This window comes from Epinephelus moara, chromosome 7, assembly GCF_006386435.1.
Source record: "Epinephelus moara isolate mb chromosome 7, YSFRI_EMoa_1.0, whole genome shotgun sequence".
Taxonomy (NCBI): Eukaryota; Metazoa; Chordata; class Actinopteri; order Perciformes; family Serranidae; genus Epinephelus; species Epinephelus moara.
The window spans coordinates 16935345-17000953 of record NC_065512.1 but is presented as its reverse complement, the minus strand read 5'-3'; the positions used below and the strand labels follow the sequence as shown (position 1 = coordinate 17000953).

The following is a 65609-nucleotide window of genomic DNA, read 5'->3' as shown; positions in this document are numbered from 1 at the left end:
AAGAATGTCTTGATTGAAAACACACTAAAACAGTGACAGCTACGGCTATGCCTGTCATGCAATGGTCATGTTACCTAACCAACGTTGTTACCATGGTAGCAACTCGGCAACAAACAAACCGTTTTTTGTATCAGGCTGTAAACATGTTTATTTCTGTTGTTAAATTGGGCACTTTGAAATGTGGGTTTATGGGGATTGGCTCTGGGATCCAGCCTCAAGTGGCCATTTGAGGAATTGCAGTTTTTGGCACTTTGTGTTGGCTTCATTTTTCATCCCCAGAGATTGTTGGGCACATTGAATAGACTCTTATACTGTTAGAGTGGAGGCTATCTTCTCATCTATCGCCCAGTAAGCGTATTTCTCGAGGTGCTAAACTATTTTTTGCATGTAATCTAGCATAGTGAGTCTTTAACATCATATCAAGGCCGTGGCAGTTCTACACTTGCTAAGCTGCAAGGATACCCTATTCCCACAGTGGGAGCCCAAAAAGATTCTGTCCCTCTTCATCAGCTCTAATTGCCCATTGGAGACTTTCATTATGACACTGCACGTTCTTTAAAGTCAGTTGCTGGGATCCATTTCCACCAGTTTGCCAGGCAGTACAGTGAAGTTCTTCCACAGGCTCATATTGGATCTTGGGTGACCCACAGAAATTCCAGTTCAAGTGGTTACTGTGGTATTAATGATTAACGGTTCACTAGTGATGATGGGGTCTGCCTGGCTTGACCTTTCCACATGGCTGTATTTGCAGCAGGAGTAAGCACTGGGCTTTAGCATCACGATAGCCTTGCAGTGCCCAGACAGCTGCACCTTTATCCCCTGGCCCAGCAGCTGAGTTGGAGGCCTAAAGTGGGGGAGGTATAACTGTGTGCCAGCTGAAGACAGGCAAGAAGCACAGGCTGAGGGCTGGGGGACATGGACTGAGGGCACACTAGGGCAGTCCTGGGCTATATGTCACTAAGGCATAAAATAGATTGGCCCTTGAGATATCAATTAAACCACATGCCTGAAATTAAGTGAACTGAAATAATTGCTTTTCCTCGCCTGACTTAAATACTTAAGTATGATTACCATGTCTCTAATGTATACATTAGCAATATAAGAAGAACATGGTGATGAACATGTCATTTATTGCTGCTCAAGTTTTATTAGGGATATCAGTCTATTTTTTCTTTTACCACAAGCACAATGGATGCATGAATGAAAACATGCCACATGTTCTTAAGGCAGAATAATCAAATTAAATCTGTTCCCAGTCTTGTTCTCTGAACTAGCACAACATCTTCTTCTTTCTTCAAATTGTCATCTGACTTTAATTCCGCCTGCTCGTCCAAACGACATAGGGTCCTTTTTGTCCCTGGTGCCCTTTTCAGACCTGTTTAGAGTGGCATTCACTGCAAATTCCTCCCTGGAGATAAATAAAGTATCTATTTATATGTGACAGCACTGCTAAGCTATTATCTACCTTCAAATTGAAATTGAAAAAATCTTTTTGATCATATTTGATTTCAGTTGGCATTTGGAGCACCTTGCATATGAGCAATAAAAATAGTTTAGATATCAAAAAACACACCACATTGTTATTTATATAAAAACAGTGGGCATTCCTCAACTTCAACAAGACTAAGAGTTTACAGCCATGCTGCTGACATGTACCTATTGGCACTCAAAGCAAAGTACAGCTGAGGCTGATGGGAATGTCACTAGTTTTGCAGGTATTTCTCATAGACTGTATGGAAGCAGCTGCTGTGACATCGCCCACCGGTTCGTGGATTACCATTTTGATGCCTCGAATTTGGCATTTCGCCCGTCAACATCTTGGATATTTGGAGCCAGAAGTGACCATATCCTTCTTAGACCCCATGTCCTTATATGAGGACATCACATTTTGGGTACATTTGACCTTATACTTCATTCTGTTTAACTTAGACCTGTTGTCCTCATTCGTGGACACTTTTTTGTCCAATCAAGTGGTCCTGGCGGAGCACAGAGAAGACGATCAAACTTGACTATCTACAGGAAGTAAAAGTCATAACAAGGTTTCCATCCTTGAACATGCGGAAGGATAATTTGCACAGAGCACTAATCCATGTAAAAACAAGATGGCAGCCATCTCTGCCAAGTCAGTCTGAAGCCGATCCTGACACAGAAGTGGACAAGGTCCAAAACCTGATCAGATTTTATGGTTAAAACTAATTTACTTATAAATAATAAGTTTGATATGGCAACAAATTTGACCAATTTTAGCAACAGTAACAAGATAAGATGCTGTTTATTAATTAGGAAGTACTTGTTTGAGGACATTAGGACTTTATTATTATCTCGTTTGAGGACATTGGGACTTAATTATTGTTGACAGTGTTTAGTTTTTTTATACTTATCGGGTCCTACTGATCCCAAATAGTTAGGGGAAATTAAAAAAGTGCATACCAAACAAAAGTTCAGGTCTCAGGAGGATATTTGGACAAGAGAGTGAAGCTGTGGATGACTGAGGGCTGGATCTGATTCATAAACTGTGGTGGCACTTTACAGATGGCCTGTCACTTGAGGCGGCCACACTTTAAGCCTTAATAACATGTAAACAGGTGAGTAAAAAAGAAAAAAAAATCACCCCCTGTACAGTTGTCACGAAGAAGGAAATTAGCTAAACAGTCCAAAACTATTCTTAATGTCAGGCTGTAAACATGTTTATATCTGCTGTAAAGTCAGGCATTTTAACATGGGGGTCTATGGGGAGTGACTCGCTTTGGAGCCAGCCTCAAGTGGCCGTTAGAGGAACTGCAGTTTTGGCACATAATTAACAATATGACCCGATGATTGTGTTTAATAAAAAGTTGAGGGATCTCCAAAGTTCTTACAATTCGTCTTGAGGGAACATGAAAGCGTGTATCAAAGTTCATCACAATCCTCTGGGGACTGTGCAAAATCCCAGTAGGCCCATAAAAGTTCATGGCAGCTCATCTAATGTCTACTTTATACCTCTACAGCTGTAGTGCCTAAGTGTTCTGTGTTCTCTGTTGCAGGCACCTCTCGCACATGCCAGCATATACAGTACGTAGCATGTAAATTCACACATGCTTGTTGGGACCAGAATTGTCCAAAAATGTCACCTCCCAGCTCTGATGTCCGAACAAACTTCTGCGGCATTTGTGGTGCCTGCTGTGTAGTCACATTTTTCAAGCCCAGTCTCACTCAGAAGTCGTGGAAATCTGGTCCTTGGGCAGTGACTTGAGGCGTCAGGAACCAAAGAATAAAGGCGTCATTTAACGTCAGAATGGTACGCTGCCAGTTGTCGTTATAGTTTAACGGCGCCAGGCTTCATCAGGGGGAAACATGGCGGGACAAGGACAAAAGTTAAGACGGCGAAAGTCCAAGTGGGGCAGACAGGAGGGGTGATGGATGCATCCAACAAACACCGACTTTCACCCAAGAGAGTGGTGTTTGTGTCCCGTAAGATTCTAAAGCCAAACCCTGTTCTTTTTTCCTGAACCTAACTATGCATGCCTTTGTTGCCTAAACCCAACCATGTGTGTTTGTCGTTGAAGGAGAAAAAAAGCCAATTCATAGTGTTGTACCAATGTAATGCATTTATTTTGAAAGAGACTGTATGTAAACGTTAAATTTCCTGTGAAAACGGAAAGGAGAGAAGTTGACACGGTGTCCCAGAACGTCAACAACCAACGCACCCAGGGTACCTTGCAAGTCGTATGTAGACGTGCAAAGTCCATGACTAAATGCAATATGTGACAAGGTCAGAGTGAGAATGTGTTGCATTTTTTAGGAGGTGTGCGGCGTATCACTGTGGCTCTCCGCTACCCCCGCAAACCCAATCTGCAGCTCTGTGAAAGCTTTTCCCCTGAAGTATAAATTCAACACAATACTTGTTGAGATATTTCAGTCTGGTCCAAAGCAGTGGACCAACCAACCAGCCGCTATGCTGCAGGTGTGGCTTAAAAGAACTCCTTTTATACACAATACAACACATGTGAATATAAATACATGCATGCACGTAAAAGCAACACACACAGAAACTGACACACACTTTGTGAAGCACTAGTGTCTCTATGGGGGTCTATAATTAGAGCACTTGAATCTAGTGACGCATTTTCTCACTGGAGAGTGTCCAGGGACCACTGGGTCAAGAAAACCTACCTCAGACAGGGAGAGACGGACACATAAAATAAAGTTGGAGAGAGATAGAGAGAGACAGACAAAGAGAGAGAAAACTGGGATGAGAAAAGAAAGAATTGGACAGAGCATGGGTTTGACAGAGGGTGTGAACAGAAGAAGTGTGAACAAAGAGAGTGAGGAGGGGCTGCAGAAAATAGTACCACAATTTTCTTAGAAACCATGCGGGTGTCTGTCAGTACCAGGTCTGGACACTGTACCCGACACGTTGGAGGTTTGGGATTGACTGCGTATTCCCCTGTGAGGAGAAATATAGGGAGGTAAAGACAGATGAGACACATGAGAAGGGACAAGTCTCACAGGCCGACAATGTTTGATGTTTGAACCCTGGCGTCCTTTCCGTCATGTATCGAGCGGCCATAGGAAGACTGTGGTATTATGTAACAGTGTACGTGTGTGTGTAATATTAATATTATGATAATGATAACCACAGATATATCTGATGTAAAGAAAACAGCAGTTTAGAAGAATGTTTTCTCCAGGAAGTGGGATAGGGAGGGATGATATGATAAGAAACCAAAATATTAGAAAGATTAAATTTAAGTGAGTGAGTGAATCACTGAGTGAGTATGTGACAGAGTGAACAACTGAGTGACCTTAAAAGGCCACACGGTCGCGCCAGTGACTGAATGAGAAAGTGAAAGGGGGCCTCGGGGTTATCTCTGTGAAGCGCTGCTGTATTTATAGATCATCTCAAAAAAGACTCCCTGCCCCCTTTGCTGCGCCCCCTCCCCCATTTTCAATTAGCCCCTGATGGGTGGAGTAATGCAATCAGGAGTAACTACAGCTCGCACGGAGCCGCCTCCCTCAGTCTGCCCCAGACTCCGCACAGGCACACACTCCTCAGACAGGAAGGTAAGACCCAGCTCTGTTCAGCTACTCCACTATCCATCCATTCCACTTGTCCATCTTTCCACCCATTCATCCTCTCACTGGTCTTCATTCATTCTCCGGGACACAGCTGCTCACTGTGCTCCGGCATCCAACTGTCTGCTTCCCCACCCACCTGCTCGTGTTCTCCCTCTCTCCACCTGCACAGTACCTTCACCATTTAACCACCTCGTCTCTGTCCCCACTGTCTGTCCTCATGTCTGTCTCAGAGGCAGCATCCTTCATCTTATCATCTATCTCCATTATAAAAAAAAAAGAAAGAAAATGCACATCCCCTGTTGACCCCCAGTTCATTTCCACCTTCTTTCCTCACTCCTCATCAAGCTCATACTTCCCTTCTGTTGGTGAAGGTGTCGGCTCCTCACTTCTTGTTGCACAGCAGCAGTCTGTCCTTTTTATTTTTATTTGTTTTGTGACTTTGCAGCATTTTAGTCTGATGCAGGACAGTATAAAATCTTCTAGTAACACTTTGAGTGCACAAAAAAGTACCTGTTAGATGACAAAAGGGAATAAAACGTTCCTAAAAATATCCCTAGAGCATAGTACAGCTGGTGAAAGAGGTAAGATTGGACTACAGACCTTTTTATATTGCATTTACTCTCTATGCCAACCGTGATTCAGGATTTATCAGGAACATTTTCAATTGAGGGCTTAATTCAATTTAACGTTTCATTTCATTATCCACTTACAAGGCTATTAATAGTCACTGTTATCTGTAATTGTTTAATTCCTGCAGAATTGTTGCCATGGAAGAGAATAAAATAGACACAAGCAAGCTCTTATTGATGGTCTTTAGATGGTTGTATAGTTTTAAATGCTTATTCAACTTTAAAACATCTGGACTTATGGATAAATAGCAACAGATTGTAGGCATTCTTAAATTTATGGGGATGCAAAATTGCTTTTCCAGCTTGACTTAACTGGAACATACCTGTAAACTGAACCAAAAACATCCCACTTCCTAACCTCAGGCACTGAGAGTTAATATCTTGGTAAGAACAGTGCCCTCACACACTGGAACTTTCTGGGGATAGACCAGGCTGCAGGGTGGTTGGGGTTATCCAAGTGGCCATCGCTCAGTTTTGGCATCAGGCGATGCGTGCTGGGAGACTCCCAGCATCAAAGACACCCCAGAAGCTGGGAAACAGCTGCATGATGTGCCCGAATAGCTGAAGGTTTTATTTGTAGCGGTTGAGATTATCCTTTTTTTATTTTTAGGAGTCAGATAAATCCTTATATAAGCTAGGTGAGTCATGCTGGGAGCAGTAGACAATGAAGGAATGCAGGGAGGGGTTCAGAATAACTCCGAGCAGAGAGGACGGGCAGATTATAGGTCTCTGATTCGGTCATATAAAAGATACTGAACTCACTAAATGTGGGAATACACAAATAGATAAGGGAGAAGAGGTTCAAGAAAACAGCAAAATAAAGGAGTGCAGCATAATTAAAAATAGGAATGTGAGAAAAGCAGAACATAATTTATAAAAGTATATTAATTTTACGTTTCCTAGCCTCCTTATATGGTCAAAGCTTTGCTGACGCATATGAATAGTACAGTATGTGAATGAGTGATACATCAAAAGCCCAGGGTATTAAACGCTATACTGTACGCACTGGGACACTAGACAGCTTTATTCCCTCTGTGTTTCTCCTGATATGCTCACACCTCGTACCATCCATACCACTGATGAAGATGCACATACTGTCCTGTACTCAGACGTATATCCTATACGATCCCTGGTCCGCAGAGAGTAAGAGTATTTAGCCACAGGTGGGATAACCAGAGGGCTTAACAGGCCGACCAGAAACAGCTGCAGATAGGGAGTAGCCATTATTACAAGTGCCATTCAAACCCACTTATAACGCTGACGTGCGCGCGCACGCACACACACTCACACACACACACACACACACACACACACACACACACACACACACACACGATGACAAGGGATACAGTGATCTGGTGCAGACAGCTGGACGTGAGGTGATGGATGGGTCAGTGTACAGCAGCAGCATGGTGAGCATTGGAATGCAGCGGGGCGTAAGTTGACTGTCTCTAAGCAGGACTGATAGGGGTTATTTATATCCTCCTCATCTGTCACCTTCTGGTTCTGACACTGAGAACAAAATGAAGGGCCGCTGAGAGATGAGAGGAAGAGATGAAAGGGGGGAAATATGCAACATGGGGAAAAAAACTGTAATGTGAAGGATCTTGATAGTGAATGTGTCCTAGACAACATTAATAGCTTGGAATTTAAGATCTCAAAGAAATTGGTATCTGCTGAGTGTCGGCGTCACCGAAACAGATGTGTTTGAACTGAGGAGCAAAATGAAAATACCGTCTATAAAGCTTTAAACTACAGTAGGTAGCTTATAATAACTTCCATATTCTGACAGTGTTGCATAAGACAGATACTCCGTTGGGAAATAAGGTTCATCTGGCTCCTCCTACTGCTTCTACTACTACTACTACTGCAATGCCAACAACAGCTTTAATGTTATTTAGGTGATGGGATGTGGACAGTCATCAGTGGGAAGAAGCATCCGGATCTTTTACTTAACTTAAAGTAGCAATAACACAGTGTAGTATAAAAGAAGTAGTATAAAAAAATAATCTAAGTACAGACAGTAGAAGTACACATTGTAATAGGCCATTTCAGGATAATGTATATTATGTAATTATTGATGCATTCATATGGATGTTGCTTAAAGGTTGCAGTTTTTACTATCCATACTGTTGGGTAGATTGTGAATTTAAGGGATAAATAAAGTCTTATCTTTATTACACAGGGTGCATACGGGTATACACAAGTTCAATTTAAGACTTTTTAAGACGTTTGAATCATAGGCTGTATAAAGTAATAGACATAGCTGCTGTGACGTCACCCACTGGTTTGTGGATTCACGCTTTGAAGCCTCATCTTGGATTTTTGAAGCCAGAAGTGACCATATTTGGACAAGAGGGTGCAACCTGTCACTAAAAGCAGCCCCACCCTTAATGATGCACCATAATAAAATGTTAACGGGTGCTATACAGTAATTCACCACCCTTCAGTTGTCATAAAGGGGGAATTAGCTCTGAAGACCATTACCATTTTTTGTACCGCGCTGTAAACATGTTTATTCTAAGTTGGCATTTTAACATGGAGGTCTATGGTGATTGTCTCACTCATGGAGCCAGCCTCTAGTGGTCATTAGAGGAACTGCAGCTTTTGGCACTTCAGCATTGGCTTTGTTTTCAGACCCGACGGTTGCCGCTTGGTTTAAATACCACTTTAAATGGAATTTAAGACCAAATTTGCCATGGAAGCACTCACTCAAAGGTTACTTTGTCCAAGTAATGTCAGTTTGAAAAGAACAGTAAGGTAAAATGATGATGAAGATACTCTCTGCACGGAAAAAATTAAACAAACTCATTGCAACATCTAAATGCGAAGAGAACACATGCAGGTGTCATGTGTTCCTTCATCATATAGTGTTTCCTTCCTTTTAGAAATTCTCGCTGTGACGTGACTAAAAAACATTTAAGACCAATCCAATCTGAATTTAAGACAATTAAATACTTTTTAAAGCCTTTTATTAGTAATGTGTATCAAGGACTTTTTAGGACTTGCGGCCACCATGTCATATTTCGTAGTATTAATCACAATCTGCAAACTAACTAGTAATTAAAGTTATTAGATGTAGCGTACGTACTATATTTGCCTCTGAAATGTTTGTGGAGTAGAAGTATTAAGTAGGGGAAAATGGAAATACTCAAGTAAAGTACCTCAAAAACTAATGAACTTGAGCAAATATACTTAATTATTTTCCAATGCTGACAATCATCCAGATAAAGTCGTTTCAGTATGTGACATAAACCAGATGTGGGAGTCTATCACTCACTCTACAACTCACATACTTATTACAGAATACTTTCTCACTTCCTGTATCTCTTTGATTTTCCCTTTCTCTCCCAGGTGAGCGACTGCGGGTCAAGATGACCGAGCGCTACGACTGCCACTACTGCAAGGAGTCCCTGTTTGGGAAGAAGTACGTCCTGAGAGAGGAGAATCCCTACTGTGTGAAATGTTACGAGAGCCTGTACTCCAACACTTGTGAGGAGTGCAAGAAACCCATTGGCTGCAACACCAGGGTAAAGAGATGTCACAGATACTTTGTACATATGAAGCTTAATTATCATCAGAGTCATCCCAGCTCCAACTGTCCACCTCATGTTCTAGGATCTGTCGTACAAGGACCGTCACTGGCACGAGGAGTGTTTCATGTGCTTCCAGTGCAAGCGCTCGCTGGTGGACAAGCCCTTCTCCACCAAGGATGAAAAGCTCCTGTGCACTGAGTGCTACTCCAATGAGTACTCCTCCAAGTGCCACGCGTGCAAGAAAACCATCATGCCAGGTAGAAACAAAGCAAGAGAGAAGACAATGTATTTAATTCAAGCCAAAACCAGTGCAACAGAAATCTAATTTCTGGCTTGAAAACATCTGATAATGTCTGAGTGAGCATCAGACGCTCAAAAAAAAAAGTATCCATTGATTTACAGACGCCATTTTCACAATGTAAGTTTTGGGACCAAATGGCATCGAGTGGTCGACCTGGAAGATTTTATTCCACTGTTTGGGAGGGAGAGCCCTTTTACGCAGAGTTTGCATGTTTTCCCCGTGTCAGCGTGGGTTTTCTCCGGGTACTCCAGCTTCCTCCCATAGTCCAAAGACATGCAGGTGAATTGGTGACTATAAATTGCCCGTAGGCCTGTCCAGGGTGTACCCCGCCTCTCGCCCAGTGTCAGCTGGGATAGGCTCCAGCTCCCCTACGACCCCTAACAGGATAAGTGGTTATGGAAAATGAATGACTGAATTAATAAAATTGGCAGCAATGCTTGGTGCATTTCCTGGGGGCCTCGCGACCATTCAAGGATGTTATTATATTGGTAATTCTGAGATAACATGACAATGGCCAGTATGTATGTTACACTGCACCTACTGCTCATGTGCATATTGTGTATGCAATGCCATATAGTTTGATATGGCAACAAATTTGACCAATTTTAGAAACAGTAACAAGCCAAGACAATACTAATTAGCAAGTACTTTTTACGTTAAGACTTTGTTTTCTTGTTTGAGGACGTTGGGACTTAACTATCATTGACAATGTTTAGTTTTTTATACTTATCGGGTTCTACTGATCCCAAATAGCTAGGAGAAATTAAGAAGGCATTTGTCACAAACTAGACCAAAATAAATAATTAAATCACAAGTTTCTTGACTCCAAAACATGTGTTCTGTCTCATTGCTGCTGCCTTGGCATCCCTTCACTACCTTCTGCATCCCCTTTGTGTTTCTCTGAAGGCTCCAGGAAGATGGAGCACAAGGGGAACAGCTGGCACGAGACCTGCTTCACCTGCCAGAGATGCCAGCAGCCCATCGGCACCAAGAGCTTCATCCCTAAGGACAACCATAACTTCTGTGTGCCCTGCTATGAGAAGCAGTTTGCCATGCAGTGTGTGCACTGCAAGAAGGTACGACAACCTACGGGAACTGATTTTCTAAATACTGCTTAATTATTCTCCATCATTTTTCAAAGAAGTGTGACAATATGACATCCATCCATAACACCCTCTTATCAGCCCATCACCACCGGCGGGGTGACCTACCGTGAGCAGCCCTGGCACAAAGACTGCTTCCTGTGCACCAGCTGCAAGCAGCAGCTGTCTGGCCAGAGGTTTACCTCTAGAGATGACTTCGCCTACTGTCTCAACTGCTTCTGCAACCTTTATGCCAAGAAGTGCGCCTCCTGCACCACCCCAATCAGCGGTAACCACAATTCATAGACTTATTTGTCTCCCTGAGTCTATAATATCTATTAAATTTTTCTCAGTTGTTCTGACTTGGATTTGTTCTCACCGTCAGGGCTCGGAGGCAGCAAGTACATTTCTTTTGAGGAGCGCCAGTGGCACAACGACTGCTTCAACTGTAAGAAGTGCTCCGTGTCCCTGGTTGGCCGTGGCTTCCTCACCGAACGTGATGACATCCTGTGCCCAGAGTGCGGCAAGGACATCTAATTCAGTCCGAGGGACGACGGATACACCAGATTGGAAGACGGCGTCATGATACAGGAATGACAAAGACACAATAAATACTATCGAAGCACAGAGCATAGCATCCATAGCATCTTTACAGCCTAGCATTACTACGATTGTACATTGTTGTACACCATGAATTACAAACTACTAACAGTGTTATGTGAATTTAGAAAGTTTAAGTTAAATGCTCACTCTTTGAGAAAAAGTTATCACTAATAAAATAACTGTTAATGTAAAGATCTTTACTTATGAATCAGCGACATGTTTGCAGATACACTGTATGAAGCATTATGAAATAAATCTACAATATTAATGTAGACGATCTGCTTTGAAGTGTAATAATTACTGCTTTGTGCATGGACAAGCTTGATGCAATAATCAGTAGGTTTGTGAATGAGTTCTGCTATTACCAATTAAATAAATAAAAAATATGACTTTGCTCTGATGATTGCTAACTGTGCTTGTGCGTGAAATGACTTTATTCATACAAAAACAAAACATAAAAAATGTTTATATTGGCAACTTTTGAGTAGAAAAGTACACACAAACTTAATACAAAAGCTACTGCGGATTGGTGGATCAAAGACTTCTTGAGATTAATTAAGATTTCCAGTAGATTAGGAGCACAGTAAGTACTAGATATGGTTCACAAAGCTGTCGACTTTACTATTGTTATCAAAATCAACAAAACTGATTCGTTGTATTCAGACAATTTATTTAAAAAACTGTAGGTACAAACATGATACTGGATTTCACAATGGATTCAAAACGCTTTGTGAATCTTGTTCCTGTGTGTTTTTGATGAACTCAACGTCCGTTTCAACGACAGTAGCTGCAAATTTATCCACAACTCCAAATAAACATACTTCAAAAAGACAATATTCCTGGTTTAGTCCATATTCCTTCCTCTTTTTATGAATTATTAAAAGGTGATATTCCAATACGTGTATGCCGTTTAGTAGTGAATTATTACGATGATCCAGCTGTGTATGAAAATCACTTAGTCTGCGTGTTATATGCAACATATGTACAATACTACACTATTATTTAAAAACCCTGAAGGACTTATGAAACAGCACTCAGGTTTGAATAAAGCCAAACGTCAGTGGAATGGAGTTCATTAATGACAAGACTGACACCTACCACCAGTTCAAACACACACACACACCTTCTAAAATGCTTTGTTCAGCATCATCTGTGGTTTGTTTCCTTTTAAAGGTACACCATTTGGCCCTGATCACACAGAGAGTGTTTTAGCAGCTGGAGGCTCCTTTTTGTAATTGTTTTTAATGAGAATGAAGCTTTTTGCTCGCAGTTTTTATGTTGCAATGCGTCTCACGTATCTGCGCTCTAGGCACCTGGTGTTTTTGCCGGAGCACTCTGAACTCTTCAAGTTGAAAAAACACCTCAGAGCGGAAAAACACCCCACATCATCTGGTTTCGTCATGGTCACGAAAACAAGTTTCCAGTTGGTAAACAATGGAGGAGAAACTGGTGGTAGCGGTTGCTGGTCAGAGCTATACGGCCCAACGATAGACAGCAGGTTGTCAAACTGCCCAGAGTCATCCTAAAATATGTTTGGAAACGGCATCATGGAGGTGAAGCTCCTGGACCAACTGGTGGTACTCCCCATGACCCACCCTCTTTTTTAGGGTCCCATGTACCCACACAGATCTCTGTTTCCCTGTGTCCAACAAATTTTGCTGACAGCCTCTCACCCTCAACCAGAGCTACAGCAAGCACCCTCTGCCTCAACATTTTAGGAACTAGATACTAATTAGTGGGGGGAAAACAGTAGATTGGTTACACTGGAAGGTTAGTGTAAGGACGTGTTGGTACAGTCCCTGGCAACAATAAAAAAGTGCAAGCGGTGCGCCTTGCGTTTTGCCACCTGCAAAATACTCCCTGTGTGATCATGGCCAAAAACCTTCTTTCTGTTTTAGCACTGCCACAACATGTTGACAATGCCTCTTTGATTTTGACACAAATGCTATTGATTCTCATAGTTGAGACTGTGACTAATGGACATTTCTATCCGTCCATTCAAGTCATGGTACTACCAACAAAGTGCTACAGGGATGAGTCCTAAAACCTGAAAATCAGTTAGCATTTTTTGCACCTCAGTTTCCCTCGTCTCAGAGTTTTTTGGTTGGATGCCTGAAATAAGGTCTGTGGTTCACATGAGCGTAAGAGATTTTTTTAATGTTTTGTTCTATTTTAAGTAAATACCCCAGGTTGAAGGGGTCATTAAAGGTATACTCCATCCATCCATTTTCATCCGCTTATCTGGGGCTGGGTCGTGGGAGCAGCAGGCCAAGTTAAGCACCCTCTCCCCAGCAATGCTTTCCAGCTCCACCTGGGGGACCCCAAGATGTTCCCAGGCCAGATGAGATATGTAATCCCTCCAGCGTGTTCTGGGTCTGCCCCGGGGCCTCCTACCAGTGGGACGTGCTCAGAACACCTCTAACAGGAGTCACCCAGGAGGATCCTGATCAGATGCCTGAACCACCTCAACTGGCCTCTTTTGATGTGAAGGAGCAGCGACTCTACTCTGAGCTCCCTCTGGATGTCTGCGCTCCTTACCCTATCTCTAAGGCTGAGCCCAGCCACCCCACTAGGCCTGTCACGATAACAAATTTTGCTGGGCGATTAATTGCGTCAGAAATTATTGCGATAAGCGATAATATTGCGTAATATTGTGCTTTTAAGACCATTTTTATTATTGTTGTAATTTTGCTGTTTTTAGACCATTTTTTAAACTTATATAATGATAATAAAGGCATATAGATGCAAGTTCACCCTTTTAAAGAGAAACAAACATTTATTTAACAAGAATATTTAGGAATGCAAAAAATAAAATTTAAATATCTGAAATAACACGTAAAAATATTGAAATAAATGCAAAAAAATAGACTGTCAGTCTCTCACTCTCAGGTGTGCAGTTAAGTTGGTCATATTCGCTCTTTTTGTTGAGATGGTTTTAGAACAAACCCGGCACACCGGCTCGCCCAAATTACTGGGCTCCCCTCTGTCATTTGGTTTAAATCCAAACCACTCCCACACAGGGGCCGTGGCATTTGGTTTAGAAACAAGTTTCATGTCTTTCTCTTACGCTCAACTCTCCGTTTTCTTCTCCGCCTCGTCTCCCCCTCATGAAGATTGCACTGTGTCTGTGTGTGTGTGTGTGTGTGTGTGTGTGTGTGTGTGTGTGTGTGTGTGTGTGTGTGTGTGTGGCCCACAGCCCCGCCTCCCCCACAGAGACAAAGACACTCGATGACAAGAGCTTTCCCTCCGTTCATTACGCTAATGAACCAACTCACCTGGCTGCCAGACGATGCACGGCAGTGAACGCTCTTGTCATCCAGTCTCTTTGGTGGAGAGAGACGAGGAAAACAAACATGCATGAGTACGGCAATTAATCGCGGCCGGAAAAGTTACCGTCTCCCTTTTAATTTACCATGCAATTAACCAACTTCTTGCATATCGTGACAGGCCTACACCCCATGGAAGAAACTAATTTCAGCCGCTTGTATCTGCGACCCCATTCTTTTGGTCACTATCCAGAGCTCATGACCATAGGTGAGGGCTGGGACATAGATGGACCAGTAAATCGAAAGCTTCGCCTTCTGGCTCAGCTCCCTCTTCGCCACAACAATCCGGCACAGTGCCTGCATCACTGCAGACACCACGCCAAAACGCTGATCCATCTCAGGATCCATTCTACCCTCACTCATGAACAACATAAACTTTTGTTTACCACAGAGATTACTTTCTGCAATAATCCAAAATCCAATCAAAAAAATCCCACAGGCTTTTTACTGAGGGAACCACAGCAATGGTAACTTGCGAGTTGGTCTACAAATGAATGTCATCCCTGCAGCACTTCAATACAAACTTTTAAGGAAAACCGAAGGAAAAACTCACACTTTCACAAACCAGTACTGGAGTCCCTCTGACCAAAACCATCTTATGCACAGATAGAAAGAATATCAACAACCATAATTTCCATAAATGGCGTTTCAGAACACAAAGCAGTGTTACTTGTTTTGTCCTCCGTGTGCGGGACTTGAGGAGAGTTGCTGATTATTGATGGTAAGGGCACTTGAGGTTGTGAAAAGCAACAAGGAAGCTTGAGACATCAACGGCAGGACAATCCGCGGAGCACCTCCTCATCCTGTCAGCACTCCAGACTGAACTTTGAGGTGGCCTGGACACACAGGTAAAAGGGCTTTCACCCCTTTTATAATGTAATTAGTAAGATAAATATGATGGGGAGAGCACTGACACTTGGCAACAAAAATGTGGTGGGAGGGAGGTGGTCTGTCCTTCAGAGCCTGAGCTCCCATCAGGTCTGTGTGAAGGGTCAGAGGTCAGGGCCATGTCACATGCTGGATCTTTTTCTTCACCTCTGGAGACTTCACTGCACCCTGGAGAGACGGAAGATGAAACACCAACAGGTATTACAAAAGAGTCAGACAAATAATTTACGCCACATATGTACTTCAATGTCTTACTCATCCATCAGCATACCAATGTCAATGACTTAAGACCACTGCAAAGGAGGTTTCAGTTTGGATGGTCAGCAGGATTATGGAAAAACCCCTGGCCCAATTTTTATGAAACTTAGTAGAAGAGTGGAGCATATGCCAAGGGAAACCATATTACATTTTGAAGCAGATTCAAATCACGGGGCAGATACACTTATTATTTTTCACTTTCGTTAAAGTCCTGGTGATGTAAAACAGATTTCTTTCTTTACACATGATACATGTTAGAAAAAACTTGTTGTAAATATGTGAAGAGACCGTGAACTATGGCCTGTGGAGTTTGACTGGTTTCTCACCATTTCTGTGTCAAGGATTTTTTGGGCGGGCCTTAAATTATGGTACAATGATGCACTGGAGCCATTCTTAGCATAACTTCTCCCCTACGATACGAAACATTAGAACGCATGGAATCAGTGTCATTTCATTCATCTGGTGTGAGTGGCAAGGTCTCTACGTTCTACCAGCTCTCTTTGCTCTTTCAGTCTAAAATTACATGAATAAACATCTTTGTTAGATGCCACAATCATAAAACACGAGCAAAATAGCCATCGCTAAAGTACCTTTTAAGCCCAAAGATTCGCAACGAGACAAAACTGTTTTAGAACGTTGCAGAGAAAAGTTGCAGCGGTGTGAACTGGCCGTCTGAGCTCGACTCAAGCCGGATGATGTCGTCACCTGCAACTCAGCTGGTCAAATTGCTGGCGGATGGTTTGTGCTAACGTTAGCTGCTGTTAACTGCTAACAAGAGTCTGTTGCTTCACAGCGGCTCGTTCTTCAGCTCAGTGCCTACAGTGGATACAGCTCCAGTGTTTCAGAGCAGAGATTACTGCACATTTTTTAATTATTTTGAAACTTAATTTAATACACGTGGCAATTTTTTAATCATAACTTGGCTGGGTTGTTAATGACACACTTTTCTGTGATTTGACTTATTCAGAACACATATTTATTTTTGCTTTACCCAGAATTCTACACACAAAAAAGGGGCATATGGCCTTGGCCGAGGTCTCCAAGTACCCTTATAGTGAAATTCCATAATAATCTGCTATCATGAGTTTTCAGTTTTGCACAGAAAAATGGTTGGGTTACTAAGAAATTCTCTTTTTTGTCTAACAGGTTTTCCCCCACATGATTCCATCTCCGGAAAAACCCATTAATTTTGGAGCAGATTCGAATCACAAGGTGGACACACACATTTTTCCACTTTCATTAGCATTGTGAAAAAAGGGCACTTGGAGGTCTCACGCTGTCTGGGTGCTCTCTGGGTGCTCCTAGTTAAATTTATGGATTTATAATAAGTTGCGATCATGAGTTTTCGGTTTTGCGCATATTATGTTCGAATTAACATTATTATTTTCTTTCTGGCAGTTTTGCCCCGACATGACTTGATATCTGTGTTTCAGCTCTTTAAAACCTAAAGGGTAGTATAATGTAATAAAGAAACAGTATGGATTATTATGCACATTTTCCCTGATTAACACGGTAAACCTCTGTGTAATACATAACCAAGGTGACATAACAAAAAGTTCTTACCGAGCTGTTTGCTTCCCGTTTGAGGTTTGCCACGTCAGCGCTGCAATGAACGGATGAGGATGAGGAAGATGTGTTTCCAGACAGCTTGCGGATTGGGTTGGACAGGTTTGCAGCAGGAGGAGGTTTTAACCTGTCAGTGATTCCTGTTGACGCGGTGGTTCCCTCTGGTTTCTTTACTTTAAGTGGGCCATGGTGAGAGGAAGTGCCGTCAAACACAATCAGAGGCCTTTTCCTATTGTGGTCATTACTGGAACTGGAAATTACCAAACAACAATAACAACAATAATCAATCATTTACACTCAAATGGATTAAAATCATGTTGACAGTAAGGGCTCTGTTTGTCAAGCAGGTGCACAGGGAGAAGCACTGGCATCTTTTTCTGAGGCTCACTGAGATTATTCCCTCGCCTATGCCAGTTTGGTGCTGTGGTGACTCGCCATACTTTGCAGTGGGAGGATGGAGACACAGGGTGAAACACTACCGATCCAGCCCACTGTAATCTTGGCACCAAGAGAGACCTTCTACGGTATCCTACTGTATTACTCACATGAGATCCACAGAACACACTTACAGACACTGACCTTATAAATCTGGTCAAGTATCGGCCAGCTGTGACTGATCCACACTGAATACACCGACCTAGTTTTTAATGTCACAGCACCCTGTGCCTCAGGTCACCTTGGATAAAAATGTTTCTGATTTGTTCCACGCAGTGAGATATACAGCTCTTAAATTTGTAAAGAAGAGGAGAAGACTGGTTTAGGATTGACAGTTGGTATCAGCAGGCACCCTGAGTTGAGGAATCTCAATCTGTCATCCACTGGATGATGCAGACTACGTCATCCAGCATTTGGCTGATGGCTGGTGCTAATTTCCAACCCTGGGTAGGGGTAGTATAGCCATATTGGATATTCTCTTCGATTAAAGTGGTAAATTTATGAGAAAAAACTCCCAAATGTACTGCCGAGAGTCAGGTGATATAGTATAGAGCAGTGGTTCCCAACTGGAGTCCAGATTTGTCCTTAGTCATCAGTTCAAGGTCCACACAGTTTAAAGTATTCAGCGTCATACTTGTGTTTGGCCATGTCGCCAAACTAGTTTGCTGTCTCTGTCAAGTAGCTGTCAGTCACTCTGCAATAGGGAACAGCACCTTCCTACACATATATTCACTGTACTTCAAAATAAAGTGTGTTTTTTACAAACATGACACTTCCGCGAGACACTTGCGGTCCATACAGAATAATGCTGTGACCCACCAGTTGGCCATTTACTCCCTGGGTGGCATTGTTGGCTATGGACACCTGGGTGCTATTAGCATCCTCCTTACATTATTGGATGCTAATTACTGATTCATTTGAGTGTTCATCAGGTTAATGATGCAGCTGGTGAAGGTTTATCCATGTCTACAATAATGCATCATAACTTTTGTATTGATTATATTTCATCTGAATCTGCAAAGTAACTTATTTATCAAATCCCCACATCTGAATTACACTCTCTCTGAGATGCAGTGGAGGGGACGTATTAAGTGGGAGAACATAGAGATAGTATAAATACGTAAACTGCAAGTCTCTAGAGATTGTACTGAGGCGCAGTACTTGTGTAAATGTATTTAGTTACTGACTATCTGCATATTAAATCACAGTGGTGTTCATGCTGAGACCCTCCAGTGCAGACACCGGTACCTGTCTGACCGGTGGCCGGCCGGTGTCTGCCTCCCCCGGCTCTTCTCCATCCTCTTGCCCCAGCGGCTGTTGGGTAAAGTCCTCTGCGGCAGCGGGATGACGTGGCGGAGGTAAAGCTCCGTGAGCCGGTCCCGACTCTCACAGCCTCTGGTGCTGACATGTTTCTGAGTCACACACACACACACACACACACACACACACACACACACACACACACACAGAAGAAGTGTTACTTAGCTCATGACAGACATTAGTCCTATCTTCGCTGCTGATGAAACACACAGACAGTTAGCCGGTATGCTAACATGATGGTGTCCTTCCTTTATCTCCGCATTAAATGACACTTTCTACATTTACCTGTCAACATTAACTCACCTCAGTTAGTATGAGCTGCATAAAATCCTGAGACAGCAGCTCGGGGTGCAGTAAGAGGTCCACATCTGAGGTACCGACAGCCTTTCCATCCTGCCCTGTGAAGGTCGCCATATTGGATGCTTGTCTTCTCCCAGCATGCACCGCGTCATAACAACACGGCATGTTTCAGTAATGATGCCTGCACGCTTTTATGCCTGTTGGAAAATATCTGTTCATTGTTTAATGTTAGAAATGAACAGTGTTGGGAGAAATATTCAGAATATTTACTAAAGTAAAAGCACTAATATCACACTGTGAAAATACTCCATTACAAGTAAAAATACTGCATTATAAACCTTACTGAAGTAAAAGTACTGTGAAAATACTCCATTACAAGTAAAAATACTGCATTATAAACCTTACTGAAGTAAAAGTATGTAAGCCAAGGAAGTATTAGTAAAGTTAATTTAAGTATAAAAAAGTTAAATTATTCATTGTGCAGTCAAATGTTCCTGTCAGAAAGAAAATGGGAGAAATGGACTCTATAAAAGACTCAAAAAGACGACACTGGGCTGGAATAATAATTAATACATACACTGATCCTTAAGGCTGTAAAATGTGTGTTTACCCAAACAGTTTTTGTTTCATTAGCTCTTATTATTATTTTTTATGCTGTTTTAACTGACATGCTATTATCACAAAAAAAATGTTTTAATAAAGATTTAAGTAAAATAGTTCTCTGTCAGTTTTGGATTACTATCACTGCTGCATTAATCTTTATGTTGCATTTAACTGCTGTAGATGTTTAAGGTCATGCTCATTTTAACTCCTTTATTTACTGTTGGGTAGTTTAATATACAGTACAAGATCATCGTGTGTTTGTGGTGTCACTGTCCTGTGTGAGTCATGCATCTATAGGAAGTCAACTTGTCATGGTGTCTAGAAAACAACCTTACATTCAGCTTTGTGACAATGCATTTTCCAGCAGATCTAAGAGGGTTTTTTAAACAGTCTATTTAGGCTAAGAGGAAGGAGAAATTTCACAAAACATAATGAACACTTCATCCTCTCAGTTTATCACAAATATTTCACTGGATAGGAAGGGAAGCCTATGAAAAAATGTCAGGATATCACAAGCACAAGGGCCTCACATGACATTTACTCTTTGTCAGTGTGTGACAAGCTCTGAGTGCTTTACGTGATGTCCAAGGACATGACTAGATAAGATGGCCCAAACTGCTTTGTCACCCCTCTGACGATGCAAGTTCAAGATCCCTGACCTCAGCAGGTGTCAGTGAGTATAGGTTTCTGACATGTCCTGTGTTCAGGGCTCACTCTTAACACTCAGCTCATTCTTGACTGTGTGTTGTGAGTCCAACCGCAGATGCTGAATTTTACTTATAGAGAGACAAGTCTCTGACTCGATGTGTTTTGTCTAGTAGAAACTGCCACCACAGAAGAAATAAATAGCATAATATTGAAATAGCCCAACAAATAAAGTACAACTGAACAGAAACTTGTACTTAAGTTACATTTCACCACCGGAAATGAGAATGGAAAATCCAGACTTTGATGAAATGAAGTCACATGCAGTGGAAATGCTCAGATTACTCCACTTATTACTACCGCAGATTTACCAAATCTAATATTATTCTTTGATCTGAGGGAACACGTTGCATCTGTTCTGTGTTGCATTTGCAACTGAAATCAGTTATGATGATGTTCTGCTTGAATGGTTTTAAACTTCTTACTTATATTCAAATAAACCTGTATGCCTATAAAATACTGCATGGACAGTTCAGTTTAGGACTAGATGTTGCAATCCCTGATGCACACTTGAGACTGTGAGTGGCAGTAATAGTGCCATCTAGGGGTCCGATTGGGAGCCAAAGGGTTAGATGGATAGAAATGAAAGAAAGAGCATAGGGAAGGCAAGGCAGACCCAAGGAGAGACGTCTATAAGGACTGAGCTCTCCCCCATCGGACTGGGCTGTTCACTCTACCTCCCCATACTCCCTCATTTTGATGAGGGAAGATAGGGGAGAAGAGAGAAGGGAGGTTAGGGAGGGTAAAAGCTTCACTGGGGTCATCAGGTGGGCTTATATTCAGGTAAACTTGTATATGTAAAGTTTTTTTTTTAAAAAGATAACTGAACCTATTTGTTTCAGTTCAACGTTACCGGTTTAGATGTGTGAAGGGTTTTGTTTGCCTACGTGATGTTGTTTGGTCATGGACCTTCCACGTCCAGATACGACGTGAAAGGTACCCTGGGTACGTTGGTTGTTGACGTTCTGGGACACTGTCAAGTTCTGCCTGTTACATGCATTGTCTTCTTTTAAAATACACTTCTGTTTTCACAGGAAATTTAACGTTTACATACAGTCTCTTTCAAAATAACAGCACTACGTCAGTACAACACTGCAAATTGATGTTTTTTTCCCTTCAACAACTAAAGCATGTGGTTAGGTTTAGGAGAAAAGAACAGGGTTTGTCTTTAGAATCTTACAGGATGCAAACACCGCTCTCTCAGGTGAAAGTTGTCTCGTGTTTGTTGGACCCATCTACCACCACTCCTGCCTGCCCTAGTTGGACTTTCGCTACCTTCACTTTCAACCTTGTCCCGCCACGTTGTCCCCTGACATCGCCAGGCACCGTTAAACTATAACAGCAACTGGCCGCGTATCATGCCGACATTGAAGGATGCCTTTTTTCATTGGTTTCTGGCGCTGCAAGCCACTGCCCAGGCGCCGGATTTCAATGACTTCGGACAGAGACCAGACTCTTCATACAGTACAACCTATTTTGAAGGCTGACCCACACCGCCTACAATAACACAAAAGAATTGCCACACAAAATATGAGCATAGCGTTTACAAGTGTACAGAAAGTATCCTGCTTTTGTTTAGTTCAGGTGCTGGTACTGTATGTATGAAAGAACATGTTGGGATTTTTAGGGGAGGTAAACCTTATCTGTTATGAAGGCACTTTGTTAAAATCTGCTCCTGGAAGATAGACTAAAAGAAAAACTGGAGGGCCTTGTGTTTCTGGCGCTGTCAGCTGGTGCTGTGTTCTTAGTAATTTATTTGATGAGTATACACCAGTTTGTTACAGAAACAGTGGCCACGACTAAGAACGTAAGACCCAAACAGAAAAGTCCTTTAACATCATGTAAGGTTGATGCATCCGGGTCATAAAACACACATGACTTGATGTAATAGTTCTGTCCTAATTGGAGTCATGCTCATATCAAAAGATGTCATAATAGCTGACTTAACTTCATGATTTAAGAGCAGCTATAGAGATGAAAGCCCTTTGTTTGGAAAGGCTTTCAGTCATGACCTTTTAGTGACGGAGACAGACCCTGTTGATCACATGGTGATTCAGCCATCCGTCATATGTGGGTGTTACCGCCTAATGGAGATAAATATCCATTTTATTATTCATGACAGCAGCTAGACCTGAAGAAGCCTTTCAGATGCGTAACTAGAACTCCGGTCCAACAAGAGGACTCTAGACATTTAGTCGACCAAGAGCCCCAGAACATGGAAGTATTGTATTAAAACCTCTAGAGTTCTTAGCCATTTTTTCCTATGTTCGGTCCGCCTGGTCTCCTTTTGTTCTAACACATGTAAAACCTCAGTCATGTTGTGTACACCATTTTTTCTGGACGAACTGGGCCATCCGAATATGTATGCTGCAGCAATGTCACATTAAACTGGCCCTGGCTTGTGGACAGTGGTATAGTGCCGGGTAATCTACCCATCTACCAAGTAGTACACCCACCTCATGAACTACAACTGTACCACTACTTGTACACAATACAGAGGTCCCTGGTCTGCACAAACTGACAAAGCTTGGATCCACATTCTTGTCACCAGGAGGAACCAAGAACATATTGTTGTATAAACTAGGCACTAGTTTGGAAAAATATTTCACAACTGCGATTCAATGTAATTCAGCTGTGGGGGTGTAGACCAACATTCACACTTTCCCGTGTCCCTGAGCTTAAACCAGTGGAGTCTGTTGTGGCAACCTACTGCAGCCTTTGAGAAGTGATTGTCACCGCTTCCAGTCAGAGCAAAAATGTCCCTTTTCCCAACGTCTTTTGTGGTTAAATGACTCATTACATCCAGCTCTGAGTTAACTGATTGAGTTAGGACAGTAACGTGATGTTGAAGCAACCATGAGCTCTAAATTAAGAGGGAGAGGCCGCACATTGGTTGTCATGTGTTGGCACATGAGTGAATGTATAGGGCCTAAACTCACATATTAAAGTGTTTAGCTTGTTGTACATGTTAATGTGTGTTTATATGAATGAAAACCAATCCTCTTTTACCTTCCATATTAAAGAATCAACATAGACTGAGATGACAGGATGTTGTACAGTTGGATATTAAATGAGTACTACTTGTTTTCTCCCTCAGAGGTTAGAAACATTGTCAGTCTAGACAGACAGTAACTGAATTTGATGGTATGGAACTTCCTTAAATCATGTGTTTCAGGTCAAAACCCCTCAAGGGTCAGGTCACATAAAGTGTGGATTGAAAACGGTCCCCACCACCCATTGTGAAATAGGTGATTACAGCCCTACAGTATCAGGTGCAGTGCTTTACAACATGAATATGACAAAATTAATAAATTAGTTGATGAACAGAAAAAAGAATCATTTATATCCATAATCCATTAATTGTCTCAGTCATTATTCATGCACTAGGACATTTTGATGAGCATTTTCACAATTTTTTAGTCAATTAATTGGGAAAATAATTACAATTTCACCTTTGACCACCAAAGTCTAATCAGTTCGAGGTCACCACACTCATGGTGACCTCGACCTTTGACCACCACAATTTAATCAATTCATCCTTGAGTCCAGGGACGTTTGTGCCAAATTTGGAGCAATTTCCCCAAGGTGTTACCGCGTTTACAAGGATGCAATAGACAAGGTCACAGTGACCTTGATCTTTAACCTTCTACCATCAAATTCTAAAATGGAAGTTTGAGTCAAATTTGAAAAAAGTCCCCATAGGTGTTCTTGAGATATCCCGTTCACAAGAATGACAGATGCAAGATCATGTTGACCTTGACTGTTGACCACCAATATCCAATAAATTCATTCTTGAGTCCAAGGATGTGTGTGCAAAATTTGAAGCAATATCCTCAAGGTGCAATAGATGAGGTCATAATGCCCTGACCTTTGACCTTCTACCATCAAATTCTAAAGTGAACGTTTGTGTCAAATTTGACGAAAATCCCAAAAGGTGTTCTTGAGATATCTCGTTCACAAGAATGACACAGACGCATGGTCATGGTGACCTCAACCTTTGACCACCAAAATCTATTAAGTTTATCCATGAGTCCAAATGGACATTTGTGCCAAATCTGATGAAATTCTTTCAAGGCATTTTTGAGATATCAAAATATTGCATGGGACAGACGGACGGAAAACCCAAAAACATGATCCTCCGGCCAAGGCTATGGAGGCATGATAAAAGTTCATGGAAATGTGTTTCTGAAAACATCTTAGGCGAGAACAGCACATTAATGGATAATAAAAAAAAATCACTAGCTGTTCTATGAATTGAGCATGCTCTGTAAATCATCATAAACAAATTAAACTATGCTTCTTTTTCACATTAGCAGTTTTGCTTGTACATCTCAGAAATTAAGACCACACGCCTTGTGCAGCCCCCTTCTTCTTCTTAGAAGTCGTTGCTGGAGTTCAGTGACCTCTGGATTACCCAGAATGCCTCTGACATGTTCAGTAGTTCAAATAGAATTAATGAAGTAAAACAATATGGCAATTCAGTCGGGTAACGAGGCTGAGAATTCAGCAGGAAATGGATCTAACTTGATTTACAGTAAAAGAACAGCACCATCTTCCTGTCCCATGCTGTACAGCAGTACAACATCTATTTGTTGGTTGGAACTGCCACCATTTGAATGATGGTCTTTAAACATACAATAAAAAATGATTTGTGAGATATTCAACTTAATTAAGTTGTTCGAGATCAAAGCAAATCATGTTGGTTGTACTAAACTTACTGAGACAGACTCACAGGATTTACTCTATAACACCAGAGTTGGAACTACTTATAAAGATACATGCAAACTGAAACCTGATGAATCAATATTCAAATGATACACAGATTTAAAAGGTTGTATCAAAAGTACAGTGATTTAACTTCATTTGTTCATTAGAGAAAAATTAGTCACAGTTTGTTTACTACTCCAATTGGATTACCTAACCTGATATAATTCAACAGACAAACCGCTGTGTATGTTGTCCTCAGCGAAGTAGGTATACATCCACTCACAGTGAATACATGTCTGTAGTATCCCAGCAACCTATTTCCATTATGCACATGGTAAAAGAGGCCGGCACTAAGCAGTCTGTCAATGCAACCTCTTTTAAAAACTGCATTTATTTTACCTGGTTTTGTTATATCATGAAAAGATAATACATTCAAGTAAACATTCACAGCTCAATAACTGACACACGTCTTTGTTGACACACTCGTGGTTTTAAATAAGTTTCAAAGTTGTGTTTCTGCACAAATTTCATTAAAAAATTTTTTTTTTTAAGACGTCAGTTGAAATCTTACAGACTTTCCTCTCAACACTGATACTATGTATGCTTTTTTTGTGAATCTCATCACATAACTGACAATAGAATAATAATTATTATTATCACCACTATTACTCAAAGCCTGAAGATCAAGTCTACAGTCTGAAGAAACTGAGACAATGATGAAACACTTTACGGACAAATTATGAAACAGAGAGGGAAATTGAAAATGCAGAATGTGAAATTGTTTGGATGGCGGTAAGTTTCAGAAAACTAAATGACAACTAAAGCCCTTTTTACATAGAGATCCCACAACAGGGCCGCAACAAAGACCCGTCATCACACTGGCTTTCTTTGTTTATATAAAACCAGGTGTGTGATTTTAGATAGCAATGCCAGCATTCCAGAATTAAAAGAGGCATGAAGGCAGTGACGTATAACAGTATGTGTCCACAGGGGCATCCTAACACGTGCAGGGGCACTGCCTCCCAGCATTGTGTGTGCCACGAGGCTGTCTGCTCCCAGATTTTAAACCAAACCAACATGGCAACTTTCTCTTAAGTTACTACCACAATAACCGCCTCATGGTTATATGTCTCCGCAAACCCGTCAAGTTGCAGTTGGAGTCTACATCCATGTCTGTGAAAACATGGATTCCTCACACACATCTTCCCCCCACAGCACACAAGATCCATACAGTCAACACAGTTTAAAGGTGGGCACCAAAGATTAGTGTCACCAATTCATTATCCAACCAAATGTCTCCCCCTCTGTTCCTGGGATATGATGTTGAGTTATGGCCAGAGGTGTTTTTGGGAACATTATGACATCACAGTGAAGTTGACCTCTCTCTATATAAAATGTCATCATTTTATCCTATTAGACATTTATGTGAAATTTTGTCATAATTATTGTATGAATGTCTGACTTATGACCAATAACATGTTTTGTGACCTTGATCTTTGACCTTCTACCACCAAATTCTAATCAGCACCTTTTTTAGTCCAAGTGGACTTTTGTGCCTAATTAGAGGGAATTCCCTCAAGGCCTTCTTGAGATATCGCCTTCACGAGAATGAGACAGACGGAGGGTAACAGTGACCTTTGAACACCAAATTCAAATCAGTTCATTGTTGAGTCCAAGAAATGTTTATGTCAAATTTGTAGCAACTCCCTTAAGGTGATCTTAAGATAACCTGTTCACAGGAATGCAACAGACAAGATCACAATGACCTTGACCTTTGACCTTCTACCATCAATTTCTAATCAGCCCATTTTCTTACTTAAAGCGGACGTTTGTGTCAAATTTGAAAGTCCCCCAATGTGTTCTTGAGATGTCCTGTTAAAGAGAATGACACAGATACAAGGTCATGTTGACCTTGACTGTTGACCACCAAAATCTAATAAATTTATTCTTGAGTCCAAGGACGTTTGTGCCAAATTTGGAGAAATTTCCTCAAGGTGTTCTTAAGATATCACATTTACAAGGATGCAATAGATGTGGTCACAATGACCTCGATCTTTAACCTTTTACCATCAAAGTGGACGTTTGTGTCAAATTTGAAAAAATCCCTAAAGTCGTTCTTGAGATATTCACAAGAATGGGACAGACGGACAGAAAACCTGATAACATAATGTCACGCCTATCTCCAGCAGAGGCATGAGAACAGTTGATCAAAATGTGTTTCTGAAAACATCTGAGGTGAGAAATAAGCCATGCAGTTATTGAATCTGTCTACATTTTAGATGAACAAGGGTTACTCAGAAGTTTTTGAGGAGTTTCCAGAGACATCAAGTTGCGCCGCACTCCTGATTTCCATAAAGTAGCCTACATTCATTTATGCTAAAGAAGACTGGACGCCCTGTCTCTCAAAACCAGAATGCGTTGGCACTGCTGCTTACATAGACGGATCCTGTGGACACGTACTGTGACATAACTGTGTTGGTCTGTAGTGTGGAGGGTAAGGATCTCCTGGACCTCATTATTTCCCCAATCTGCAGACATTTTTGGTTGCTGTTCTGTTTGTTTGAGTTAGCCATTAACTGCTCCTCACTGTTTTGGTTCCACACATAACACGTCACGCCCATCCTGTCCTGCCTGCTGTCCATTTTACACTGTCAGCACTGTTACTACCTCTGCTGCCGGCTGAAGGGCGAGACAACTCTGCCCTCCATTTCGTGATCGTACCTTTTATGGGTAAGGAATAACAATGGCATTTCCACCTTGAACAGGCAGTGTAAATGGGGCTTAAGTTAAATCATCTGGTATATCTTGAGAATGAAAGCAGCAGACACAATAATCTCACCACAAGGTCCATTCAGTAGCTGTCCTTGAGCAGTCGATTGTGTCACATAACCTTCCTAAACAGATTGATTCCGTTGTCATGGAATTGCCGATGCTCACATTTAATTTCTCTGAGCACTTTAAGGATTTCTCACCGATGTTGGGTTAAAAAGTTGAGATGGAAAGTTCATGCTTGTGGTGTGATTATTTTGTCAATGTCCAGTATACTGTCTGAAGGTGAACTTTAGTTTAGTCTGATTGCTTATTATGACAAAAAGTAAAGAGTTAAAAACAGCTGATAGGAGTATCAACAGCTGCTGGTTTGTGCATCAACAACTTCCTTGTTTCACACAGCTGACTGAGTCTCGCTGCACACGTAGATGTTGCTGGGCCTCACTCTCCTGCGGCTCCGGCCCGGCACTCTGGGACACAGTCTGCAGCTCTTGGGGATAAACTCCTGACAGGCCTCCCTGAACTTCCTGATCCTCCAGCAGTAGATGACGGGGTTGAAGACCGTCTTCAGGTAGCTGAGCCAAAGGGCGCCTATGCTGATTGGGTAGAAGACAGAGCTGTAGTAGAACTGTCGGCTGAAAACAGCCAGCAAGCTGACCACCGTGTGCGGCAGCCAGCACACAGAGAAGCCGACAAAGAGGATGAGGATGGTGGTGAAGGCTCGGGTCTTGAAGCTCATGTCCACTTTGATCTGAGGGGGCCGCTGCAGCCCGGTGAGTCTCATTTTGCTGACCTGGTTGAGTGCTGGCAGGCAGGAATGCTCGCTGGTGTGGTTGTGGATGCGCAGGGTGTTGCGGCGCACTGTGTTGAGGATGCACATGTAAGAGTACAGCATGACAGCAAATGGTACAAAGAATACTGCTACTGCCAGCAGCACTGTGTACCCACGGTCTGCCAGAGAGTCACTGTATCCCAGCACACACTGCGGCGCCCAGGCGCCCCCAACACTTGCTGCACCTGTCCTCCACCCGACTACAGACGGCAGAGACACACACAGGCTCAGCACCCATGAACCTGCAATCAACAGTTTAGCTCTGTGTGGCGTCAACTTGTCCTGCCGCTGCACAATGATGAGGAAGCGGTCCACGCTGATTATGAGGAGTATGGACACCCCCTCTAGGACAAAAAGCCAGTACAGCATGATGGACGCTCGGCAGAACCCGCTCCCAAAGCTCCAGTCGGCGGTGGCCACGGTGACTGCAGTGAAGGGCATGCAGAGTAAAGAGAGCATTATGTCCGAAAAGGCCAACGTGGCGAGGAGGAGATTGATAGCGGAGCGCATGGCAGGTTTCTGGTAAACAATCAGACACACAATGGCATTCCCGAGGAAACCAATAGTAATCATGAAGATCATTATGGCTGCCAGGGTCACACGTAAAGTGACTGATATGAGGGGAGCTGCAGCCTCTGACGGGAGACTTTCAGCTGTGTCCTCTGCATTGTCCGGCCCCATGAAGCTGCACTCCTCCAGCAAGCTTTCATTACAAAAAGCCATAGCAGCTATTGTCAGGGGACGTCAGCCCAAAAGAAGGTCCATGCTTGATTACTGTTGTGGTATACACATTAATTTCTCCTCCAGCAGTTGGTGTTCCATGGCAATATCTGGGAGAGAAAGACAAGAGCATCAACATATGGCATTTTCAAAACCTACTTTGTGAAACTGAAAAACAACTTGTAAACAAAGGATGAAAATACAGAACAGCTTAGGCCTGACATTCTGCTGTAAACATGGCATCACCACAGAAAACAGAGTCTGTGTCTCATTAGTTAGTCAGAGGAGTTCAGCTGCTCCGTGATCTATTACTCAGTGAAAATTGTAAATATGAAACAGTGAGAGGAGGAATGACGTCGCCATGATGCTGAGGGAGTTATATAAGCCACAGGTCCGACCTACAGATGCACCACACTGAGAGATACAGTCAGATACACATGACAGACATGTGCTGCTGACTGGTTTGAGCGAGGTTGATGATTTACAGCTGCACAGACTCACATCAGTGCATATACAAACATTCATACCACCGACCCTCCAAAGCACACAGAAGGTGTAATCCTTCACACATGAACAGATCTGCACACACTGACACATCACATGTATTGTACAGTACACACCCATGGTACAGCCTGTCTTCCTTCCACTTAGCAGAAGCTCATTCTTGGATAATGCTTCAGTCTCTGATGCAACCTTGATAAAACAGAGAGGCATCCTCAGGACACACACGTCTGTTACTATGGTTTCCACCTGCTGCACCTGATGGTGGGACAGTGTTAAGGATGTGTTGAGGTCATTCTGGTGTTCAGGTCTCAGGTGTGGTTCTGCCAGCTGCACTGGCTCCTAGGAGCTGGGAGACAAGAAGACCAGTTAATGGGTCATAACCTCCACTGGGCGAGAGGCAGGGTACACCCAGGACAGGTCGCCAGACTATCACAGAGCTGACACATAGAGACAGATTCATGCTCACATTCACACCTACAGGCAGTTTAAAGTAGCCAATTAAGCTGCATGTCCCAGAAATATCCCACACTGACACGGGTCGAACATGCAAAGTCCATACGGAAGGGCCCCACATGGCCGGTGGATTCAAACCCTTTACAGTTATACTTAAGTATTAGGTTGTATATTTTACCTTTGTGTTATTGGTGGAGGGCATGTGGCTTATCAGTGAATGAGTATTATCATACCCTGATGTCTATATGTCCTCCTGAGACCCTGTGTCCTCATATGAGGACATCACAGTTGGGTTTACTTGACCTTACACTTTATTCTACTGAACTAAGACCTGTTGTCCTCGTTCGTGGACTCTTTTTTGTGCCATCTAGTGGTAGTAAGAGCACAGAACACTAATCCATGTAAAAACAAGATGGCAGCCATCTCTGCCAAGTCAGTCTGCAGTTGATCCTGACAAAAAACTGGACAAGGTCCAAAACCTGATCACATTTTATGGTTGAAACTTGTTTATTTATCATTAATAATGTTTGTAGTTTAATATGGCAACAAATTTGACCAATTTTAGCACCAGTTACAAGACAGGGCGCTGTTAATTAGGGAAGTAGTCATTTGAGGGTACTGGGACTTTATTATCATTAACGATGTTTAGTTTTTTTATACTTATCAGATCCTACTGATCCCAAATGAAATAAAAAATGCATAACAAAAGTTCAGGTCTCAGGAGGACATACACAGTGGCATCTAAACATATAATACACTTCCTTATGATAAGCACAACAAACAATACATATGTAACATTAGCCGAAAAGTGCAAAACAGATGTGATCAGTCAGCTTATATTAGGCATACAGTACTTACCCAGTAGCATGGCCGTGACACAATGTAGGCTACTTTATTTATTAATGACAAGCGCTATAACATAATACACTGCACAATATAGTACAGTGGATTGTAAGTGTTATATTTTGATAACACTTACACACGATAGTTCCCAGCGCTGGAGGTGCACCTGGAGCTCTGCAAAAGGACCCTACTGGATATTTTTCACCTGTCATAGTAATGGGTGTTACTTATTATCAAAGGCTTAGTGTCACAGTGAACCAGCATGACCCTGAAACTGAAGCAGCTAAATCAGGCATTTTAAATATAATTATTTACATCTGTGCTGATCATACTGTGACATGTCAAAAATATCTGCTGTGAAAAAGGCTCATGGGCTCAGTGATTGTTTTTTTTTCTGTGATAGTACAAACACAGAGTCACTGTAAATCTAAGGCTGGTAGTCAAAATAGAAACATATATATATATATATAACTGAGAAAATCTAATTTTGAATGAACCTACAACAGGAGGAATAACGTCAGTGACTGTAGCTACATTCTTGCACACAATAAACCTAATAAGCCACTGCATAGTGTTGCTGGTTGTTGCCATGGCAACAAGGTCACCAGTTCCATAGCAACCAGCAGCCCATACTCTCATCCCAGATGACAAAATATGTATTTTTTTTTCTCATCACAGGGTTCTCAACTTGGGACTTTTTTTTAGGATGTGGGAATCACACTCACAGTCACCACTGAATAAAAATACATGTTTGTGTGAAGCATAAAGCAAAGACGCCTCACTGTTAGACATGCAGGGGATAAACATGTCTGTGTTACGGTCTTCTTTCATGCCATTTTTTTTTGTAATATAATCAATAAAGCTTGACATTTATTGAGTCAAACGCAGGGAATAAATCAGCTAGTTAGAGAAAAATAAAACAAAGGCATGTGGTTGTAGTGAAACAATGGGATCCTGTAGCCTACATGACGATAAAACTACATAATTAAATGCTTTAGATTTTGAATTTTAATACATTTACCTTTCAAAATGATTTTGTGCAAATCATGTGAAGGAGATAAAGAGCTGATTTGCCCAGCAGGAGGCTCGTAGCTGTTTATTTCAACAAGAACAGGTGGTTTTCCTCACCTGCTCTGCTCTGCTCAAGATCTGATTAGATAGGTGATAAAAGGCTGTTGTGATAATACAAACACAGAGACATATCACAGCCTCAGAACATTATAAAAAATAAATAATTAAGGCTTTTTATATTGGATTTGATTAGGAAAAGGATCCATATGTAGTTACTAATTTAAATGGATTATGGTGGCTGATGTTTCCTGTGTGACAGGCCACCATAATTTATGTGTCCCTGTATTGTTAATCCATTGCTTACATGCAGTGTCATTACATTTGCATAGCGCTACCACTGAGCCCGAACAGAGTGTCCTCATATTTACAAACGAGTCTGTCTGTCTGTCTCCATCACCTGTGTCTCTGTCAGTCACTACTTAACCTGTCTGCATCATTGGACAACAAGACGATGCAGATCTTCAGATGCATTGTTACATATATTATAACAGGCATCAAAGACAGAATAGCCTATTTCCCCCTCATGCACAATCGGGGATTAAAGCAACAACCCGACACATTTCAAAGCTCTAAGCAGACAGAAACAGGCCTACCTACCTTGACGTTAGATTTGATGTCAGGTTTCATGCTTGTCCCCCGTCGAGACACTCAGCCCGGTGATCGCGTTTCTGTCTCCGTGCATGTCGAGCTTTTCCCAAAATATCCCACTTTGAACATTTTACTGCCGTATCGATCCGCACCGTGCCGCCTGCGGAGGATGCTGACGCCAGAGGAGCAGGTGGTCACTGATTTAAAGGAGCAGTGCGGAGAATAGATTTATTCAAAGGGTAGGATATTTTAATGAGGGTGCAGTGCTCCTAGGATTGTGTTTTCTCTTCAACAGGGAACATTTTGCATGCCTTAATTCCTGATAAATGAATGATGCTCTTTTTGTGCCAAAATATCTGCACTGTAAAAACCTCACCTTCAATTTGCAAAAAGTAGGCTCCTACCAAACACAACAACAAAAACAAGAGTGATAATATTCAGTGGTCCAATATACTACAAAGCTGATTGCACGTTAGAATTGTTTTTATTGTGGATGCACATTAAGGAGCCACATATGTAGGTAATTGTAGGTTTGAGGTAGACTATGTCACAAACAAAAAATTAAAGGTCCAGATCGTAGGATTTGGGGGCATCTACAGGCAGAAATAATTGGCCTATATAATATTCATAAATATAAAAACAGGTCCGCACACCAGAAACTGCTCCTTTTGGAAATCTCAATGTTTCCGGCACCCTCCCTTCATCAGACATGAACAACATAACGAGACACACCTCTATATATATACAACCAATGGTGGTTGCATAACAGATCATGTGCTAACACATGTAGCTATACAGACAATGAGTACAACAAAATGCAAAAGCACTACAAAATTACACTACAGGAATATATTTACAACCCCCACCCCCCTTATGGGACATGAACCCTGCTCTCCTGGGTAAAGGTTTGTGTTTGTTTGACCCATCCACAACCCCTCATGCCCACCCCATTTAGACTTTTGCTACCTTATTATTTTTATTTTTATTTTTTTTTAATTATATTTCAGGGCTTTTTGCCTTTAATGGACAGAGACAGGATGAGATGGAGAGAGAGAGAGAGAGCGGGGGGATGACATGCAGAGAGGGTCGCAAGCCGGAGTCGAACCTGCGATGGCGATGAATCGCCTTTGTATATGGGGCGTAGGCACTATCCACTACGCTACCGACGCCCCTTGCTACCTTATTTTTGTTCTTGATTGGAAGACTTCGGAGTGAGACCTGGTTGAACCCTAACAAGTCATACTCCTCCAACGAACACTGGCTAATCATAGCCATCCTAGGTAATGCCAGTTCGCATACAGAGCGGGTCTATCATGTCCTTCTACAACAGCCCAGAATGGACAAATCAAACACTGATCCTGGATAAGGCCATTCGCATTTTTGCATCTTCGCATAGGCCACCGTAGTTCTCCTACTTGCTTGGCACATGAGAAAAGTTTCAAATCTTACAAGCAAAAATTACAAACAAAAACATCTGAATTCTTGTTTGTATATTATTTTATACTCTGTAAGGTGACCTTGTTGTTTTTTTTAAAGGTTCCTATAAATAAAATGTATTATTTTTATTATTTATTTATTATTTTAAATAGAACATAGAACAAGTGATACAGTAGTAAACTGAATGGCAAGCAAATCTGCCATTGTCTGTAGAGAAGGCCTACCTACAAGAAACGGGACACATTGGAAGGAATATATGGATTTACAAAACCTGACTTCAATTTAACCCTGGTTTTCAAGCTTTATCATTTCTCATCACATCTACAAGAATATCGGTATTATGTATTTATGTAATAATCAATTATTATGTGGGGTTTTCAATCAATAACTGTAATGACAGACTCACTAACATTCACTGCCTCAAACATCTAAGCCTGGCTTCTGGTTCTCTCCACTTTAATTAGCACATTGTTTTTCGTGTTATTATATTTAAGTAATACAATGATCTCAATTTTAAAATATTTGATTTTTGTTCAAGACTATTTTGTGAACTTTATTTTCCATTTGCCATATGATCAGTGTCCTCTAGCAAAGTGATAATTCTGAAACATGCATTACTTATTTTGTCCACGAGATGGCAGCATTGCCTTACAAGCGTTTGGCCTTCAGTCGTTAAGGTCTTTCTGAGACTTCATGTGATGGTATGTTCAGGTTTTTTAAAGTGTATATAGGTTTCTCTTCAAACTTAATGAAAGTTGCATTAACTATTTTCAAAGTACAACATATCAATGATGATTTTGGTATTAGTTAAATATATTGGTAAAACTCTTATATTGTATTTTGAGGTGTTGTATCACACGTCAGAGAGAGAACGTTGACTCAATCCAGATGTGCAGACTGACGTGTACACACAGGTTTGCTAAAGGTAATTAAATTGTAATTCATTTTGATTTTTATATAAGAAAACTGGTGTATTCTTAATTGTCACACACACATGGTTACATTCACACACTTAGCATGCAGGCGGAGATTCTTTTCATGGGCATGCTTGTCTAAATTGGCATCGTGCCCATGTGTTGAACATGCCCATCAAACGAGTTCCACTCCACCGGTCTGGCACATGCATGCTCGTCACGTTCAGTGGCACCCACACAACAAGCTTGCTAGTGAGAGAATTCATTTCCCTGTCCATTATTCCACAGATGTTTGCTTTAATTTCTTCCTGATGGAGAGACTTTGGTACTCCATCATTCACCTAAAAAGCAAACACGGGCAACGTGAAAAATGTTCACCACTAAATCATAATATTCAGAGGAGAGGAGAAAACCCCTCTTGTCTTGTTCGGATGATTTCCGTGTTACATTGAGGGACATGTTAATACATTCACACACAAGTATGCCATCTCTGACATTACAGCCACCGAAATGGCACTTTCTGGGTTTTTTATTCATGCTTACTGCCGCCTCTGATGAGAAGTCATGTGTGTCATGAGCTTTGAGTCACACTGAGGGAGCCACAGTGTGTTAATCAGTGTTAGACTTCAGGGGTTAACCAATCTCAGCATTGTGAGAATAATTAACATCAAACAGTGGGGACTGATAATGTGAAACCCACACTGAAAGTTGTACATTAAAACTTTTGTTCTTTGAATAGGTTCAGGTTTGTGTCTGTTGTATGTGACTGTGGCCCAAACTGTGAGTGACAAACAACGAGCACTAAATAAGAGACTATCAGGCAGTAATTGCTTTATGTAAAGTACCTCTGAACAAGGCTTTAAGAGCAATTATGAGCAGTTATATAAGCAATTTTTATTACAGGAGGTAATAACATCCTCCATATTCCACTGCTGACAATACTAGATTTAAGTAGTGCATATATGCAAGAGCACTGACTACACATTTTTCCGTCATCGCCAGGATAGATGCACTTCACGCGAGCCAAGGCGTTTCTGCTGGGTTCAGGTTACTGTAACATCATCAGCTCGTACCTTCAGATCCCAGCATTAATATTCAGAGAAGACACCTAGCGTCTTGTGATGACAAAACCCTTTAAAGGGCTTTTTATCCCTCAATTCCAGCCTTATCTCCCATCTTTACATCGCTAAGCTTTGAGGGGATCACACTGCAATCCCGCCAGCTTAGATTTTGCCTCCATTTTTTATCAGAGAACTCTGGGCTATTGCGGCTCGGCAGGAATACATCATGTTAGGAGGCATTGGGAGATGATTACAGTGAGCTGCGGTGCCGTCTCTGTGTGATATTGCTGTGGTCGAGCATGCAGAAGTTTCCCTTTGAGTGTGTTTATCATGGTTTTCATGATGGTTTAACATTCAGGGTTCTTGGTGCTGACGCACTCTGTACGCCACTCCAAAGCCAAGCCTGTCTCCTAAAAGTTACGTTTGTATGTTATTAAAGTGCTTTTGTAATGACATTGCTGTGACAAGGCAATTGCTGCCTGGATTATGTTCAGAGACATTTCTTTCAGGTAATGAAACACTACATTCATGGACAGCTTAGGCCTCGTGAAAAGGTGGTTGAGGAGGATAGTGTACAAAGACACCTTGACTCATTTATAAAACAGTGCGTAGGATCCATACTAAAAAATGTACCTATGAACAAATATTCAAAATTTCTACAATCGGGCTTCCACCTCACCATCTGCGTCGCCAATTTCCTGTCTCCAAAATGTTCATAAGCTTGGGTCAAAGTTACTCCCATTGAGTCTGTTTTAATACATCACAATTTTGCCGTGGAAGTGGCATACAGTACGCCTCTTTTAGGCCTTGTTTTGTGCGTATGCAATGTTTATAAATGAGACCCCAGAACTTCGGGTTCACATCCAGACTCCCGTTACGTTTAGGCAACAAAAGCACTTTGGTTAAGGGTTAGGAAAAGGGACTTTGGTTACGTTTTAACTTGAAGAAAATGCTGCAGTCCCTACGAGTGGATACTGTATCGCAAGATTGCCCATTTTGGTTGAAAACATTTGGCTGATAGGTTCAGTATCAATATTTTTGCAACTTAGCAGCATTATGGGTGGTAGGTCTCTATGTGTCAGCCCTCTGATAGTCTGGTGACCTGTCCAGGGTGTACCCTGCCTCTCGCCCAATGTAAGCTGGGATAGGCTCCAGCCCCCCCTGCAACCTCTAACAGGATAAGTGGTTACGGAAAATGGATGACTGAACATTACCTCATTATGTTAATAGCAAACGTAATTCGCTCTGCATTACCTTTCCCTCAAAATGCGTTTGCTGTTTCAAATTAGTTGTGTATAAATGTCATTTCTAGGAGACCAAAGCAAATAACAAGTAAGAAGTTTTTTTTCTGATATTTTTCAACATCATCATTTTTTCTTCAAAATGTCAACTTGTCTGAAGCTGAGGAAGAATACTCAACTTTCAGTGTGCACTCTTGAGTTGGCTGAAACGAATTTGACAGTTTAATCTGACCAATAATAGAAAAATCTTCCCTTTTTTTTTTTTTTTTTTTTTTTTTTTTTTTAAACGTTTTGAAATGTATCTGGTTTCTTAGGTATTGGCTTCATAAATACATATAAGCAGGTAAAGTATCGTTAGCATGTCCTCTCCATACCTACTAATTTCCCTTCAGCCTCTGAAGAGATTGAAAATTGACCTGGAGTGACGATGACTGCTGACGTGCAAAGACCCATTCAAGCCACCCATTCATGCAGACAGGCTGCTATTTATAACCCACAAGGCCAGAATTTCCCCCTAATTCTGCCAATGTTCAGCAAAGACGCCTCACACCTTGCATACTTTTTGATATATTTGTGTGCTTATCTGCATGTATGTCTTGAAAGTAATTAAGCAGGTAAATACTTTGGGTCATGTACTAGTTTATGTCATCAATTAGAAACCACATATCTGTAGTATTCCCACAATGGTTTTTGCCAGACAATATGGTTCAATGCTGCAGTTCTTCGCCTGCTATTTGACTACAGCTACTATGAATTTTCCTAGAAGATCAGCATTTTCCTGATTCCACCCCAACAGTTCCTCCCCATCTTTCCTTAAAAACACCTCCTCAGGCTGCCGATGGCTGAGGACTGGTCCGCCCTAGTCCCTAAATCAAACACATCCACACATTACTCAGTCTAAGCTTAGTTGCATCTGTGTAACAATGTAAGACACCTGACTCCACTTGGTAAACTATGGTTTTAATGTAGTTTTCTCAACACTGGAAACCAAGTTACAGAACATGTCTCTGTCAGCCACATTTGTTTTCCATATAAATATGAAGGCGTCTGGAAGATATCCAGAAAAACAAATACTCAAACTACGATTAAAAGTGTGACATTCGCAGTCATCCATTAACTCGCAGCTTTGTTTTTATTTCTCAGTGTTCTGTCTGGTGTGAGGGCAGCAACTGTCCCAGCAGACCTTTGACCTCCCTCCATATTTCACCACAACCACCTCTTCTCCTCAGCCTTTTCCATGACTCATTTCTATCACCAATGAAATATTTGATTTCAAACGTCAGCTTGTGTGTGAGTGTTTCTGCATGTATTATATATTATCATGTGTCACGTTTGGATCAGAGACAGAGAGAAGAGCCCGTTTCTCACAGCCAGCGTCCTGTAGGCTTCTCGCTGCCTATCTGCCAAACCCATCATGTGTGGCAAAAGATCCGCTGCCTCGTGTCCCTCCATCTCGCTGTCACCTTGGCAACCGCTGCCGAGGTGAACTGCCAGCTGGGATAGCCGACCTCTGTTGGCTGCGTTCCACAGAGCTGCAGTCCATAGCACTGCCACAGGATGTATGTGGCTGGACTGATACGCAGTATATTACACGAAAATGATGAGTTCAGTCAGTTTCAACGGTGTCAACGCAAATAGGAGGCAGAAAAACTGGAGAACGGTGTCGGCTCGTGACAGATTATTTTGATTTATGTCACAGTATAAATGGTGAGAACTTAATGAAGCTGCTGGGGCGACAACTAATGACTATTTTACTCACTGATAAATCTTAATTCTTAATAATTTTGTCTGCAAACTGAAAAAAATAAAAAGTAAAAAGAGTGAAAAATGCCTGATAATTTCTCACAGTATCATAAGATGTATTCCAATAGTTTGTTTTATTCCGCCAACACGATTTAAGAAAACTATCATATCACATCTAAGAGCAAATTTTCAGGGACGCAGGGGCCTAAATATTTAAAATGTGCATTTTTCTCCCCCAAAACAACATTAAAGTAGCAGAGGACTTTTATTTTGACAGAATCAAAAACATTTACACCCAGTCTGGTGCAGAAAAACCACCAAAATGCAGGATAGTAAGTGTTAGATGCTCCAAATTCTCTGGTGGAGGACCCCCAAACCCTTGTTTCATGTGTGCCCACAGTGTGGAAATGAAAGTTACGCCCTTGTCTAAACAGGCTGGGACCAGCAGAGCTGGTATTTTCGAAAAATTGATTAATTATCAAACTTTTCTGTCTTTTTCTAATCTTGATTATTCGATTAGTCGTTGCAGCTCGAGAAGCTGCTATTAACAAGAGAGTACAGGCAACACCATGAATTTTTAGCCTTTATAACTTCATCATGTCATATACAGGAACATTTCTCCTGGATTCTCATAAGAGAGTTTGACACTTCAAGCCTTATTAATTTATTTGACGGTATCCATTGAAAAGCAACTTTAATATATTAACGTCAATATTTCACTGCAAAGGTGGGAGCTAAAATGACATGGTGTGTGTGTGTGTGTGTGTGTGTGTGTGTGTGTGTGTGTCAGAAGGAACCTCAACGTCCATCTCAGACATTTCTTTCCTTATGTCAAATTTATTAAATAGTCTATTCCATGAAAATAAACACAGTGGAAAAAAAATAAATAGTCCAAATCATCACACAAGAATACACAGCAGACTTATTATTTGTACATAAACTTAAGGGAGTGTTTGCTAATTTAAAAAGAAAAAGGAGTTTCCTATGGAGGGAAACACAATACTGGTAGAATTTTAAAGTCGCTCTCTGACCATCTTAAACTGAGTCACAACATAAATCCACTGACACACAACACAAAAGTGAGAAACACGTTTGAAGGAAGGTAAATTATTGCTCATTAAAAACACTTAATGCTGGATAAAGCGCATTAAATCAATGTGCTCCATAGAAAAAGAAACAGAGGCCTGTGGGACATCAAACTCTGCAGCATTACAAGGGAACTTTTATTTTTAACATGACAGGGACACGGAAATAGCTTCTTCTGTTTGAACTTCTTGGGATCAGATTGATAAAATGTTCATTCTGTGGGCTCTTTTGGCGCCTTTTAATTATTTTCTATTCAGATTTTAGTTAAGATTTTCATTTTCTGTGCTAAAGGCTGGTTCATAGTGCAGGAAAATACCAGAGGATGCATAAAAGCAGACATTTATCCTGCTCTGAAATGAATACACGCTGGATAACATCATTATTGTGGATCAAAGAACACGAGGAGCTGTAAGAAAAGTTCATCACTTCTCCTGTCATTTAGGGAAACATGAAATAATCTCTCTAAAAATGTATTCAAACACTTCACGTTGTTCTAGTCCGCTGAGTTATTTTCACGTGTCGCTGTACATCCTCTTGCAGTCTATGGAGGGTGACGGTGTGTCAGGACCCATGCTGCCCACCTGTGAGTACGCGTCCTCCGGGGTGCGCGGCAGTCCGGGCGGCGTCATGCGCTTCTCTTTCTGCCTGCGGTTGCAGAACCAGACCCTGACCACCTCCTTCTCCAGCTGCAGAGTGTCCGCCAGAGAGTTGATCTCCTGCGCGGATGGTTTGGGACACTTAAGGAAGTGGCTTTCCAACGCGCCTTTTACGCTCACCTCGATGGACGTGCGCTTTTTCCTCTTCCTGCCCTGGGTGGCGATCTTATCGATGCTGGTGGGGCTCCCGGTGGTGGAGTCGGCCTCCTCCAGCCATTTGTTCAGCAGAGGCTTCAGCTTGCACATGTTCTTAAAGCTCAGCTGAAGCGCCTCGAACCTGCAGATGGTGGTCTGTGAGAAGACGTTGCCGTACAGGGTGCCCAGAGCTAAGCCCACGTCAGCCTGGGTGAAGCCCAGCTTGATCCGCCGCTGCTTGAACTGTTTGGCGAAATGCTCCAAGTCGTCAGACGTCGGGGTGTCCTCGTCTGAGTGCGGCTCGTGGTTCACGCCGTGATGCTGGTGATGGTGCGCGTGGTGATTATGATGGTGATGGTGATGATGGTGGTTTCCGTGGTCCAGCTCCGGGGACTCCCCGCGCACCAGCCCCTGGTGCATGAGGCTCTGCCCCGCGTGCGAGCTAAGCATCCCGTTGACTGTAAACCCGCCGGGCTGAGAGTAAATAAGCGACTGTTGTTGCTGTTGCTGCTGCTGCCCCTCTGTGATGCTGATGTGCGCCGCGGAGGTGCCTCCCCAGCTCCCCGGGTGCGTCTGGTGAGGTCCCAGATGCGGGGACCTGTGGTGCAGAGCGGTGCCCGTGTGCAGGCTCTCCCTGCCTCTCTTCACGTCCTGCGGCTGGGAGCTGGGGGACCACGGAGAGCCGGCCTCGGCTGCTGCCACCGCGGCTGCGGCTGCTGCGGCTGCTGCGTGAGGCAGCGATGTCACCCACTGGTGGGCATGGCTTAGCATGTGCCCCCCGTTGCTCGCCACCATGGCTCCCTGCATGAAATCACTCTGCACCATCTTTACTGAAGGGTCCCCTCTGTATCCACTAGACACTGTGGTCACAGCGGTGCTGCCCGGCTGCATGCCACCAACCCTCCGATCAGAGTGAAGCACCGGGCCGGATAAAATCCTGCTGCTGGCTAAGTATGGACTGGAGGTGGCTGTTGCCATCCCCACAAGCATGTATCTTCAGGTGGATTTCTCTCTTCTTGTGTTGTTTAAGTCCAAGTTTATTCTAATCCATGAATAAATTCAGTCTAACTCAGCATGCGCATGGAATTAGTTTATAAAAGAAGGTTGAAATGACTCCATAGAGGCTCGGATGATAATATATGTTACAGAGCAGGTTGTGCGTGCTGAGATCTGTGTAATAAAACACAATCCTGCGCAACAAAACAATAGTCTTCAAAACTTTTCTCTGTCCCGGGAGCTCCGCCGTGCGTAATCCAGATCTGACGATATGGGGAAAAACACCTTCTCTGATCCAAGCTGGAGGAGCTGACTCACTTGAAACAAGTGTCTCTAATATTAACGTTTAAGAGCTATTTAACGACAATGACACACACAAAAAAAAACTTTAAAGTCTCTCCGTTCCTCTCGGTTTCGCTCACTCCATCTGCCCGGCGCGTCCTCTACAGAGCGAGGAAGACGAGCTTGTGTTTACGTTGTGCCAAGGTTGCGTATTCCTCTCCCATCTCCATCCAATTACAACAGAAAAGCTCTGCAGAGCTCCCGCTGATTGGACGCGCAGTCAGAGAGGAGCTGGTGTGTCTCGGGCGAGCCTCGGGTGCACAAAGTTCTTGCTGCAGGAATAAAAGCAACAATGTGCTAAAAAAAATAGTACAATAGGAAAAGACACGGAGTAATCTGGCTGTGTCTTTAAGGGCGCGCAAAGTGTGCACGAAACATGTGGAGAAACCCTGCAATTACGCAAAACTTCTTCCATAATTATTATTTTTAATAATAATTTTAAACAAATTCTAAGATTATAAAGCTGCAGACGTGAGTGCCAGACAGATACCGCCGTATACACCTATATGGTTATCTTCTTTTATAATAACTGAGAGCAGCCGAGGCCTGTGTCAAGGATACTTAAGTCGGCTTTGGGTACATAGGGGGTTTGTACGCCTGCTGCATCTTAATGCGCCCTCCTTTTCATATGGTAAAGGAAGGCCACAGTGGCGTGACGCACCGCACTGCTGAGCGCTGAAGGTGCACAAAACCAGCCAACAGTTTGATTTTTTCCATCCTCAAAAAAACAACCAAGCCGGTTCTGGTGGGATGTTTCCATGCTGGGTCAGTTTATGGATGACCGGTTAAATAAACGTGTCGTGGGGAGTTTTTTCTGACCACCTTCAGTTTTAAGGGGCCTTGAGAGAGAGCAAAGCATCGACTGAAACGCGTGAAAGTTTGTGGGACTGGAGGAGAGAGCCAGGTGCAGCCCAATAAATGTGCTAATTTATGTTTTTCAAGCTCTCAGGATTTGTCTTGGATCTCTTCCAAAAAGGTAAAAGATAAATGGAGACAGAAAAAAATGTATTTTTCCCCCAAACCTGAAACATAAACGGAGACTTTTATCATAACATTTGAATCCACTTAGCCGCCATTATGGCTCAGTTATCATGTTCCAAATTACATTTAGACTCTTCCGAATTTAGGATGTGGGTACGTTTGAAAAAAGTAGCACAGTTTGGAGTCACAGAAATAAACTGTTGAGAGTAAATAGGTGTCACATCCTGTAATATTAATTAAAATTAATTTAAGTGTTTTTTTAAGACTCAGAGTTCTGCAGACACAGAACCACTCTCAGCTGACAGATCTGGAAATGAACCAGGATTGTTTTGTTTAACTGTTTAATCCTCCCCAAGTATCATTTCCTCAATCACCATGGAAACCGGTCGCAGTGTTCTGCAACATCCCTTCAATAGTGCAGTGACCTTTTTGTGGGGGGCACACGATGGCACTGGGGGGGGTTCATCCTTAAGGGAGCAGCATAATGACACACTCACTCATATGACTCAGCACAACTAAAGGCAGCATCAGGCTGCGACACAATAAACTACATGACAAAATATTCTGCATTTACAGTGAATAATCTGATGTATTTAAATACTGGAATCCAGCTGTTTTAACCCTTGTGATGGCACAATGAATTTTATGTCCTATATTAGACTCGGTATTTCAACTATTCTTACACTGTTCAAACAAACCTATAGAATCTACTCGATAAATGTGAGGTAACAATTTGCACTCACTTTGTTTGAGTAGATTTTATCTCATGTCTTGAGTTAGGAGCACCTAAATCTAACAGCTACGACACACCAAAACTTGTGAGGTAAAGAATACCTAACATTTTTCAAGACGTTACACGACTGATTACTCCTAAAAAGTGAGTAATATTAACACTTGAGCTTGCCGGTGGACTCAAACCCAGAGCCTTCCAGCTGAGAGGCAACAGTGCTAACCTCAAAAATTTTTCCGTTTCTGTTCATTCTGCCTATATTAAATATGTAAACTCATCTGAGAGGGCTGTGTTAGCATTTTAAGTTAGTAATTGATCACACCACGCTCAAACAGTGATCCAAGAGAAATGTGCATTGTTAAAACGCAGCTCAACACTCTCCAGTCCTATGAATAAAACTGACTCTGGCCTTGCTGCATGGGCGCTGACACATAGTAATTTTCTATGTTGCAGTTGTTGCTGTGAACACAAAGGTACAGTCGGTATATTTTATCCATTGTTAATTATATCATTTGCTGACTAAAATACTTCATTGAAATTCAAATGATACGCCTGGGTTTTATTACCACTCTCCTGGCCATTTGTTTTTCTGTCTTTTAGTTATAGTGTGTAATTCCTGAGTCTCTTCCCTTTATAGATGTTTGATCTGAGAGCCCATGAGTTGTTTGTGTATTCTGTGTGTTGATTTACCCTAAAAATATCAATAAACATATTAAAAATGTTAGAAAAATACCTGAAGATTAACCAAAGCACCAAAAAAGGGGTTAAAAGTTGAAACTACTGGCTTTATTAATGGTAAATTAATCATTTATTGATCCTTTATGGATCAGTCAGCACAACAACAACCCATTAATAAAGGGTTTACCATTATCCAAATCTGGAGTTGTGAATGTCAGTGACTTAAAAATTGATTTTGGTTCAGATACTCTCAGATGGTTCATGGTCAAACTGTTGTCTTCCTGACGCAGGGCCATAATCACCTAGTTTACACTGAGGGGAGGGGGGACATTTTCTAAATACACCATCTGGGACCCAACCCTCCAGGGAGTCTGGAGGAAATTCCCTCCATGAGAAATCTTAACAGCTAAACGGACCACTGTAGAGCGCTATGAAACAAAAATCTTACATCAGGAGTTCTCAAACTTTTTAAGACTGAGTGCCATTTTGACGGAGCCAGCAACTAACCGAGGACCACACAGAAAAAGTTAATTATATACTGGCTATTTTACGACTTACGAACAGTAATAAGTAATAAAAACAGTGATACAGTGCAGTATTTGACATTAATTCTACCCACAGCAGTGAGGCGGCGGCTTCTGCTGGGATACGGCTACACCACGTGCACAAACCAAACGCAGAACTGCAGCACACCTCAATACTATGACCATCAGTGATAATGATGGCATTTTGTTACATTTGTTTATGATAACATTTGCTACTGATTATTTCAGACAACGGTGTGTGGTTGTCTGTCAAGGAGTAGGTTTTTTTCATGTTTTCATCAATACACTGTGGGTGGGTAACCTTTTAACAAATACCCGGTACCTGGTCAAACTTCGGGCTGCACTGCCGTCCTCTGGCTTCTGTACGGCTCTGTAGACCAGTCAGAGTCTGGGCAAACTATCGTAAAGTCCACATGTAGTGCAGCACTATGTAAAAGTTTAGTATATTATTACTGATCTGTAATTGAAGTGAAACTTGTTTGGGGGGGGGGATAAATGGAAAACTCAAACATATTGCTGAACAAAATATATACTGTGGGTGGGGGGCATTTTGAAGCATATTTAAAAATAAACGTTAAATGTGATTAAATTACAAAATAAATGTAATGTTAATCAGTTTAAGTTACTGAGAAATATATGTAATTCAATTACAGTTACTAATCAAAATCTTGGTAATTATAAAGGGATCACATCTGAATATATTATGTTCAGTGAAAAGTTTGTAAGTAGAATAAAAATTCTGCTGCTTTGCATCTTTTCATGCTGCAGGAATGCCTTCATTTTGCATAGCCTATTTTTGGGGACATTTTGTAAGCTTTCCTGCCTAGTTAGCACAGTAATCAAAAAGTAATCAAATGTAATAAGTTACATTCATTTGATGAAATAATCAAATAGTTAAAGTACTTTTTACATTTTTAACAGGGCAACTAACAGTGTGTTATGATTACTGCCTGGTCCTGATAAATTTAAAGCTACCCAAAACAGAGAGCGAGTTTTCATGCACCACTTCAGCCAAACATTTTTTCTTTACTGCCTGAATCCTCAACATTTTTATCCGTAACATTCATTTTTAGTTGTACTAATGACTACTTATTTCACATTCCCAACTTTATTTCCAGCATTTTTGTAGACTCAAATTGTGGTTGTAGTTTTAGGAATTTGTAATACAATTAAAATTAAATTCATTATACAAAAAGATCAATACTTGTCCACAAATTTGTATTATATAATAGCACAGATAATATGTAACCAGATCCGGCAATGTTTGTTATTAAAGTTGAGATTTTGCAGTCTTAAGTGAGCCCATTGATCCTGCTGTGCAGCACAGATGATTTGTGTTACTGTCAATATTTCAAAATATGCTGTTTCTAATGCAATAAGGGTTTGTAACTGGTCTGTAAGACATCAGTAAATCCTTTATTCAAAATATTTTGGTCATTAGTTAAAATTTAAAAATCTCTATATTCACAGCTGCTGACTGATCAGTGTAATAACCCTTTATTAATTAATGATTTATTACCATTTATAAGCAAGTGTTATGCAAAAGTAGGATAGAATAGCCAGCACAAAAGTTATTAACGACTTTTAACTGATCTTTAAGGCATTAGTAAATTGTTTATTAATCATTAATACATCTATTTACAACTCAAAAACATAAAAATATAAGTGAGTATTTGTTCCACCGTCTATAAAACCTGTTTATTGTTGAGCCATATTTACTGAAACGCAGCAGAAACCAAGAAGCTGCACAAAAGCACCACAGCGTTTCACATCTTTCCAGCCTACCAGCACAATGTAGAGAAAACCAGACGACTCAGGGAATGCACTAATGTTTTTCATGTGTTGTGCTGGCTGGTCACAGCACTGGGTCCTCTATTTGTTATTCATGAAGGAAGCTGGGTGAAGAGGCCTTCTTATGATGCACATTTTTCCCTCTGCTCTCGCTCTCACTCTGCGTGAAACTGCCTCACAACTAAGCAAATAATCTGTTTTAGTTGTAGTGGATACTGCAATTAATCCGTCATAATAAGCATGACACCGTCAGCTAATTCATATTATTGTTGCTTTAAGATCTTCTTCGAATCATTTACACAGAGACTTTCTCTCCGTCTCTCCCTCTCTCTCCCTCTCCAACTCTTCGCCCTCTGTTGAGTCTTCAATATGCAGATCGGCCATTTCTGCCCCTGGGCTATTTTCTTTGGTAGACTTTTGAAATATGCAAATGCTTCCAACAAAAATTGCAAAGGAGAAAAAGGAAAAACCTTCATCTGGGCTCCAGGAGTTTTCCATTCAAAGAAACAGATGATTTTCTCTTGTTTCGTGCTCTTGTTCCTCTTCTGTTTGCTTTGTCGGTCAAGGGTCTGTCTAATTAAGACGTGCGAGAGAAACACAAATCAGGCAGACAAAACAAAAATTAAGTTGAGAGGATGACAGCGTTGTTGTTGATAGCAGCACAGTTTTCACAGAGACTATAAAAAGATCTCACTCTATGTGGGTTTGGCTTTTCTGATCAGGTAATACTGAACACTTTTAATCTGTCTTCCTTCTCTATATGTTGTCGAAGCTATAAGACCGGGCACATCGTCTCCCTGCTCCTCCACTGTGAGCCGTACAACGTGGTGTTGACAGAATACTGAACTGCACTGAAAACACTGCCGAGAGAACAGAACTTATCTCCGCGGCTTTCATCCTTGCACTCTTTATATTCCACCTCTTCAGTGTCATCCTGTGGTTCTGATCATGAGTGTGTTTGACCTTCAGCTCTCCCTGAGTCAGAGGGATCCTTCACAGTGGGAGTCTCTACCCATAACCCCCTGCTGCGCGTTTAAATCAGAAGCAGAGGCAGCCACGGAGGGAGAGAGACAAGGAGAGACAAAGCGTGGTAGTCGGGGTACGGATAGAGTGGGAAACAGAGGATGTGGAGGGGAAATGATCAAAGTATATCCATTTCCAAAGTCCTCATTCACAGACGGACAAATATGAGACAAACATGACCAATAATATTTTAATTTATACATCTATATGCACTGTGATGTACGCTCGTTCACCAATAACTGACCGTTTCTAAACCTGCACTCGATGTGGTGGAGTTACTCACAGCAGAGGGCCAACCAATCGCCAGGAAAAATGTTGGTATTGTAGGTTTCTGCAAACCACGGATATGTTACATTTGTACGTTACTATGTAGTGGATACATTTCAACAACGCTGTGGTTAAGTAGTGGTTAGGTTTAGGAACAAAAAACACTTGGTTATGGTTAGTAAAAGAACTTATGGCTTAAAATACCCGGTTTGGGCAGCACAATCCCAGCTGGGAAAGCAGTGGTGTTTGAAAGAAAATAAAAAGCTTTCCGTGGTGCTATTCTGGCAAAAAAGCAGCAACGTCTTGGGAAAAAATTCATGCCAGAATCTCAGAGGTGCAGCAATGTGTCAGGGTGCTTTCAGACCTAGAGTTGTCTTGCTTTGGTCCAAATCAGGGACAAATTTTCTTACAAAGTTGGCCTCAAATCCACTGTTCTCAGTGTAGATGATTGGAAGGTGTGCTCAAAAGCATTCTCAAGAGTATATTTTTCAGGGTGTTGCCCCAAGATAAACAGAATTCAATTTTTAGCATGTCATGTGACAAGGAACAACTAATCAGAGCCAGCGGATATTTTTCACCTCCTCCAATATTATCATTCTGTGGTAAATATAGAGAAGTTGATCATTTTAGTGCAGGGCTAACCATAGAAAACACTCAGAAAAACAGCACGTGGAAGAAGATCAGCTCCGCACTCAGGATAATTGGTAAGTAGGCTGTGATACGGTGCTTGTTGTGGTAGCTTAGCACCTCAGATGCAACCTGCCTCTACCGTTTTTAAAGTTGGCGTAGAGTGGGCACAAGAATAATGCCTTTTCCAGGCGGTTAGAGGTACAGCATGTGTCTTGGCCCTTATGGTGCACTCTGTTGCACTGGGAAGTTTAAATTCCCAGTGCAGTTCCAGTCGCAAATTTTAACTGAAACGCCCCCTTTAGTCGGATATCCAACTTACAGTGCTTTCAGACCTAGAGTTGTCTTGCTTTGGTCCGAATCAGGGACTAATTTTGTGACAAAGTTGTATAATTGTCTAGAGTTGGTTCGTGTTCTCACGGCAGCATTTACAAGCAGACCAGATCAAATGCCTTGTGCGAGAAAGCTGCTCTTGATTGGTCAGAATTTCCATGTGGGAAAAATCCAGGGAGTAAACAAAACGTTGAAGAAGAGTACACTTGCAAGATAAATGTGACACTTTCTAATGTCACAATGGAGGGACAACTACGCAGGTTGATTTTAGTGTGCATATTAAGGCAGTACAGGAGGAGGTGCACATTAATAATCCTCCAGGACTGTAACATGCTCATGTTTAACCCAAACAATGTGTCATGTGACTGCAGTTGGTTCAGATCGAGGTCGGAACACGTTCTCACCACAAATGTTCCGCACCAGAGTTCGTTTGTGACCGAACTGAGACTACCTCTTCAAGAAGGTCTTGGGTCCGGTTGTTTTGGTGCGCCCAAACGAACCATACTTGGGGGGCAAACAAACTTGAGTTCGATTGAACCGAACCAAACAGGGCAGGTGTGAAAGCACCCAGGTGTGAAAGCACCCTTAGCTTTCCTCCCCAACCTCCCCAGGTTTGGGGGCTAAAGAGTCGCTAGAAAAACAGCAAGGTCTCACCTAAGTGACACACCATTCACTATTTACTGTGCCTCCCAATCTCAATGTCAGCTAATATATTACAGCGACGTCTTGGGGAAAAAATAAATAAAAAAAATGTCATGCCACTAACCCAAATACGAAGCAACATCTAAGCAAACAACAACCACTTTTCGTGCCAGACAAGCTGCTAGAAACACAGTGATGGGTCCCTAAAAACACCCACATTTGGTGCTTAAAAAGTTGCTGGAAAAACAGCAATGACTCGCTAAGTGACAACCAGTTTTTCAGTTTGTTTGCCTCTAACAGTGGTCTGCACCCTGGAAGGCCTTAGTGACACACCATTCACTTTTTCCTGCACCGCCCAATCACAAAGTCAGCTCATATATTACATCACTTAAGAAGCATTGATACGGCACAAATTAAAGTTGCAAATGTAACGTATCCGTGGTTTGCAGACATGTACAATGCCAACATTTCCTTCTGGCAACTGGGCTGCAGAAGGAGAGCAAAAAGAAAGGAACATAAGGAGCTGTGTTCACCACACTGGAGGAATAGTCAATTACCAACTCCTGCTGTGACTTAAATGATGACACCCAATGGACAGATGCACCAGTTAAACACTGTTGTGGTTTGGCCCATTATGTATGAATAGGGGGGAATTAATTTGAGAAAATTACATTCATTAATCCCAGTGGATCATTTGAAAGGGGCCAAAGTGACAAGGAACAGCACAGAGAGAGAATACAGCCGGGAAATGATACAAAGACATCACTCATCTCTCTTTTTCTGTGAGTGTGTGTTTGTGTGTGTACACAGGTGCTTGCAGGTGTGTGTGTGCGCTGCCTCAAATGTGCCCATTTCTAAGTGTCTATATGCATTAACATAATGGTGAGAGGTGTTCTTGGGAATGATGGCCCGTTGCAGGCAGACATCTTTGCTGAATATTTATGCTAAACTAAAACAAAATGCATGGCGAGAGGAGAAACATCTGGGCCGTCGTAGAAGAAAAACAGAGGAAATTGAGAAAAGATGAGACTCATGGGGTTTAGTGCATTTAGATAAAGTCACGGCCTATACGAAAAATATAGTACTTATGAGGAAGCAGGAAAAAAGAAGACATGGAAGTTCGGTTAAAGGAAAGGAAGCCTATGAGATTTTAATTTCCTTTCAGCTTTTACCAAAGCTCATAAACTAAAATAGAAATAAAAATGTGACTACTTCAGTGGTTGTATTTGTGTCTTCCCACTATGGCATCTAATGAGTTTGTATCCATGTTCTCTCTCGTAAGTTCCCTCGCCGTCCTTCAAATGCGACTGCAAACAGTATGACAGAGAAATTTAGTCAGGAAATACCTTCAGCTCTGCAGCCTGTGGCTATGGACAACTGTAGCCCTGTACCCAGGCCCCGTCCTGTGCCAAGTCAAACAGCGGGTGTCCCTGAAGGGCCGGTCTGGCTGAGTCTGGCTGGCCCTGCGCCTTTCATGAATGGACAGATTTCTCTCTGAAGCTCCCACCGAGGTCCGCGTGGTTATAAAGGCTCTCTGTAGTTAAGATGATTTCTCAGGTGGGATTTGGAGGGAGAGAAGGAAGTATCAGATACAGAAATATTAAGTGATTTCTGATATAAGTGGCAGAATAGTTTGTGGCGTTTTGATTCATTGGCTCTGTTACACTGTGTTCCAGTGGATCATTAGCAGGTATAGTAGTTAAAGATATAGTTCGGATCTTTTGGAGTGGCGCTGTATGAGGTACTCTCTATAGTCACAGTATTACCTACAGTACGTGTCAGTCAGCATGCCTCCAATTTAGAAAAGGCTGGAGTCCGACACAGAAGCTAAGCAATGTACTGCTGTGGACAGGAGCAGCAGCGAAACGTACTTCAACTGCCCTAACAAAACGTCACACCTGAAAGGTAAAATGACAATATAACCTTACCGGCAGAAAGTGATTTCTGACGGGGAAATTAAGCTGTGGTGTCGCTCTCTTTAAAGCCAGACTTCATTAAGACAAACAGTATTTTAAGATCGCTGAGCACGGAGGCTGCTGCGTCTGGTCGCTAACTCAATCAGCTAGTCTGTCTGTGTTAAGGCCTTTGCACACTGAGTCCGTTTTTTCTGTCCGAAATTGTCGCATGTCCAAAAATAAATACAACCTCATGTTGTGTCAATCATGTTTGCTTTTGCCTATCATTAAAATTTTCAGAACAGGTTCGATTTCATGCGTTTCTTGCATCCTTCAGAAGCCTTTGGAGATGTTTGACCAAGAATCTGCTACTAACTAACTAATATTCAGGTGGCTGATGATGAAGAGGAGGAGGATGTGGACCGCACACAGAATATGGAGCAGAGAGGGAGGACTGCTCCGCCCTCTCATGCTGCAGTGCCAAGTAACAAAGGTAAGGTTTAAGAAAAGAAACTTGGTGAGGACACACTGTAAAATGACTCAAAGTTCACCTGGAGTTTACACCTTTCTGAACACCGGTCTCCTGGGGGAAAGTCCTGTGTTTTATGACGCATCCACCACCCCAAACTGACTCCTTAATGTACCCCTCGGGTCCGCTTCCTTCTTACTCCTGTCAGCACATTGGTCACATGATCACAGCCTTCAAAATACGTGGGTTATACATAAATTACGAATGATTACATGAGATATGTATAAATTTTGGTGCATGATTTTGGCATTTAAAAGGGTTAATCTAGATTCACCAAAGTCACACAATAACACAAACTAAACCAGCAGCAGCAGTACTTCAACACATTCTCACTCTGATCTCGTCACATATCGACGTTTGCCCATGGACTTTCCACGTCGAGATATGACATGCAAAGTACCCTGGGTGCGCTGGCTGTTGACGTTCTAGGATACCGCGTCAACTTCTGCCTTTTACATGCATTGTCTTTTTTAAAATACACTTCTGTACTCACAGGAAATATACAGTACAGTTTACAAACAGTCTTTTAAAATAAACGCACTACGTTAGTACAACAACGCAAATTGACGTTTCTTTCCTTCAACAACAAATGCACATGGTTGGGTTTTGCCAACACAAGCTCATGGTTAGGTTTAGGAAAAAAGAACAGGGTTTGACTTTACAATCACACGGAAAGCGAACTCCAGTCTCCTGGTTGGACCCATCCACCACCCCTCCCACTTTTGCCACCTTTAATTGTTGTCTCGCCACATTTTCCCCTGATGCTGCTGTCTGCCGTTAAAAAATAACGGCGACCAGCTGATTATCATGCCAACGTGAAAGGACGGCTTTCGACAACTTCAGAGTGAGACCTGGTTGGTATGTACTAAGCAATGAAAAAGAACCTCATACAGCCCCACTTCAAAAAAATGTGAACTATCCCTTTAAAGTGTTTGTAATATATAAATTACATCAAATTATGTATGATCACAGTATCAATTACCTTCTGTGTCTTGTTCTGCCCTCAGGGACAGTGCACAAAGTGCTGCACAGCCTCTGCACACATTATAAACCAGAGTTCAGACATAGTCAACCTGTGATTACTCAGCAGGGTGAGAAGAAGTGACTGAATTAATAATCACTGTTTTCGCTCAGTTGTGGTTACATTTTCTAAACAGTTTGAGGAGAGCATAACAAAATAACACTCTTGAACATGTTGAAGTTATTGTGAATGTATCAGCACTAAGTACCACTGTGCAGATCAGCTGAGACATCGATCAAGACACCTTACAGTGGAACCTAATTAAATAAATACAATGAATACCTTTAAACGCAGCAAGTTAACGATGTCATGCAGCTTTGGTATTAACACTTATTCACTGCACAGTGAGGGGACTTTCACATTAACACTGCACACTACCCTCACATACTTCAAAAAGGCTATTTCTGGTATCTCGCAACAATTTAACTTCTTGTCAAATTGACACATTTAGTGTTTTACTGAAAAACAACATGCAGACTGACTGATTAAGTTTAGTGCTGATGGAGGTTTGGAAAATGAAAGATATTGTCATTTCTCTTTATGCATTTATGAAAAGTGTCATACTCCACAATGACTGCACTTTTTTTCCAGTATGGTCACCCCAACTGTTGTTCAAAATGTGCTGTTCCCCTGACACACACTCTCCACTCTGAATATGGTCGTCTTTGTTCAGACTGCCCACATGCACTGTTCATACAAACACCTACGAAAAGCAATGCACATAATCGGGAAGGCTGCCATCACGTGAACAATGTGCTAAAGGCAGCAAAGATCAAAGTAGAATAAAGAACTTAGGTTCACATAAGGACACAAACAAACACACTACTTTCACCCAGAAAACTGGTGTTCATGTCCCGTGTGAAACCAAGTGAACTTTGAGTTATTTTTGTTGTGAAATAAAGAGACTCAAAACACACAGGACTGGACATTTGAGGGTTTACTCACGAGAAAGCCAAAGAACTGATAAATCATTACAATTTATAGTGTCTAAGTGATAAACCTACAAGCTTTCCAATACTCGCATTAAAAGGTGTTTCCTGTCACTTATTCCGATCACTAGCTCTGGGAACAAATGCTTGTCCTCACCTACCTATATTTGGTCAGTCATGTCAGATCATCTGGCTTCAGTCATGTCAGGTTTATGTCAAGTCATCCACACTATATTTTAAGGTATGTTGCCACCCACGCTTTGGCCACAACTACTGAGGAGTGCCGTTGCCATAATGGGGGATGCCTGGTCTGCACTGGTGTTTAAGTGAGTGGAGCATGTCTGGTGGCATCCACACGAATGTCAGAAACCAAGATTCCCCAACAGAGCATTGCACTGTAACAAGATGATCAGTGCTGTTCACTTCACCTGTCAGTGGTTTTAATGTTTTGGCTGATCATTGTATATAAGAAGAGCATGAACAGAGTGGTTTAGTTGTGGGACAGTTCCATCTTTAAACACCCTTCACTAATGAGACCATGTTATATGGTTGAAAGCTAAAAGAAAATGCATGCTGGTGGACCTTGATTTGGGATTGTTTTATCAACCTTTGGATTGCCAGGTTATTAAAAATACACATGATTTGCATAATTTGTTTTGTTAATACGACTGCCCTGTAATTTATCAAGTGGACCCCTCCAATGGTCCGCTCAACCACTTACCTTCTGGCAAACAGCTGCAGAGCATCTGGACCACAATACATTTGTTAACAACCTTACAACTGCTACTACAACTCAGATTAGGGGTCATTCTAATTACTGTAAAGAGTTAGCCAAGAAGACAAAGTTCTGTCTTTTTCCACTCTCAATGCTGCACTTTACAGGGAACTTCAATGGAAACTCTGTACCCTAATTTAGGCAGTTCTTCCCTCGGCACAAGTCCTGAGGTCGGCTGCACTCTTGGAGCACAAATACAAGTTTCACACTGTGTAGAGATTCATAGTTTTATTGGTGGTTGTGGTCGTTAACTTTTCACTACGTGACTGCAGACATCTCTAGATTCCAAGACTTTAAAAGGAAAGTTCTCACCAAAAACCAAAAGTGTTTTTCCTCTTACGTGCAGTGCTATTCATCAGCCTAGATTGTGTAAGTATGAGTTGCAGAGGGTTGGAGATATCGGCCGTAGAGGTGTCTGCCGTCTCTTAAATATAATGGAACTAGATGGCACTCAGCTTGTGGTGCTCAGAGTGTCAAAAAATACATTTGAAAAACTCAGCAACGTCTCTTTCCAGAAATCATGACCTTGTTGTGAGCAGTTTCATATGGGAACCATTTTCTTCAACCAAACTACACCCACCAACCATATCAACACAGATTTTGGGGTGAACTGTCCCTTTAAATCACACACAGGCACTCTGGCATGTATACATTGACAGAGAGGAGAAATTCAGAGTCAATCGATGGCCACAACTTTAACCTGTGACAAGCCTTTGCTGGTTGCCATGTTTGACTTCCCATCCTACATGTCCTACAGACCCAGCAGCTCACCTCGTGCTATCCGACTGGCCCCAACGCCAACACCACACGGGCAGGATCAGAGACGACCTTGGCATGCACGCAATGAAAACACAGCCTACTTCAGCGTCTCTCTTTGATGTACATTATCAAAGACCTTTCTCCTCCTCTCCTCCCTGGACCAAAGGCTACTATTGTTTTTGTTGTTGTTATTGATATTGTTTTCCACCCTTATAACACAAAGCAGTCTGACCATGACTCTGATGCTAATGTGGAGGTGGAGAGGGTGTTTTAATGAGCTGCAGAGTAGATCAGAGGGGCTCGGGGGGGTTCGAGAGAGGGAATAGGTAGCGCTGAACATCAAAACACAGCTAGTTCTCCAGCTTCTGCTTTTCACCAGCCATGACCTTTCATTGCAGCACCGGGCTGGAGGATGTAACACGGAAATTATGATTTTTTTTTTTTTATGCAAAATAAACAATACGGAAACAAACCAACTGAAGGCGTGTTAAAAAAAATTAATGAATAAATGTAGAAGAGGAGATCATTTGGCCACCAGTAATATCTATGATGGTTATTGCTGGTGGTGACTCAGAAATACGGTAAAGGCCCACCCCAGTATTTAAAGCAGCAAAATCAATTCATGTCATTGTTCTCACCCACACATCTCCCAGCATTTGGTCAGTGACCCTACGTGTCAAACTCTGATGCTCTAGGTACCACACGAGCGTCAGTTTTGGATGGTCAGGAATGACATGTCAGTTTCCGCTCACCTCATTAGGTTTAGGCAACAATATTACTTGGTTAGGTTTAGAAAAAAGATCACAGTTGAGTTAAAATAAGCATATTTGTTACCAACATAACGTCACATTTGTCTCAAACAGCAGTCTCCTGGGTGAAAGTCCTGTGTTTGCCCCACCTGTCCACCCCAACCACCTTGCTACGCTGACTGTTTTGCTCCTTATACTACATCAGTTACTCTAAACGTCTAATAATGACGCAGCCCAGTGCATCTAATACAGACTGCAGAGGGTGCGTCAGTATTTGACAAGTTGGAAAATGGGTTGTTTATGCAACACATTCTCACTCTAACCTCGTCGCATATCGAAGTTTGGTTACGGACCCTCCATGTCCAGATATGACGTGAAAGATACCCTGGGTGCGTCGGTTGTTGATGTTCTGGGACGCCGTGTTGAGTTCTGCCTGTTACAAGCATTGTCTTCTTTCAAAATACACTTCTGTTTTCACAGGAAATTTAATGTTTACATACAGTCTCTTTCAAAATAAACGCACTACGTCAGTACTAGAACGCAAATTGACTTTTCCTCCAACAACTAACGCACGTCGTTGGGTTTAAGCAACAAAAGCACGTGGTTAGGTTTGGGGAAAAAAAGGGTTGGGCTTTATAATCTAACGGGATACAAACACTGCTCTCCCAGGGTGTTTGTTGGACCCATCCACTATCCCTCCCGCCCGCCCTACTTGGAATTTCGCCGTCTTTACTTTCGTTCTTTTCCTCCTGATGCTGCCGAGCGCCATTAAACTATAAGGGCATCAGCTGCGTATCATGCCAACGTTAAAGGCTAGCTTTTTTCTTTAGTGTCTGATGCCACAAGTCACTGCCCAAGCTCCGGATTTCAACAACTACAGAGTGAGGCCAGGTTGGTTTTTGCTGCAATTGGTGATTTCAACCACAAGTGTAAAGTAAATCTGTGTAAATTCTTTGTACTGAATTCCACTTTCACTCGCAAATTTGCAGCATTGATCTAAAACTAACCTTCTTGACAGTGCTGACCAGTGAGTAAACAGGGATATTAAAAGTTTAAAATACAAAAAGCTATCATCGCTTTTTAGCTGTACCACAACATTCACTTTTATTTAACCTCCACTGTCAAGAGTATAAACTGCTCAACAAAAGAGGCCTGGTTAAATGACAGTTGGTTGAGATATGCATCTCAAATAAACAGTATGTCTGTGCATCAAGTGTTTTGTAATAAATTATTGAGAAGTGTTTGGAAATATGCACCAGGAAAGCCCAATATCAACTGACATGACAGGGGCCCCTAAAGTGATCACTTAATCGTCACACCCTGATTTGAAGGGGGTCCCTGAGTCAAAATGTAGTCATAAGACTGTTACTCATTTGTGTTTTTGCTTATTTGTTGCATATTCCTAAATTCATTAATTTAATCAAATTACCATGCAGCAAATCTGGGACCAGGTAGTATTCTAACACAGGAAAAAGTGCACACATTGCACAGAGAGTAGGAGGAATGGATGGTTAAAAGGGGCCTAGAGACACATTTTTGCCCTGGGCCCTTATAGCAGGTTAATCCAGCCATGCACTGACCAGAGTCTGACCTGACCTGGTTGGTGGTATATATGAGTATATTCCAAATGGCAAGTCAAATAAACAAAAAGCACTCTTCCCTCTCATGAAAACTGTTGCCAAAGTGAGAAAGTTAACTATGTGGTTCAACGAGAACAAAAGAAGAAAAACAAAAGTGCACAATAGAACACAACAGAACAAAACAACTCTTCTAACGTTACTCTTAAAAAAAAAAAAAATTGACTAGACTCAACTGGCACTGTCTGCACAGATTGTTTTAATACCTACAAGCAAATCTTTCAGAAATCATTTCAACACAGACTGTGACAAATGCAAAGATGGTCAAAAGCTTTGCAGGAGATGACAATAGGTAAATCTGAAATGATTGGGAAAGAAATACTGTCTGAACATTTAGAGCTCCTTGTTACATCACAACGTTTTGTTGTTGCTTTGTTTTGTTAAAGAAGACCAAAAGTTACTTTCCACTGATGGTTGTCAAACTTAGAAGAGATCTTTGTCTGATGGGTAACAATTATTTCCTTCTGGAACTTCATAGCCTCCAACTTCTAATATCCTTCTGTCCACATGCTTCAGCACCGCTTCCAACTTTTTGGAGCTGTTTTCCTGAGATGTACGGTAAACATACACACGTCAGATTACAGTAAGTGAGTCTGTCCTCAACACTGCAAGACCCAAACCTCGTCCTCCTGCAGTCTGGGATGTTGTTGTATGAGCATGTCTCGCTGCTTAACTGTTTAATGAGTTGATACAAAACATCTATCAGCACTGATGTGGAGCCTTTCTCTTATTTTCAGTGAGGAGGACGTGTTGAGCCGAGGTAGAGCACTCTTTCAGGACACAGAAATGAACCAGCTTCATGCAGCCATACACAATGTACGCACAGCACCTTAACACCCACTTGATATACTGGTCTGTCCTGAGAAATAGGGCTGCTACACCTGACTGGGTTGGTGTCCAGCTGCAGCTTTTTCAGCTCTGCCATGATGTCTCTTTAGAATACAGAGCTGGAAGTAAGCTTCCAGAAACTATGAAATCTATTTAATTTAAAGGTATCCTTGTAAAGATATCCTTTGTTTTGTATTATATTTTGTTTTGTTTTTTGTTTTTTTGGGGGGGCAATATATTTTAAAGACCACAAAATTACATCTTAGTAACACTGATCATGTCTTCTTTGCGTAACTAAATCTCCAACCAATGCAGTTTAAACCAAGTAAAACTTTTCTCTTCATAGCCATTAAACCTCCATGTACATAACAATGATGTCCTACTCACACCGGACTAGTATTACCAGGGCACCTCAAGTGATGTAGAAATTATCCCCCATGCCTGTGATTTGTGTTCCACATTCGCACCGGATAAGTGAAGCCTGTATTTTAGGGGCTTATGAGAAACAGATCCTAATTTAAAATCTCTAAATAAGAAGCGGATTCATTTGTGTTGAGACAAAAAATGACTTATGAGCAGCAATTTTTCCTCTGGGTCAGTTTAATTTGGTCTGTGGGGTGGGTCTCTGTGCTGTGTAGCAAGAGAAGCCTCCTGAATTTGCACCCAAAATGCAGGCAGAACTTTGATTTTACTTTGCCATCACAGCCTTCATAATTTTCATGTAGGAAAGAGGCAGAAAAGGAGAGAACAAAAAAAAACCTAAATTTGAACCCAAATCACCAAGATGCAGATTTGTACTGGACTATTATCACATGACGTGTGTTTGGCAAAATATGGTAGGTAATTTGCAAGTAAATTTTTACTTGACAAATTACAGGCATGGCAGCTTTGCACAAGATTAAGATCACAGACAACCTCTGCAAGTATTACAAATTACTACAGGGGCCCATTTAATACTAGTCCCGTCTGAATAGGGCTTTAGACAACAAAATACTCACCCCTGGATGTGTGCAAAATGCTCTTTCTAGAGTCATATCTTGAGTATTTCTACCTCTTTCTGTTCCGCATTCTTTTTATTCTTTATCTTATTCTGTATTTACTCTGCACATAACTGTAATTTACTGTGTTGTGCTATTCTGGTTGGATGCTAAACTGCATTTCGTTGTCTCAGTGCCTGTACTGTACCTGTGCAATGTCAATAAGAGATATTGTTAATTAATTAATGGAAATCTACAGTCTGAACTACTTAATTGCAATTTGTACACATACCGGTTAATTACAGGGCTTTAACAAGTACTCTTGAGTTTGTCTCTGTACATGTAAGAGACCGCTGGGCATTCTGTATCCCTGGAACACAGCTATGTTCCCGGTTCCCATGGCAGAGCACAGTTCAGACCATTTAACATGGAAAAATCTATGTAAATTTCACATTATTTTGTCACCCACAAAAACGTTAATAACAGTATCTTCTCCGACAGTTTTATGTGTTTTAGCTTTTCTGTCACAAATCAGATTCTCCATGGTTAATCTTTGACAGTTATTCGCCTCATCAGACACCTGACAGGCTCTGATTCTCAGACGCTGCTGCAGCTCCATCATGTTCTCCAGCTGCAGATCTACATGCTGATAATCTCCAGATGAATTATTGATGAGGGCAGCTTAAGAGACATGTATACACGCATTATGAAGCATTCAAATATGTTTATATATGTCTACCGTAACTGCTACTGTATCATCAGTACACTGGTGATACAAGTGCATCAAAATGCAAAGCACAGCGGGTGTGTTGTACAGTTGTTCATAACATTTGCCTCATAAAGTCACAAAGACTCATGCTCAACTTAAACTCTTAAGAAATGTTTCTCCTGTGGGTGAATCAGCTATTCTTCCTCAAAATGTTGCATTTGTCTCGGTCAAAAACCTTCTGGCTCCTGAGGATAGTAATCCTTAGAAGATATGGGACATTACAGAGATTTCAGGGTAGTGAACTGAAAATAAAAAACAGGTTTAGTATGAAGCAGAGCCATTAGTTTAACAAGACTAAAGGAATTTGCACACCAAGTCCATTTTTTTTTTTCTGTATGCGTTTTTTTAAATCCATCATCTGAAATTGCTTCTCTCCACTAGAGTTACCTCCCCTCTCCACACTGCCTTTGTGCGGTCCACATCCTCCTCCTCATCATCGTCATTATTCACCTGAATATTACTATCTGACCTGTTAAAGGAAGCTAAAACCAGAAAATTAGACCTATTCTTAAAGTCAGTCCGCAAATGTGATTGACACATCGTGAGGTCGTATTTATTTTTAAAGGTGCAACAATTTCTGACAAAAATACCGACTTGGTGTGCAAAGGACTTAAGAGTCTACTGACATACTAGCGACAATGTGAAGCTGGTGAACTCAGATGCTCACAGTGACATCGCTAACATGCTTTTGTTAAGCAGGTATAACGCTTACCATGACAACCATTTGTTAATCAGCATGAAATGTGCTGAACGGGAATGTTGTTAGTTTTTGCCCAACCCAACTGTCATAATAAACGCTGGCATTGTATATTTCTGCAAACCACAGATATGTTACTGGATATGTACACTGTGGTCAACGTGTGGTTATATTTAGGCACAAAAACCACTCTGCCTAGATGTCACGCCATCCACCATTCCCTCCAAGTTCTAATGACACGTTAGCTCATATAAATGTAATCCGAACTACGTCACTTTAGAAACGTTGGTATTATAGGTATGAAACATACTAATGTAACGTATCCATAGTTTGCAGAAACGCACAATGCTAACACTGTCTTCTGGTGACTGGGCTGTAATAATGTTAAATAAAAGTCAGTCACCAAAGTTATTAGAATTTATCCTGATTGAGACATAAATGTGTGTATCAAATCTCATCCAATACCTGTCAAGATATTTCACCAAAAACCACTAATATCAGCCTAAAGGTGGCGCTACAGAAAACATCAGCAGTTCACCAAAATATTTACCATTCATTGCCCGAAAACCATGAATAATGATGTTGGAAGATGATGGAACTTTGGCCTGCGTTTGGTGGTAGAGAAAAAGTCAGAGGATAACCAAAGTCAGACAGATTCACCCTCTCGGGATAATGAATGTCTGCACAAAATGCAATAGCAATCCATCCAATACCGGTTTAAAAGTGGTGAACCAAGCGACCATACACATACTGCATGGGAATAATTTCTAAGGACTATGCAACTGATGTAAATACACAGTATATACATGCATAGTGAAGCTTTAACACTGACAATGTGTTTGTTCTAGCTGTTGTGTTATCGCAGTGGAAAGCAGTAGAAAAGGGGGAATTCGTCAAGAGCCTCAGAGTCTCAAAACCAGGTTAGAGTTCAATAGAGAGAGCAATGTGTACTTGAACAAGGCAGATGGGAGGAAGGAAAAGAAAGGACTTGTTTACCTTTCCTCCCCTTCTGGGTGGAGGGGGATTCATTAGCTGCTGTGTAAATCAATCTGCTTCTCCTTAAAGGCCTGTCAATTTAGCCCTGATGTCTGGCAGCCTGACATCGCTCACTGGATATTTAACTTGAAAGCCAATTAATCATCATGATTAATTCACTCACAAACCACATGGAACTGTTCGACTTCACCTTACGGAATAAGAGCCAAATTCTCCGGACTTGAAAAGAGAGAGAAATGTGAAGTACTGAACGTCTCACAGCTCCATTCACTCTTGATCAACCTCTCAATACACAGTTTCAGCTGGAACTCCACTCTCTCCTCCTCTGTGCCACGAAACTAAAGCTCCGTCTTTTTCACCACAAACACTCCTCATACGCACACAGCCATGGTCCGTGATTATACAGCAATGCTTGTAATTGGCTTTGCTCTTCAAATCTATAATGTTAACACAGGCTTGAACTGTGAATATAAATTTGCTTGCACATATAATGAAGTAACTGCGCCGTGTAGAAAGACTGCAATTTTCAGCACTGCTTACTGCATGCTGGCTGGCTAATATTTTCTTAGCTTAACTTAATATTTCCTCTTCTTTTCTCAATGAAAGGGAGGATCACACATCAGGAAAGTGGAGTGTGAATATGTATTCCATTTGGCACTTTATCATTATCTTCCAAAGTCTCAGCTGAGGTAATGGAAATGACCTAAACTGTGTGCACAGTTACTGAGAAAGACGGTTCTGCTATCAGAAAAAAAAAGAAGAAAAAAAAAAGATTTCTCCACTCTTTAATCATCCATCATTATTTCCTCTGCTAATTCACTGAGGCAAGGGGGAATTCAATCCATACATTTAGCGTGATGGGTTTAGTGAACTTTGGGTGGTCTAACAGCAATAAAACTGGAGATCACACCTTAAAAATAAAAAAAGAAAAATCTCAAAACGTCATTACAAATTCCGCACAAAGTGTCCCGTTTGCCCTCTCTCGAGTCTTTCGCTGCGATTGGCCGAAGCTGACTCAACAAAGTAATGAAGTCAAAGGTTGAATGATTCATGACACAGACTGGCTGACTGATGACTTCCTGTTCCAGCCGCTGTGTTTTAGCTGCGTACTCTGAGAGGACATGAGCAGCAGATCAATCAATCAATCATATCCCCCCTGACAATGGCGATCCATTGAGAGAACGTTCTTTAGTTGCAGTCTAATCACTTTTGAAGCAGAAAATGATCACTGTCGTTGTAGAGTCCAAGTGCTATGGCTGACACCTCCGCTGCCAGACTCGGCACATTTTACTCTGTCTGCGAACTTATGCCAAAGGCAAAGGATTCTTTGTCTGCCTGAGCATCTGTTAAACACATGTCACAACTTTAAATTATGCCTGAGGTACACATGCAGGCTGGACAAAACACTTTTCTGCCCATTTCCAAGAAAGACAGAGACACGGATACCTTCATGAGATACACTGTGGAGACTGTAGATGTAGATGGGATGTATTCGCTATCATTTAATGCTTTAAAGCAGCTATAATCAATTCTGTTTTTTAACAATGGATCATATGATTACTTGGACAATGACAAGCCCAGAAAATTATCACCTAACGCTGCAGCTCCCCTAAGCTCAACAGAGCTTCATAGCATCTTTCAGTTCATTCTTTGGTTTTCTGCCCTCAATTTTACTATTTTGTTTCACTGTCACTCCTCTCATCGGTGTTATTTCCTGCAGCAGCAGGCAGCAAAAACAAGGTCTGCTTAACCTACTGCATGCTTCTTACTCAGCATCAAACATCAGACAGACAAAGTTAGCAACTAGCTGGTGAAGACACTTAAACATTTAGCCACAAAGTAGCTTAATTTTTTTTTATCAAGGAGTTGGTGTAGACCAAAACAGAGCAAAAAGATACCGGAATGCTGGACCTACATTTGTCAGGTGGCCACAGACGCAACTCCAGTCAATAATAATGTTGCTCAGTGACACGTTTTCATCACAGATCTTCACATATTGATGCTTTCTCATGCCTTTCGGTGTGTGATACCAACACCAAAGGCACCCTTTAGCATCTCTTTGGGAAGCATCCTTTCACGTCTGTAGGTGACTCAGAGATGTCTCCTGAGTGAAACTCCTAACACGTGGTTAAAGTTGTCTAACGGCTGTGGTTAGGTTTAGACATGTTTTGGGTTAAAATAAGTAGGTGGCAAGATGTAGATGCATCATGTAAATGACATCAGTATGTGACGGACAGAAGTTAATTAGGTTTCATTACATTAAAACAGCACTAGCTTGTTTAAGCACTGACTTTTGGTTTCATGCAGGACACAAACAGCGGTGTCCTGGGTGAAAGTGTGTGTTGGTTTGACTCATCCATCCACCTCCCTCCCACCCTAAACAGACTTTATGACTCTTTATACTACATCAGTTGCTCTTAGCGTCAAATATTGCCACAAATGTGATTACACTAGAGTTAATTGAAAGCCTGTTGCCTCTCACAGAGACACCAAAGGGTGCATTTGGCAAGTGTGAAGGGTGCCACTGCATTTGCATGTGGGATGCCTGCTCTAGCCACTAAGCCACTGGGCACTGCACACTTTAAATGTTTATCTTAACAGTGGAACATAGAGTTTTGCGTCTTGACTCCAGCGTCAGATATGTTTATGTGAGATATTGGGGAGTGGTGACTAAATACCTGTTTTTAGACATTAGGAACCATTTTAGTAAAATAACATTTTTA

General features: G+C 41.6%; 4 protein-coding genes across 4 annotated transcripts; 1 reads left to right on the top strand and 3 right to left on the bottom strand.

Moving 5' to 3' along the window:
* Nucleotides 1-4954: 4954 nt before the first annotated feature.
* Nucleotides 4955-14950, top strand: LOC126392836 (four and a half LIM domains protein 2). The gene is made up of 6 exons (XM_050048503.1): nt 4955-5043; nt 9042-9217; nt 9306-9480; nt 10431-10600; nt 10709-10895; nt 10992-14950. The coding sequence occupies exons 2-6, from the start codon at nt 9062-9064 to the stop codon at nt 11141-11143; spliced, it is 840 nt and encodes a 279-aa protein (XP_049904460.1). The 5' UTR covers nt 4955-5043; nt 9042-9061; the 3' UTR covers nt 11144-14950.
* c7h2orf49 (chromosome 7 C2orf49 homolog) lies at nt 12153-19456 on the bottom strand. The gene is made up of 4 exons (XM_050048507.1): nt 19306-19456; nt 18931-19094; nt 17245-17497; nt 12153-15591 (listed from the first exon to the last, which is right to left on the bottom strand). Exons 1-4 carry the CDS (start codon nt 19414-19416, stop codon nt 15535-15537), a joined length of 585 nt encoding a protein of 194 aa, XP_049904464.1. The 5' UTR covers nt 19417-19456; the 3' UTR covers nt 12153-15534.
* Nucleotides 19457-25278: 5822 nt separating this feature from the next.
* gpr45 (G protein-coupled receptor 45) lies at nt 25279-33259 on the bottom strand. The gene is made up of 3 exons (XM_050048497.1): nt 33107-33259; nt 30259-30488; nt 25279-29748 (listed from the first exon to the last, which is right to left on the bottom strand). The coding sequence occupies exon 3, from the start codon at nt 29639-29641 to the stop codon at nt 28481-28483; it is 1161 nt and encodes a 386-aa protein (XP_049904454.1). The 5' UTR covers nt 29642-29748; nt 30259-30488; nt 33107-33259; the 3' UTR covers nt 25279-28480.
* Nucleotides 33260-40296: 7037 nt separating this feature from the next.
* On the bottom strand, nt 40297-42851 carry pou3f3a (POU class 3 homeobox 3a). Its single transcript, XM_050048492.1, has one exon. It carries the CDS (start codon nt 42358-42360, stop codon nt 41092-41094), a length of 1269 nt encoding a protein of 422 aa, XP_049904449.1. The 5' UTR covers nt 42361-42851; the 3' UTR covers nt 40297-41091.
* Between the last annotated feature and the right edge of the window lie 22758 nt (nt 42852-65609).

Coding starts and splice junctions, on each gene's coding strand:
- pou3f3a (XM_050048492.1), bottom strand. CDS start 42,360: ATGCTTGTGGGGATGGCAACAGCCACCTCCAGTCCATACTTAGCCAGC.
- c7h2orf49 (XM_050048507.1), bottom strand. CDS start 19,416: ATGGCGACCTTCACAGGGCAGGATGGAAAGGCTGTCGGTACCTCAGAT. Junction 19,095..19,305: donor TGCAGCTCATACTAACTGAG/GTGAGTTAATGT, acceptor TGTGTGACTCAG/AAACATGTCAGCACCAGAGG. Junction 15,592..17,244: donor AACGGGAAGCAAACAGCTCG/GTAAGAACTTTT, acceptor CCGTCTCTCCAG/GGTGCAGTGAAGTCTCCAGA.
- LOC126392836 (XM_050048503.1), top strand. CDS start 9,062: ATGACCGAGCGCTACGACTGCCACTACTGCAAGGAGTCCCTGTTTGGG. Junction 9,481..10,430: donor CAAGAAAACCATCATGCCAG/GTAGAAACAAAG, acceptor GTTTCTCTGAAG/GCTCCAGGAAGATGGAGCAC. Junction 10,601..10,708: donor AGTGTGTGCACTGCAAGAAG/GTACGACAACCT, acceptor CCCTCTTATCAG/CCCATCACCACCGGCGGGGT.
- gpr45 (XM_050048497.1), bottom strand. CDS start 29,641: ATGGCTTTTTGTAATGAAAGCTTGCTGGAGGAGTGCAGCTTCATGGGG.